The sequence below is a fragment of the Adiantum capillus-veneris genome, chromosome 20 (assembly GCF_014529385.1).
Source record: "Adiantum capillus-veneris isolate H3 chromosome 20, ASM1452938v2, whole genome shotgun sequence".
NCBI lineage: Eukaryota > Viridiplantae > Streptophyta > Polypodiopsida > Polypodiales > Pteridaceae > Adiantum > Adiantum capillus-veneris.
This window is the reverse complement of record NC_140950.1, coordinates 31732050-31804138: the sequence shown is the minus strand read 5'-3', so window position 1 is coordinate 31804138 and position 72089 is coordinate 31732050. Positions and strand designations below refer to the sequence as shown.

The following is a 72089-nucleotide window of genomic DNA, read 5'->3' as shown; positions in this document are numbered from 1 at the left end:
AAAAGGATTCCAAGATGTGTTCATCGATGATATCCCTATGGACTTACCTCCAAAACGAGGAGATGATGACCATCACATTGAACTCCTTCCAAGAAGGTCACCTTCTAATAAGCCTCCTTATCGAGTCTCACAAGCTTAACAAGAGGAGATCATGAGGCAAGTACAAGAATTGGTAGACAAAGGGATGGTGAGGCCTAGTTCCTCTCCCTTTTGTTCTCAAGTCCTTTTAGTGAAAAAGAAATATGGTACATAGTGTATGTTTGTGGACTATCGAGCACTAAACCACATCACTATCAAAAACAGATTTCCCGTGGCTCAAGTAGAAGATATGTTTGATAAGCTACAAGGCTCTACCTACTTCAGTAGGATTGACCTTAAAAGTGGCTATCATCAAATAAGGATAGTGGATGAAGATATATATCCTAAAGACCGCGTTTCACACCACGTTTGGTCTTTATGAATATCTAGTCATGCCTTTTGGCTTGACTAATGCACCAGCTACGTTCAATCGTCTAATGGAGGTAATTTTTAGACCTTACCGCAAAGTCACTGGAGTGTTCTTTGATGATATCATCATCCACTCTAAGTCTTTGGAGGAACATAAGCAATATCTCTAAGTGATTTTTCAAGCATTGAAGAAAAACAAGCTTTTTCTCAACCAAAAGAAAAGCAAATTTTTCCTTCAAGAGATTCAATACCTAGGTCATATTATCTCTCAAGATGGTATCCATATGGATCCATCAAAGTTAGAGGTAATAAAAGCATGGCCTAATCCAAGGAATCTAAATGAGCTAAGAAGCTTTATTGGTATGTGTGCATACTATAAACGCTTCATAGAAAAATTCTCTCAAATAGCAAGACCACTACATGACTTAACTAAGAAGAACGTTAAGTATGTATGGACTGCTAAGGAGCAAAATACTTTCGATAAGCTCAAGGAGAAGCTTACCTCCCAACTAGTCCTCATGCTTCCGGATCTCACAAAGCCATTTGAGGTCCAATGTGATGCTTGTGGTGATTGCCTTGGAGCAATTTTGCTTCAAGAAGGGCATGCCATAGCATATGAGAGCCGAAGGCTCAATACGGATGAACAAATCTTGGGCATTTATGAGAAAGAGCTTTTAGCTTTTCTACATGCCCTAGACACATGGAAGCACTACCTATTGGAGACTCCATTTATTCTACGAACCGACCACCAAAGTCTCAAGTATTTCATGACACAAACCAAGCTTTCCGACAAACAAATGAGGGGGGAAAATTTTCTTTAGCAATTTAATTTCCATATTGCTCACATAGCTGGTAAGCACAATCAAGTGGCTGATGCACTTTCACAACAACCAAAAGTTAATGGGGTGTCTATAGCTACTCACAATGATCTATCCTCTATGATAGATGAGTATGCTACTGACCCTGACTTTAGAGACATAATGTCAGCCCTTGCTTTGGGGAAGAAAGAGGAACCATTCACCTTGCAGGATGGTTATCTTCTCCACGGAAATAGGCTATGTGTTACGCATTCCCTTCATGAGAAAGTTATGTATGAATCCCATGCTCCTCCCTACGCGGGGCATAGAGGTATCAAACTACTCTTTGAGGAGTAGACACGTATTTCTATTAGCCTACCATAAAAGTGGACATACAAGAGTATGTTTCAAAATGTGTAGTATGCCAAAAGACCAAATATGATAGAGGGAAGCAACCTGGATTACTCCAGCCATTGCCTATCCCAAATTAACCATGGGAGAGTATATCCATGAATTTCATCTTTGGACTGCCCAAGTCTATCCATGGGAATACAGGAATATGGACAATAGTCGACAGGTTTAGCAAGCAAACACGCTTTATTCATGTCAAAAAGACTATTAAGGCACACCAAATGGAAATTCTCTTCATATCACAGATTTTCAAACACCGTGGATTACCAACATCCATCGTGTCAGATAGTGATCCTAGAATGACCATTAATTTCTGGAAGGTCTCTTTAAAAATCTAAGAACAAGATTGAATTTCTCTTCGGTCTATCACCCACGAACGGATGGCCAAAGTGAGATAGCTAGTCTGACGATACTCGACCTACTCATGACTTATGTTACTAAAGTAAATCAATGCTCACAATGGAAAAAATGCTTACCTCTTGTAGAGTATGCCTACAATAATATCATACATACATCTACGGGAAAAGCAGCTTTTGAGATCATTGAGGGAAGACCTAAAAGTCCCTTGTTACTCAAAGTACATGGGAAGATCTTCGCCGCCGATGAATAAAGCCGTGACCTACAAGAATCTTTTCAAAAGATTAAGGAGGCTATATCCGTATCTCAACAAAGGCAGAAAGCTGCTGCTGACAAGCACAAAAGGGCCTTAACATTAAAATAAAATTATTGGGTCTTTCTTAAGTTTCCTACGGTTTGATTAAGGCAAACCACGAGCAAAAATCCTACGGGCCATCAAAAGTATTATGCTAAGCTAGCAAAAACATACTATGGTCCTTTCCAAACCTTGAAGCCCATCAATGAGACGGCTTACCAACTCAAGTTGCCCAACCATTGGCTCATACACAATGCTTTTCATGTGAGCCTAACTTAAGCCCTACAAAGGAGAGCCACCAAGTGAACCAATTATTGAAGACCCTCCCGAAGTTGAAAACCAAGAAGAGGTGCTACAACCTGAAGCTATCCTTTGGCATGAAGACAAGGTACTACGACATGGTAAGGTTATCTGACGGTATCTTATTAAGTTCAAAAATTATCCTTTTGAAGATGCTAGATGGATGCAAGGAATACATTTTAAGGATAGTATAAACCTTGTCAATGTTTACAACGCTACATTAAAGTAAGCAAATGTACAAATTTCTTTTAAATGACCCATGTTTTTGTCTTAGAAGACTAGTTCTCTTTTTAATTGTGCACAAATTTAAATAGTATGCATGCTTAGAATCATGTTTGTAATGACGACGTCTCTCAAACACCAAGTAGAATTTGTCACTCTACTTTGGGAGAATGAAATGGACTAAAGAGCAAACATGCTTGCGGCAGCTATGTCTCCCAAGCACTTAATGGATTAGTCATCCATCTTGGAAAGATGTCGTAGGGTAAAAAGGGATCCTCTACCCGCTAAGTAAGATTGACTGATGACTAAGGCTTTATCTCTTCTACCTCATAGTCAAGGACAACTATGATTTCAAGAGAGAGGTAATGTCATAAAATCTAATATCTAACCAACCCAAATGATTTTCTCGTATTAAATTGATCATTTAATGTGGGAGAATAAATAGGAACAAGGGTTAAGATATAGACATGTGCTTATAGATCTATCTCAACACGGGGCCAATGGTAAAGGGGCCCAAATGAGAGATGGTCTATCAAAGAGCAAGGCTAACCAATAGAGCATAAGACCTTAGGGTTAGCTTCATTGAGGACCTCGAATACTTAGTGTAAAAGTCCTTTGACCTTAGGTAAGCTAGGGCTGAGCTTGAGGTGGGAACCCAGCCCAAGCTTAGGTGCTTGAGGTGGGAACCTGGCCCAAGCTTAAAATGCTTGAGATGACTGGGGTGCTTGATGATTGAGATGCTTGAGGTGATTGACATGCTTGAGATGCTAGGGTTGTACTTGAGGTGAGAACCCAGCCCAAGCTCAAAGTGCTTAAGGACCAAGCTTGTAGTGGGAACTGGGTCTAAGCTTGAGGTGTCAAAAGTCAAATATTCAATCCCTCCAAGGAGGAGCAAGCCCTACATGAGGGGGGATGAGAGAGAACACACTCACACACACTCACACAAGGCATGCCTAGTACAAAGAAAGCAAAGGAGACACTTGTCAAGTTCCTCCTCATGTTGCCCTCATGGTGTGCCTGAAGCCTATTGGTTGGCCACCCAAGGGGTCCAATGATAATTTAGGAGATTTAGTTAATTGTCTTTGCATTTATCAAGTCCTCTCTCTCAAAGGGGAAAGAGGGACACTTGTCCCAAGGCTACCCTTGTTGCTTGTAATACCTCTTGCTTGTGATTGGCTAGGCCTGGAGAGGTCCAATGAGCTTCAAGCATGAGCTACAAGGGGGGGTTGACCAAAGAAAGCTAGGAGGTTGCTTAGGGGGTATACTCTTCCACACACACTCATAGACACTCTCATTATGCAATGTGCAAAGTGCAAGAGCTCCCTCTCCTCTCCAAGCAAGTAGAGGTTTAGAGCCTACACCAACACTCTTAGCTATAGAGTGCAAATCCAACCAAGAGCCATGCTTCAATGCTTAAGCTTGCCATCTTCTCCATCTTCATTACTATGCTATTATGTATGGTAGCAAGAAGAGTTATGATAAGTGAGGGACTAATTCTTTCTCCTATGAAATGTTTCTTCTTCCTCTTCCCTACCCTCATTCCCTGCTAGCTCTCTTTACCTTCGAAGGTGTTTGAGTCCTTGGGACTGAGGCTTGGGATAGTTAAATCTTTCTTCAAAGTTTATGTTATGCTTGTGATTCATGAAGCTTTCCATCTTCATTGCATCACCTACGTCACAAGGAACACAAAGATTGTATTGTAACAAGTCTCCCTTAATGGGAGAAATCATAATACAAATGCCTATTGGAGGGGGGACCGGCTCCACATAAATCCGGTCAACTATTGTCATGTTCTCTAAATTCTCTCTCTTGCAAAAGTATTGTTCATGCCAAGTTAACTAATTGCTATGACTATGTTGTTATCTTCAATTATGTTCACGTGCTATGCTCACATAGTAATCTCTCAAAAGTATTCTCATTAATTTCCGCTACTCTCAAGTTAAATAGGCCAATTCCATTACACATCACCAAAACTGAGATCATGAATTATACATCTGTCATCCACAAATTTGACTACAAGTTTAAGTCTAGCAAGTGCAGATACAGACAAAAGATTCTTCTTGATCCCAGGTACATAAAGTGCATCAACAAGTGTGAAAGAACTGCCATTTGTAGCAGTAAGCACAATCTTTCCAACTCCTTGAACAGGATAAGAGGCATTGTTGGCACAAGTCACCATATTCCCATGAGGGACAGACTCAATAGAGGTAAACAAATCACGATGTGAGGTAATGTGCTATGTAGTACCATTGTCAAAATACCACACGTGAATCTGCAACAACTAACATACATGCATCATGGACAATAGGATCATAAGTGCACTCTGCACTAAAGGCCCATTCTGCATCAACATCAGCATCATAATCTTGTTTGACAGAAGACTCTACAATTGCTGCACTTGTATTGGACCCTGTAGTGGATCCAACCTCTTTTGCCTTTAGTTTCGGACACTGCTTGATCAAGTGATCATTAGCTTTACAATAATGGCAATGCATTTTCTTTTTGCCCTTATCACTAGAATTGCCAGCCAAAGTGTTGCTAGCAAAAGCATTAGGAACATAAGTTTTTCCACTCACAGCAGAACCATAAGAAGTGGGTACATTGATGTTCCCACCTTTTCTTTGAGCTGCAATAAAAGCCCGTTCAACTGCACGCTGCCTAGTCCCGTTTTTTAAAAAAGTGACTCTTGCAACAACAATGTGCCTAATGCATCAAACTTGACAATCTCAAGATTTCCTTGGGACCGTCATAAGTCTCCAAGTACTAGCAAAAGTCTGGTAAGAATCTGGCAAAGCATCAAGAACAGTCTACACAAGGTAACTGTCAAAAATGACTTCTCCTGCAGATATTAGTTGCTCGTTAACATCCTTGACACTAGCAAGGAAAGTGTCCATTTCATCTTCCTCATGCATAATCTTCGATTCCAGCTCTTTACGCAACAACGCAATTTTAGCCTCATTGCGGCCTGCATAAGGACCAGCCAGAATATTTGAAGCCTGTTTTGTAGATTTCACTGAACAATTATGAGGAGTAATGGTGCACTTCACAGACAATGCAATCAACTCATGAGCCTTCACATCCTTTACATCCCAACGAGCTTGTTCTGCTATAGGCAAAACAACTCTAACAACAACAATTCTTGCACCAAGACCTGCAACATCCTCAACATCGCCTGCTTCCTCAGAAGAGGACGTACATCAATGCCCTACACAATGTTCCAAACGCCCTTCAACACAAGAACATGTTGCATCATATAAGCCCACATAGGTTAATTGTCTCCATCCAATCTGTCCTCAGTAGAAAACATCTGTGTTGTTGTCAGCCATGGTAAATGTTGCACCTGATGTGGATAAATGAAGCGGAAACAACGCGTGGTATATAGCACAAAATATAGAAGAGTGTAAGGACTTGCTATGCAGAAAATGACACTAGCAGAAATTCTACACAAAATGACAAAATAGCCTGTGTAGTACTGTCTGTAGTGAAAATAGAAGCCGAAATGAGCCCAAATTGAAAATTTGAGCAGCCTGAGCTCTACGAGCACACCCGAAATTTTTGTCGACCTATGAATGCCCGCCAAAGGTCACTAAAATCGAAGAAAATGAGCAGGCGTGTGCTGGAGCTGCTAGCGAATAAGCCTAGGAGGATGCAACCTGCTCTTATACCGATTGTTGGAATTAGGGTTGCAAGGAAACGCACATAGCTTGGAGAAGACGAAGGAAGCTCTAGGCACACAACATAGAGTATATTACTTACTGTGCAATAGAAAGATAGATAGCCCTATAATGGTGGGCGTATATACAATGCACAGGGAAAAAAACCTCCTAAGGCGGGAAAAAATTCCCCGGTGGTCCTAAGTGTGTTCACACACATCACTACCACATGTATATGGTAACAAGTAGAACTTGCTTACTAACAATATTTTATGTTATAAGTGACTACAAAGTATAGATTAACTTCACGTATGAGCACTGTCACTAACCCTGAAAAATTAGCGGCAATTAATTCCAAACTCTGTAAAGTTGAGAAACAGGTATATGTGGCCCACTTCGAGGCTAAATTACCCCATAAAACTCGTCTCCAGTCTTAGCTCATGAGAGCTGGCAAAGCAAACGGAGCTCCAAAAGGGTTTTTTTCCTTGTAAATGAAACCATCTCTGAATAACTAAGTAGCGTCATCTTTCTTATTATCTATCTTTAAAAGCAATTTAGTTGGGTGACATCTATAACATGTGAGATACCCATGCATCACCTACATATGGTGCCAATGCTAACTGAAAGTTGTGTCATTTCCATGGGTGCAGGTGAGGGTTACCTTCTCAGCTATGGTTTTCAAAGTTCCTTGGATTGAAGATGGTGGATTTATATATCTTATGGCTCTTAACTCTCTTGTACTTGTGTATAAAGTCCGTTCTGTACTATGAATGGGACATAGTTTCTAGTGTCTTTTGTAATATTGTTATGTTATATTGTCTCTCTCTCTCTCTCTCTCTCTCTCTCTCTCTCTCTCTCTCTCTCTCTCTCTCTCTCTCTCTCACACACACACACACACACACACACACACACACACACACACACACACACACACACACACACACACGCACACACACACTTAATGAGTAGAATGAGCAGAGAATGAGTACCTAGGAACTTCAATTGTTGACAAAATTAATCAAGCCATTAGTTTCTCAAGCATAATCCAAACAGGGCATATGAGGCCTTGATTAAAAGCTCTCATGATGGGCTACGCAAGTGTTTGCATGTAGATTGAAAACCTTGAATGAATCCAAAGATGCAAGTTCAACAAAGTTATCCAAAAAATAAGAGGGATGTTGGAGCAATCTTCAAGATGCAATCAAGCAAGTCAAGGTGATTCTGTGCAAAGACACATTTATTGAACCTAAAGAAATTGACACATAATCTAGTGCTCAATCCTAATTAGCTCTAATCACTTTGGTTAGGGAAGTGGCCATGTAGACATACCCAAATCCAAGGACATATATAATTAGGCTTTAGCTTAATTAATCTCCTCCTAAAGAGTCATGAATAAATTCAGTGCTTAGAGAGAGAGAGAGAGAGAGAGAGAGAGAGAGAGAGAGAGAACTAAATCTAGCTTAGGAATCTAACTAATGTAATTAGGAGATACTACTTACTTACAAGCTCTGATACCACAGATAATGCCTATGGTGGATGGACCAATGAGGCATTCATCATAGTGAGAGTTTCACAACAATTAAGAGAAAATAGATTAGAGACAATGTACTCAATGAAAATAGACTTACTTGATTGGTTAGGATAAGAGAGAAACTTTCAAGTTAAGCATGATGGTCTTATATAGGCTCAGAATGGAAGGTGGCATCAAATGATGGAAAGCGATATGCATCCCATGGGGCAAGAGCGTGGGAAAGGGTCAAGTAGCATATGGCTATACCAAATAGCATGTGACTATAAAGAAGAATGCGTTAGGGAAATCTATGTAGTGGGATGCATGCATACACACAAGGGTCCATGCTTGGTATGCTTGGATTTAAGGGTTGGTCACGCATTGAGGTTAAGCTAAAGGCTTACCCCAATAGTAAAGCGAGAAGTTTCCTAGTAGACATTGTGTAATGTGTGATGTGCAATGAGAAGTGATATATTGCAATGGTTTGGGTAAAGCATAAACATGAAAAGCTTAGCTATCTGCCACTGCTCAATGTACACAATGAGAAATGTATAGTAGGTGAACACACATGGTGCAAGTAAGTAGACTAGAGGACACTTGGAGAGGAAGACTAGAGTAGACATGATGACTTGGAAACATGTGGTGCAAGGAAGTAGACACAATGACTTGGAAAGGAAGACTAAAGTACATATACAAAGACACGTGTAGTGCAAGGAAGTAGGCACAATGAATTGGAAAGGAAGACTAAAGTAAAGATACAGAGACCACATGTAGTACAAGTAGACACAATGACTTGGAAAGGAAGACTAAAGTAGAGATATAGAGACCACAAGAGTTTGAGGGAAGGAGATGGGATATGAGTCATAAGAGACACTAACTTAGGGCTCCACCACTATAGTCCTTTGGTTTGTGCATGAGGATGGAAATGAAAGGAGCTTTTGGAGAGAGCTTTCGAGGAAGGTTTTTCTAAGCTTTTCATTGAAGGAGTGTTTGCAGGAAAAAAAAAACTCTCCATGCCTTGGTTGTAGAGAGCTCTTTGGAGGGAGCTTTTTTTGTTATTTTAGATTCCAATAGAACCTTCAAATCCAATAGAACATTTAAGTTAATGTGTGCATTTGAAACAATTATGCTTTGGACAAAAGACAAGAACAAAAAAACACAAGCCACCATCATATACTGAATTTCCAAAAAGAATTACAATATCAAAACAGCAGTTACAGTTCGTGTGATACAATTACATATCAGGAATAGTAGATGTGAGTGATACATCTCAATTCCACTTCTTTTTTATGTCATACAACGAGAGCTGAACACACGGAGTAGATCCCCATTTGTTAGCTTGCTTTGATGGATAAACATATTGTTGTTTAAATCCAAACCAAATTAGTGAATGAAGATGAAGTAAATATGTTGCAAGCCATGAAGGGTTTGCTTTGTGCCAGTTGTTCTACAAAGTCCCCACATGTACACATCGCACTACTTGCAATATGAACTTCATACCTCTCGCCCCGCACTTGTGAAGAAGATATTTCCACCATGAATTTTTCATGCATGCTTGTCTTCACGACAATGTGTTGCACAATCCGGCCTTCCATGGTTATTGCTGATTCAATTTTCTTGGAGGCTTGAATTGATACTCCTGGCCGATAACGCACATTGTTGGTTTCCTTAACTACAATCTTCTTTATTGTGAATCCTTCTCTCTCCAATTCCAGCAACTCTAAAGCAATCATGTTTGTTTCTTTTTCCATTGGCCATATATTGGGGACTCTAGAAGGGCATTGAGTGATTATATTACAAATATGCCATGTGTGATCCACACTATCATCGCAAAACCACATGAATTATTTCTTTGAATTGCTATCATGAGCCCTATCATCCCCTCTTGCCCATGTCCGAATACCCCAAAAGGATGGTGCAACAACACTTTTCCCCGTGTTCTTTATATTTTTCTTGCATTTATTGACTCTAGATCCTAATTACCCTTGACATTGAACCCTACTTCCCTTTGGTATACAACGGATAGCCCACATTGTCTTATGAATGTTTGTCTCCTCAACCACTAGTCCACCCTCGTGTTCATTACCTACCATGCCGACCTCTCTGGTAGTAGCTTGGAGACCTCTATCGATTGCGCAAGATGTTTTATGTGAGATACTCTGGTCTATGTGAAGCATTCTCCTCCTCGTAGCTTACTTTCCCAACCTGTTTTTGCTTTCTAGCTATTGTAATATTATCCCCCTCCACTGCCGGTTGTTGATAGAGTGGTGTACCTCCGAGCTCATCTTTAATCTCTCAAGCAACAACAGTTGGGCATGGTGCTCGATCTTGTTGTGCTCATCGAGCAAGTTTTTATGTAGAAGGTCCAATCCCATGATATCTACCCTCCACAAAAGCAAGAATCTTCACACTTTGAAGCAAAGCGTTTGATAGATCAGGCACGCATGCATCGTACAAGCTCAACAATTCTTTGTTTCCCTCGCCAACAACCCAACTCGCGCGCTTTGTTTCAGCGAGGTTTGTAGTAGGAATGTGTGAGAGATCATCCACTTCTTGCAACACATTTTTATTTAGAGATAGCATTTGAACACTAAAATAAAGGACACCCTCAAATATTCCTTGCAAATTTTTATTCCAACAAAGTGTTTTCTCTATCGTACATGCCACCAACTTAGCCAACAATCCATTTGTGAGAAGTTAGAAGCAGATACTTTGTCCACCCCACTACTCTACACATGTGGCCAAAGCATACCCAGCTTTGTTCGCAAGTCCCCATTCCCATCTTGTTGCATTCTATTGACCAACTTGACACCAAATCTGAGTCCATTGATCGACATTTTGAATACGTGACATCTTCTGTGGGGGTCTGTGGATTGTCCTAGAAATAGCATGTTGTGCTACTGTTTTTCAGCATAAGCAATTGCGACTCTACCCCAAACCCAATCTGTGTAGTAGTTTCTTCTCTCATCCCTAGTGTTTAAACATGAGATTAATAGAAGATACAAGGATATTAGCCAAAAGAATGCGTAACACATTCATAGTCAAGAAGCCAAAAGGACACCTTTGTGTATGGATCAATGGCCGCATCTCCTCCAGTATAGAGAGAAGCTCATTACTATTTTGTCGCTCCCCATTTTCTTGAACCACCACTCCCATTACCATCTGCTCTGCAAGATTTAATTGCAAATGCCTAGGTCCAGTCGTTGGAGATTCAGACACCACACAAGACACAAGTTCTCTCGTATGTTATATTGCTAATCGCAAAACTCCCTATGCAATAGGGTGGTTATGGCGTTCAATGTGGACGAACAATCGGGTCCGGTTGTTCTTGGCTAGCAAGTAATAGACAATACAGGAACACTCTCAAAGCATAACTAGACATTGACCATAGTGGAAGCACCTTAGTGTTCTGTTTTCTGAGCTCAACATACCAACTGACATAATTGATGTAAGAAACTTCCCTGTCCAAGAAGTCTCGTTTGGCCTTCTATTCGTTGCATTGATTGAGCACGAACCATTTTTGCAAATAAGATGTCCACCACATTTACTTCTCTTTATTGAAACCGGATACCTCGTTCTGTAATGAACAAGCTTACCCCAACAATGGCCATCATACTTTTGACCCATCCCTAAAATTTTAGTAACACCATCTGATACAAAATCCAACTCATAAACACAATCCCCATTGTACGCTAGGGGAACTTCAACAACCTTCTTCTTAATTAAACACCTAGAAATCATTCGGCTAAGCATGGGTTACTTGTGGCTATTTAGCAGCAGAATGTGCTCCACTAAACACTGTTTCTTCTCTACCTGGTTTGAACTCAAAGATATGTTTTTGTTTTTCTTCTCTTCTTCTGTCCAACATCTTGCACTGATTCTTGGCACACAAAAAAGGTATCTTGAAGTTTCTTGGTTGAGGTTCTAGTAACAAAACCTTCTTCTTCATCAAAGGAGCTGTTGAGACGGATAACTCCACCATTGCTACATTTGATGTTGAGGACATATCCACACCCATGTTGGTGAAAAAAAGAAATTTTGTAGTCAAGGTTAAATCCAATATAAATTGAAATTGTTCACCTACTTTACACCATCTTTCACCTGAGTCTGAATGTCGCCATCAAAAGTGAAAGTTATGGCAAGCATCTTGCTTACTATTACCCCCATAATCTTTAGGAATGACCATGGCAAATCTTGTAGGGAAATCAAGCAACAAAGGTTCACCACAAATAGTATTCAAGAACAAACTCCCTTTCAGGATCAAGAGGAAGCCATCGCTAAGAGAAACTTCTCAACCTTAGTGGATTGATATAATTTATTTGACACCCATGCCTGTATTTATAGACAAACAACACACTCAAATCCAAACATTAAAGCTCTCTCTATGGCACCCTATATAGCATCAAGTATACCTTGTGAGGTCTATTTCTCTCTCTCTCCCTCTGTCTTCTCCTACTCTTTCTCTCCATCAACCCTCCCACCCTCTCTCTCTTCCCTCCACCTCCCAATCTCTCTCTCTCTCTCTCTCTCTCTCTCTCTCTCTCTCTATATATATATATATATATATATATATATATAATACACATATATACCTCCCTCCCTCTCTCTCTCTCTCTCTCTCTCTCTCTCTCTCTCTCTCTCTCTCTCTCTCCCCCCCCCCCCCCCCCCCCCTCTATCCTCTTTGTCCCTCCCTCCCTTTGTCAACAAATAATTTTGCAAGGGAGATAGTCAATATAAAACCAATCGAGATGGATCCAAAATATACCATATCGCTTTTAGGTCACGCAATTATACTTTTTTTGCCTTCTTCAGGGTAGTTATTTCTTTGTTCGTCTAAGCAACATAGGGGAGAGGGGCATCTTTGCCATCATATACTTCTAACACTGCAACAAAGAAGCAACTAGATCGTAATCTGCTCCCATGAAGCTTACCCAAGTTTGAAGTCTTGTCTATTTAACCTACATTTATCACCTCTACATTATAAATAAACTCAATGTAAGCTCCAACATCAAATTTCTTGGCCATCTTTAGTCCGAACAAAAAGGGAAGCACAAAGGGTATGATCTACAAAAAAAGTGTTAGAATTGTTATCTTTTTTTTTAACCCTCTCTATCCCTCCCTCCACAACCCCCCCTCCCTCTCTCTGGATTTACCACTATTTTATCTCCCTTGTTATGTGGATCCTCCAACCCTTTCTCACCCTGGCTTTCGCTCCCTCCCCCTTCACCCCCCCCCCCTCTCTCTCTCTCTCTCTCTCTCTCTCTCTCTCTCTCTCTCTCTCTCTCTGGGAGCTAGCTCTCACCCCTCTCTCTCTCTCTCTCTCTCTCTCTCTCTCTCTCTCTCTCTCTCTCTCTCTCTCTCTCTCTCTCTCTCTCTCTCTCTCTCTCTCTCTCTCTCTCTCTCTCTCGCGCATCACAATAGTGGGAGCTCTCTCTCTCTCTCTCTCTCTCTCTCTCTCTCTCTCTCTCTCTCTCTCTCTCTCGCGCATCACAATAGTGGGAGCTAGCTCCCAGAGAGAGAGAGAGAGAGAGAGAGAGAGAGAGAGAGAGAGAGAGAGAGAGAGAGATCAAACCATTTTAGCTCCTTAGAAATCAAAATTCAAATGCGTACTTTTTTTTAATTCCTGTGCTCGCCTTTATGTAGGCATCTAGACCTCTGTCTCCCTCCCTCCCTCTAACTCACTCTATCTGCCCCTCTTTGTCACTCTCTCTGTCACTCTTTTTACCTCTCTCTCTCTCTCTCTCGCATACACAAAGTGGGCGTGTATGTGAGAGAGAGAGAGAGAGGGGGAGGGAGGGAGGGAGAAAGAGTAGAATTATGAATTATATATTTCAAGGCTTGGATGCATTATTTTTTTGTAGTGGCCATTACAATAATTGATCATTATAGTATATGATCTCTCTCTCTCTCTCTCTCTCTCTCTCTCTCTCTCTCTCACTCACTTTGAAAAAAACGCAAAAGAGAGAGAGGGAGGGAGGGAGAGAGAGTAGAATTATGAATTATATTTCAAGGCTTGGATGCATTAATTTTTTGGAGGCCAAGCAGGTTTTCGAAAGCATCATAGCACTATTGATCACCTTGTCACTCTTCGAGTTCTTATGGAAGCGTCTCGATTGAAAGGAAAAAAGTTGTATTGTTGTTTTGTGGATTTCAAGAAAGCTTTTGACATGGTACCACGAGGAAATCTTTGGAGACGTATGCAAAGCCTTCAAGTGCCGAGAGAATTTATGCATGCAGTCTTTCGCATCTACCAAAAAGTGATATGTCGATTACGTATGGGAGATGGAATTTCAGAATTTTTTGCAAGCACTATTGGTGTCAAACAAGGATGCCCACTTTCCCCAACCCTCTTTGGGCTACTCATTGATGAATTGGAATACATGGTTCTTGATTTTATGCAGCAAGAAGGCATAGAAGAGGTTAAGATTGGAACTGCGGTGATCATGCTTTTGCTTTATGCCGATGATGTAGTGCTCTTGGCACATACCTTAGAAGATGCACAAAAGCTTATGAGTGTCTTGGAACGCTTTTGCCTACATAGCGGGCTGATCGTGAATGGATCCAAAACCAAGGTTATGCTTGTAAAGACCCTCAATGACGAAAATCCATGCATTGTATACAACAATGAGAAACTTGAAGTGGTAGATCACTTCAAGTACCTTGGCCTTGAGGCTCCATCCAATCATAAATGGAAGGATTGTGCAATGCGTCGCTTGGAAGCCGGAAAGAGGGCTTATTATGCATTTGAGAACATGTGCAATGCAGGAGAGATCAAGTGTTGGGCTCTCAAAAAGTACCTCTTTGACACATTGGTGACACCGGTGCTTCTTTATGGAGTGGAGGTGTGGGGTGGAAGCATCGGGAAGTCTACTTGGAAAGAGTTTGAGAATGTCCAAAAGCGTTTTCTCACCAACTTTCTCCAAGTCAAGACACAAACACCCTACATGCTCTTACTTCTTGAGTCCGGATCGCTTCCCATTGAGGTCTTGGGCATGGAAAGGGTTGTGGAGTACATGCGTAAGACACAACGTAGCCCTTTGCATCAACTTCCTAGAATCGCATATGAAGCAAGTCAAAAGGTTCAAAAGACATGCAAGAGCAAAATACTAAGTTCGGGGTGGATGCTTGATATCAAGAAATGGTTTGGAAGATGGGATGCATGTCACTTGGTCAAGGATGCGTCGATCGACTCCCAAGTTAATGAGGCTTTCTTACAACGCCAATGTATCATGGCTTGGGAGAAATCCGGAGGTTCTCGCTTCAGCCATTACACCACACACGTTGCCCCAAACTACAAATCTCTCTTCTTCTCGGAACGAGGTAACCGAACCCATTCCTACATCCTTGAGCCCATCCCGTTGAGTGCGATCCGCACCATTGCCTCCATTCGTCTTAGCTCCCATTCTCTACGCTGCGAGACAGGACGTTGGGGCACTGGCGAGGAGTGTCATCGACTTTGCACCTTATGCCCTCGTCAAGTGCGAGAGAGTGAGTACCACACACTACTTGAGTGCTCAACTTTTGACCACATTAGGTCCTCTTTTCCCCATATATTCAGCCATGAGCTCTCCCTACATACCTTCCTCTCCCAACCACGATGTGGACTCTCTATTGCGACGCTCATTTCAGCCATTTTTGAGCATCGAGAGTCACTTATGAACTCCACTCACACCACGTGACATGTTCATTTGGTCCCATAGGTCATATTTGACCTCCCAGGACGATAATAGAACTATCTATCTATCTATCTATCTATCTCTCTCCCTCCCTCCCTCTCCCTCTCTCTCTCTCTCTCTCTCTCTCTCTCCCTCCCACTTGAGAGAGAGAGAGAGAGAGAAAGAGAGAGAGATTTACCTTCAAATTTTATCTATTTGCTCCAAATTGTTTATGCAGAAAATGAGTAAAGTTTCTAGCGCCCACTTTGAAAAAAACGCGAGAGAGAGAGAGAGAGAGAGAGAGAGAGAGAGAGAGAGAGAGAGAGAGAGAGAGAGAGAGAGAGAGAGATTTACCTTCAAATTTTATCTAATTGCTCCAAATTGTTTATGCACAAAATGACTAAACTTCCTTATACAGCTCTTAACAAGCAATAATGCTTTTGATTTTTTAAAGCAATCAACTCTCTCTTAAAAAGCAATAATGCTTGATCTCTCTCTACCACCCTCCCTCTCTCTCATCTTCTCTCTCTCCCTCCCTCCCTCCCACTCTCTCTCCTTGCACCCACACAACACTATCGCTAGGAGAGAGGGGGAGGGAGGGAGGAAGGGAGAGAGAGGGGGGGAGAGAGAGGGAGGGTGGTGGAGAGAGAAGGTCAAAGAGAGGGAGGGTGGGAGAGAGAGAGAGATACATTTACTTTCAAAGCTTGACTGCTTCTTTTTTCAAGTGTTCATTACAATTTATCATCATTATAATATATGAGCTCTCTCCCTCTCCCTCTCTCCCTTTCCCAGAGGGAGAGAGAGAGGGAGAGAGGTAAAGAGCGAGAGATTTGCCTTCAAATTTTCTCCAATTGCTCCAAATTGTTTGTGCACGAAATGAGTGAAGTTCCTTATATATCTCTTAAAAAGTAATATTGCGTTTGGTTTTCTAAAGAAATCAACTCTCTCTCTCTCTCTCTCTCTCTCGTGCATGAAGTGAGATAGAGTTGGGGAAGGAGGGAGGAGAGAGAGGGTAGGAAGGAGAGAGAGGATAGAGCTCTAGAGAGAGAGAGTGGGGGTGGAGGGAAGAGAGAGAACATAGAGACAAAGTGAGAGAGCACTTAGTTTCTCATAAGCAAAATCCACAAATGGCATACATTGCACTGTTGAAACCCTGGCAAAACAACTCACTCCTGACCGAGTGGCTCTATGGATGTATACTTATCCAAAAAACACCAGTAAACCTACGAACATGCTACCTGCAAGCTATAGCTAGCTTAAATTGTATTCGCATAATGCATACATAGCATGAAACTGCACAAGACCATGCCAGAAGTTCTCTGCAATGCACTATGTAACATGTGAGAAAAACCAATGGGAAACTGGCACACTCTACCTCATCGATCGGTAAACACGTCGATCGAAAACACCTGCCAACAGCAAGTGCACTCAAGGCAAAAACCTGCTCCGGAATGGGCCGTCGGAGCCGTATGTGCCATCGAAGCCAAAAAAACTAGGAAACTATCAAAGCCGTTATGGCCGTGGAGACTACGTTGGAGTTGGGCCACTTCAGAATGGGTGCTAGAGGAGAGCCAATGCCGCTCTTGCTCTATGGTCTCCTGCTTTGTCGAGGTTGGGAAATCATCGTCGATGCCGTCTTTCACCACCGGACAAAAGCACACTAACCTAGTAGCCGCCTACTCGATGTCGAAACCGATGTCAAAACGGCTAATCGATTATGCTCAAAACCGAGGCAGAGCTAATGCGAAAGGCCAAATCAGTGTCAATAACTGATGTCGAGGTCGCCTCCCATCGCCGGATAGGAGTCTCCAATGCCGAGGAGAACAGGAGAACTCTAAAAAACGGGCCGATGCCGGGTGATGTCCGGGCTTACTCGCTGAAGTCGCTTTCACTCTCACTCGCTCGCTCTTGCTTTATTTCTCAAGCTCTCTCTCTCTATCTCTAAGCTCGCTTTTGATTTGATTATGGCTCATTCCCTTGCTAAGAGGAACTCTCTCTCTCTCTGTGACCCTTGAGCATGTGTGTGAGCCGGGGAGTGAGAATCGAAGGGTCGGTGAGTCGAAGGGGTCGGTGATCGGGGTTGTCGAGGGCTCCCGTGGGAGCGAGCCCTTGCACACAAAAATTGTATAAGTCAAATTTTAAATTAAAAATTTAAACTTTTTTGCAAGTTGACGAGTTCTCTGTCTCTGTCATTTAACGAGCCTGACTTCTTCCGCTCCGATTTGCCTGCATTTTGACCTGCCTGTCTTCCTCACAAGCACCTGCTGCAACTCTCTATGCTCTCGACTTTTGCTGCTCAGTGCTTGTGCCGACTCTGCCCACAGTGACTTCACCTGCCAAGCAACTCAATGATTATGTTGCTGCTTGGTTCTGCTTGCTTCTGCTCACAATTTTGCAATGGTTCTTAGCCTCTCAACTCCCTTGCAACCCAAACCTTCCTTCGATTGCTTTCGAGTTGACTTGCAACTTCTCTGCTTGCCTTGGATTCCCTTCATGCTCGATTCTGCAGCTCTGCCTTTGCTACTCGAAATCGACTCTCCAATGCTCATTTGCTCCTCGTGAGCATCCACAAATAGCAGATCTTAGCGTTGTGTCTAGCAATTGAGTGTGTGTATGTGTGTGTGTGCACACACACAATTCAAGCAAGCTCCTCTGCCCGATTTGCTGTGTGACTCCATAGCTCTAACACTACTTGTGAGTGCGCGTGTGTGCGGTGCGGTACGTGCGGGGAAGGGGAGAAGCACAAGAGTGTGTGTGGAGCAACCTCAGGAACTCGGTGAGAGTGAGGCGCTCCTTATAATGAATAAGGGCATATACACATGTGGTCGGGCGGTTGGACATCGGACATCCGGCCTCGGGCAAAGGCATAGTGCCTTTACCCCAACATTCCTCTCTCTACTCACTGCTCCCAAGCAAATCTAAGAGAGTCTCTTGGCCTTCTAAAAGCAGTCACATGAAAAGATTCAGGTTGTAAAAGCAACTGGGCCCCAAAATCAACCAGCATTGCCTATCGTGAAACTAGTCACAAAACACAAAAGTCCGTACGTTGTGCCACGTCAGTAGTCTGCCTGCAATTTCCAAAAATTAGTACATCGTTTCCACATCAGCAAGTCCATGCAATTTCACTCCTTGATTAATTATAAATGCTAGAGTCCCCTGGGCCCCATCGTATGGGACCCCATAAGTTGGAACAACTTATAATTATGAGTTTGGTCAGTTTCTCTAGGGTTTGTCCGGACGGATCATCACTTTATGGCAGCGGGAGCACCCAAGGCCTTCCCACGACTCTGGTGACAAAGGCCCTTCTTCACCATGGTTCGTGGGGCACCTACGTGGCAGTACCACCCACTAGTGTGGATGTTTCCTCCTCCCATATCTTGATTTAGCCTTGCCTTTTCATTAGGAAAGTCTCCCCACCTTTTGATGTAGCACTCTCTAGTAGGGGCAAGGTATACCCCATTGGATAGTTTTCTTAGCTAATGGAAGGAGCTTCCTACTACAAGATTTTAGTGATCGATGAGGATGAGGAAGGGCTTTAGGGAGATTAACTTCTTTGCCCCTCTCTAAGAGACACCCTTCAGTTCACCAAGCTATTGAAAGTATCTTTTCAAGCTCTCCATGGTTTCAATAATGCGGTAAAGCTTGGCAAATAAGCTTGCGAAAGGACCTAGGAAGGAAAAACATCACTTTAAATGCGTTGAATCTATTAACTTGGATTTTTTAGTTATGCAACCGGAGATCTTGATGAGGGCTTGCAGAATTGAAAAGAATGGAGGAAGAAAAAATGGGGGACAAGCTCGAGGGGGAAGGACCTCTATAGTAGGAGAGCCATGCAAACCTTATGTTGGCACTGATTTTTAGAGAGAGAAAGTAGAAATGAGGTTAGGAGGGAGATTAGTTGTAGAAGGGCATGCAAAAACGGTCGTTTTTTGACGTTTGAATATACTTTGGGGGCCATTTGGGAGGGAAAAAGGGAAGTTTTAATTTTTAGTGGTTTTTGTGTACATATATTTTTTGGGGAGTGGGATCTCTTTCTTTCAAGTGTCCCATTTTTTTGGAGGTGGGGTCTCTTTTCGTGTACATAGATTTCTTTGGGGGTGGGGTCTCTCTCTTTCAAGTGTCCCATTCTATTTTATTAGCATCCCCCCTCCCCTTCTCTCTAGGGACCAAGACACAATACATTTGTTAGGTTTAATGGCCATGTGGCTGACCGCCCATCACTAACTGCTACTAACCCTAAGTGTGCATCTATACACTTGTGTGAGCCACTAACACAAAGTAGAGTGTGTATTGTGCCTAAGTGCATACGATAGAGAAGAAAGAAAGGGGGCACACATTGTGTGTTGGCTCTCCCCCTCCAACCTGTGTGTGTAGCTATGGTGGGGTGTGTGTGTGTGTGTGTATTCATCTTCCTCCACTGTTCTCCCGGCTCCTCTCCTTCATCTGGTATCAGAGCTCTTTCATTCTCAAAATCGCTTCCGTGCGTGCACACTTTCAAGAGTGCAAATAGGGTTTTGACTTCGGCATCGGCAAATTCAGCATTCCGAGAGTGTTTCCATTAGATCTCATGGGGTTTTACCCCCTTTTTGGAGCTATTCGTGCCATCAGAAACCTCATTCAAGCTACGGCTTAGGAGCTGCATTTTTCAGCTCTCTTTTGGTAGTTTGTGCTGCATAGCTTCCATAGCCATTACACGTACCATTGTTGCAGTCTCTTCCATCTACGAGAGCCCACGGCTCATTCGGGAGTGTGTAGCCTCTTTTGGAGTGGCCTCATACACACACATAGAGTGGGAGTTTGACGGCATTGTCTTCTTTGACTATAGATATAGATACAGATACATGTATAGGCACATAGAGCGGCTTTATTAGCTTCCTCTGTGCTTCTCGGCCTCGATTTCGGCTTCGGCTATGGCATCGACATCGAATCACAGGCTATAGATTTTATTGCTTGTGATATTCTGGTTCCAGTGGGAGCAGTTGTTTATGCGTACATGCATATATGTTGGCACTTTTGACAGCACTTGAGCTCTTTTGAGAGCAGTTTGACTCCCCGTATATATATTTCTTTGCATGCACATGCTTTTGGTGCATGTTTGAGCATCGTGAATAGACTTGTACGTCTTCGTGGATACTGCCATTGTACGCTTTTGTGGAGCCATCTTTTGGCTAGTACGATAGTCTCGGCCATTTTTGAGACTTGGTTCGGATGATAGCCATTTATGAGACTTGGCTATACGTTTTGTTGCATAACCTACATTGTTGAGGTTCGATAGCGTGAGGTTTTCATTGACTTTGAGTATTCTCAAATGTGGAGATACCTTCGGTGAAACAGGTAGCTGGAGCATCCCTTACAAGGCCTTGCCTTATGACATGTATAGAGTGTATAGTGCTTTTGATGTCGAGTTGGCAGTCTATGGTCAGTATGACAGTTTATGTGCCTCAGTTGGTCTCTATACAGTGTGCGTTTAAGAGGCATTGCCCTCTTTTATGCTTTGTGAGTGACATACTTAGTCATTTGTCTCGTATTTTGGTTGACATAGTCCCAAATACAAATGAGACTCTGCCGAAATTTTCCCAGAATTTTTTGATAGTTTTGTTACCATGTCTACTAGCAAAGACCGTGACATTTATGACATAAAGAATTTTGATGGCACTTATTTTTAGCTTTGGAAGAACCAAATGTATGATGTGCTTGTCCAAAAGAAGCAAAAGTTGCCTATTGCCTATGCGGCTAGAATTGAAGATATGCACATGACTCAAGTTCAGTGGGAGGACCTTGATGATCTATTCAGGTCTACAATAAGACTGCACCTTGGTGAGTCGGTGTACTTTCAGTGTTAGAATGCGAAACTGCTCATGCTTTATGGCAGAAATTATGCGACACTTATGAAAAGGATACGGCTAGCAATAAGGTTTTTATGATGTAAAAACTTTTTAACCTTCGTATGAAGGAGTTTGCTAGTGTTGCCAGCCATATCAATGATTTTGATTCTCTTTTTGCCAAGATTCGTACACAATGCATGACCATTGATGATGAGATGAAAGCAATCTTTTTGCTTTGTTCGTTGCCATCCTCTTGGGATATTTTTTGCACAGCTGTTAATAACTCTACTCCTAATGGTACGCTAAAATACGATGATGTTACTAGTGCACTTTTGTCAGAGGAGATGCGTTGGAAGATCATGACTAGCTCAGATTATGGCAAAGCTCATTATGTGCAAAGGGATGATAAGCAACAAAAGGGCCGTTCTTCGCAACGTGAGTCCAAGAAAGAGGGCAATAGAGATGCATCAAAGGATAGATCAAAGTCTCATAGTCGCCGCAATGTTCAATGCCATTATTGTGATAAGTTTGGTCACATAAAGAGGGATTGTTATGCTTGGAAGCGTGGCAAAGAGAAGGGCAAAGGTAAAGGCAAAGATCATGATGATAAAGAGGAGAAACCAAAGAGTTCTGTTAAGATTGAAGAACTGAACATAGTTCACGATGACAGTGATACGCGAGACATTAATATGTTGACTGAAAATAATGATGTCTTTTATGATGCACAAGAAACTGTATCTTTGCAGCGTTCTATGCCAGCTAAACTCCTTGTTAGTGGTGAAGTCTCCGTTACATGGATTCTTTATTTGGGTGCTTCGTTGCATGTCACACCTCATAGGAATTGGTTTACTACATACGAGGAAACCATTGGCTCTATTACACTTGGTGACAATGTGCGTCATGTTCCAACCTTGACACACAATCTGATTTTGATTGGACGTCTTGATGACTTGGGTTACAAAGTCACTTTTCATTAGTAGTCTTGGCGTGTTGTGAAGGGTCATCTTATTATAGCTCATGCTTCTAAATTTGGTTCTCTTTATCCTCTTTATCTATCTGATAAAAACAATGTTCTTTCTGTAACCGATCTGCCAACCGTTGCTTTGTGGCATGGCCAGTTAGGACATATGTCAAAGAAGAAAATGGAGACACTCTCTCGTTTGGGCTACTTACCGTCTTTGTCATTTTCTAATTTTCCCTTTTGTGAGCACTGTCAATATGGAAAGAAAACACAGACACATCGTATCCATGCTTTTGACAAAGAAAGAAAACCCTTAGAGCTTGTGCACAGTGATTTATGTGGGCCTATGCCTTCTAAATCCCATGGTGGTGCGTCCTATTATATTACATTCATTGACGATCCAACAAGGCATGTTTGGGTCTATGCCATGAAGTCTAAAGATGAGACCTTTTCTTGCTTCAAGAAGTTCTTATCTAGTGTGGAAACTCAGTCTGAACATGAGTTGAAAGATTTGCGCTCAAACAATGGTGGAGAATATGTCTCCAAAGAGTTTACATACTTTTGTTCAAATAGGGAAATTAAGCGTGAGTTTACAGCTCCTTATACCCCTACACAAAATGGTGTTGCGGAATGAATGAATAGGACCATTCAAGAGTGGGTTATGTCTATGCTATCGCAGGCTAATTTATCGCAAGCGTTTTCAGTTGAAGCATTATACACAACTGTATATTTGATCAATAGATCACCACATGCTTCATTACAGTTTTGTGTACCTTTGGAGTTATGGTCAAGACATAAATTGTCTTATGGAAAACTCCGCACATTTGGCTGTGAAGCTTATGCACATGTACCCAAGGAGTTGTGGGCTAAGCTAGATCCTAAGTTTAGGAAATGCATCTTCATTGGCTATGGTGTAGATGGTCAATTTGGCTATCGTTTATGGGATCCGAAAAGTCAATCAGTGACCCGTAGCAGTGATGTTGTCTTTAATGAGAGACTAAGATGCATAGATAGCCAACGAAAGAGGTTGAATTCCGGAAAGTGACGTTTTCCAATGTATCACCTCAAAGAGTCTCACATTCGCCAAAAAATTTTGTTCCAAGCGTGGATTTTGTTTTGCTGACAGATAGTGGTGAGCCTTCTTGTTACAAAGAGGCTATGCTAGCCAATGGTAAGGTTCAGTGGGAGCATGCTATGAAGAGGGAGTTGTCTAGCATTGCAAATAACAAAACAAGGGAACTTGTTCTGTTGCCAAAAGGTAGGAAAGAATTGCCTTGTAAATGGGTTTACAAGAAGGAGATGGACAATTACAAAGCTTGTTTAGTGGCCAAAGGTTTCAAGCAAGAAAAGGGTGTCGATTTCCAAGAAATATTTTCTCCAGTGGTCAAGATGACCACAATGTTGCTTGCTTTGGTTGCCACTGAAGATATGGAGCTTGATCAAATGGCTGTCATTACAGCTTTCTTACATGGTGATCTCGAGGAAGAGATATATATGCAGCAACCTGAAGGGTTTGTGCTAAAGGGCAAGGAACATTTGGTCAGTAAGCTTCTGAAAACTCTTTATGGCTTGAAACAATCATCCAGACAATGGTATCAAAAGTTTGATGCATTTATGCGTTCCCCAGGCTATAAGCCCAATAATGAGGATCCATGTCTTTACGTGAAAAGACAACCCAATGGACAAATTATTATGCTTATCCTTTATGTAGATGACATGCTTATTGCTAGTCATTCCAAGAAGGACATTGCTAACTTGAAAACCAAGCTGAAAAGTCAATTTGACATGAAAGATTTGGGTGAAGCCAATCACATTTTGGGTACGCGCATTACTCGTGATCGTAAGAAGAGGTGGTTGTACCTTTCTCAAAAAGAGTATGTGCACAAGGTTCTTGAACATTACAACATGCAGAAGGGGAAGGCTTTGAGTATTCCATTGCCTGCATATTTGAAACTTAGCAAGAACGAATGTCCCAAATCTGATGAGGAAAAAGCTACAATGGCTAAGGTTCCTTATGCTTCAGCTTGTGGTAGTCTCATGTATGCCATGATGGCTACAAGACCTGACATTGCACATACAGTGGGAGTTGTCAGCAGATCTATGTCCAACCCTGGTAAAAAGCATTGGGATGTTATCAAGTTGATTCTCATAGATACTTAAGTGGCACTGCAGATAGACATTTATTCTATGGTCGTGGAGAGTCATCCATCTAGGGATTTGTAGACAGTGATTATGCAGGTTGTGTTTATAGTCTAAATCAACAACAAGTTGGATTCACACATTTGTTGGTTTTGCTATTTCTTGGAGATCCGTTCTTCAAGACTTTACATCCATTTCTACCACAGAGGCATAGTATGTTGCATTGAGTGAGGCATGCAAAGAAGCTATTTGGCTTGCTCGCCTAGTGAAAGATCTTGGATTGGAGCAGTGTACACCAATTCTTCATTGCAACAGTCAGAGTGCTATTGACTTGGCTAACAATCCAGTGTTTCATTCCATAACAAAACACATTGATGTGCATTATCACTTCGGTCGTGAATATCTGGCAAACAAGAGCATTGATTTAGTGAAGATTCCTACATCAGAGAACACAACAAATACACTCGCTAAAAGTCTCTCCAACCATCAGTTTCAGCACTGTCGTGAGTTGATAGGCATTGGGTGAAGCGTGGTTCTCTTCCATTCTTATGGTCTCCCACATCGGCCATCAAGTGGGAGAATGTTAGATTTAATGGCCATGTGGCCGACCGCCCATCATTAACTGCTACTAACCCTAAGTTACGACTCTACACTTGTGTGAGCGACTAACACAAAGTAGAGTGTGTATTGTGCCTAAGTGCATAAGATAGAGAAGAAAGAAATGGGACACATAGTGTGTGTCAACTCCCCCCTCCAACCTGTGTGTGTGTGGCTATGGTGGTGTGTGTGAGAGTGTGTGTGAGTATTCATCTTCCTCTTCCGTTGTGCTCCCGGCTCCTCTCCTTCAAGAGTCCCCCCTATCACCACTCTCTACCTATTGGTCCATTCTTAACCATTCCTTAATCAAAAGGGCCCTTTCGAGGTCCACACTTATCCTAATGCTACAGATGGAGAAGTTTTCAAATTTTGGGGTTCTTGTTACATGATAGCTCCTTCCACCTTTCCTTAAGCAGGCTATAGCACATGATTTTCATGTTTTAATTAATTTAGAGGTCACTATCATGTCCTTTTAGAGACTCGTGTATGGATAAGGTCCATGGAATTAGCTCATGCGCTACACCTATAGCATGAGCACTTTTGGGCCATGTCCAATGCAGCCTCTCTTTTGGATAGGGCATTCCTCGAGGAGGAAGACTGAGACATTATATTGATGGTCGACCATACACACAAGGAAACATGGCATGTTTGATTAGTAGTGGTCAATGAAGGAGTTCAAGAAGCAATTGCATATTTGTGGAGTGTGAAAATGGCTATGAGCCAAGATATATATAAGTAAATTTGTTCCAACACATATTCTTGCAAATACCATCAAACCAATATGTGTTGGTGTGATGAAATGCTAGTGAGCTACGGTTTCGTAAGCCTCAAAGAGCTTCTCCACTTGAATACTAGAATTGATATAGCTTTAAATAGGTAATCCTATATAACACTTTGTTTCCAACTTTATGAATATATTTGCTTTGGATCTAATCAATGTTTAATTTGGTGGCCATATTTTATCTTTTATTGATAAAATTGAACTTGTTTGATGGGAACAATTTATCTATTCGGATAAAATTGGCTTTTTGTTAATGCGAGCTAATCAATGTAGTTCCTTGTATCTTGAATATCTACCAAATGTTTATGATAATTAGGTCTCCCCAATCTCGAAAAAAATAAAAAACCTTTCAAAACAACTTATGTGCATAAGTAAAAGGTCGAGTTTACCGAAGTAAAAAGACATATGAAGGTGGAAAGTCAAAAGACTTTTTGTGTCCATATAAAGAGGTGGTTGACTTCACATTTCACATTGGTGCATTTGTGTTTCTTTTCTCCTTTCTTTTCCTTTTAGTGTTTTCTTCTCTATAAAGTGTCCTTACACTATGTAGGTAGTGAATATCATTTTTTTGAAGCTATCAGGAATACCTTATATTATGTTTACGATAACTTGATCAAATTGAGCTCCTTGTATAATTGAAAGTTTGTTCTCCTAAAAGACTTCTTATCATTTGAATCTAATCTCTACATTGCCAATACAAAGGAAAAATCAAATTTAAAAAGAATAGACAATATTTGGAAAATTTACGAGGGTTTTGTTGATACGTATGCCCATAGTGCACCACACAAGGCAGATAGAGCTCCATGAGCTCTCTAATGCAATGACAAAAGGCGACATCAGATCCCATCGGTACAATAGGTAGATCCAATTGATGATCAAGGTGAATGCAAAAGCATCTTTGCACGTCTAGAGAGGTGCATGAGGAGTGGCATTGATGCAAGCACGCATGGGATGGATACAATTGACATTGGTGTGTGATCTGGGGGGGGGGGGGGTGATGTTGATGGAGGAGTTTGTGATGTCTTCCATCGTTGTCTTAGAAGGCTTTCTAAAATGCTAGAGAGATATAGTATATTTATGCAATATTGGGATAGATGTTATGCAAAGTATTACCTCACATTACACTTGACCTACATGACCTAAGCATTAGTGGTATGTTGATTATCGAGGTTTGGAAGAGAGGTCTTGTTACCACATCGAGAAACCAATGATTAATATTTCTATATGATAAGACTATGTATATACGTATGCATGTATAGATCTATAGGCAATTTTTTAGAACGTAGAAGCAAAACATGTGTGGTTATACTATATGTTGGTCTTTAGAGGAGTCCTCACCAGGGTGGACATGCCTCAATGTATCCTACAAAGCACGGACGATATCTTATAATTGCTTGTTGAAGAGCTACTGGTTGTCTGTGATTCTTTCAGCCATGTGCTCTCTCGAGATGCCCAAAGCACATAGACAAGCCTTTAATAGCCATCTAGAGGTCTCAATTTGTGTTGGGGATGACATAGTGTCAACCTATTTGAAGAAAACCCTAAACTAGCTCAACCAATGAATATGATTTTTTGATAGTGGAGAGGATCAGTAAACCTTCTCTAACTTTGCAAGAGTGTACAAAAGATGCTACCATGGGAAAGAAGCTATACACATGTGCGCACGCCCCCCCCCCACACACACACACACACACACACATTTGTTAATGTAAAAGAAACCATCAATACACTCATATACAATCTCTGAAAGGAGCCATCAATAATGTAGATATATATTCATTATCTCTCATTGTGTTTGTGTGTGTGTGTGTGTGTGTGTGTGTGTGTGTGTGTGTTAAGTTCTTTGCATTGAAAGTACTCTTACACTCATGTATTTTTGCTTTTAATTTTTACATCTCTAGGAGTGATCTAGATGCACATATTTATTTATAGATTTCTTGAATGCTTAAATTGAATACGTACTGGCCGGTCTGACATAAATGGCCATAGCTCATAAAAGAGCACTTGAATAATGAAATATATTTAAATAAGATATCCTTTCGCAATAGCTCATAGCTTGGTCATTCTTTTTTCACATGTCAGCTTCAATAAATATCAAAATATCAATTTCCATTAGAGTACAAATCTACTCTAGTCGCCCAACTTGAAAATGCCAACTTGAGCACTAGACCTCGTGATACCCAACACAAATAGGCTCAACCCACTAAGCCGTCATGCTTCACGGACTTCCTTGTTACAACTCCCAAAAATGTAAAGTATTTATTGGCCTTTGTAGTCAATGTACACACACACACACACACCTAAATATAGAGTGAGTGTTAAGTGGGCTAATGATGGTCAAAATCATAGATTAAGCAAGCTTTCAAAGGCTGGGAAAATAGAGATTTCAAGCACATAATTGAAGGGTCAATTCTTGGGCAAATTTTAAGATTGGGAGCTCCACAAAAAGGTGTCAGAAAGTACTTCGCACACATGCAAGTTACACTAGGCAATGATGGTTCTTGTGAGAGCTATGATGCAATGAAGTAGGTTGAAAGTAAGCACAATAAAAGCAAAAATTGAACACACACACAAGATTATTATCCACCAATAAAAAATGCCACAAATTAAGAAGGTTAGTGGCTCATTGGTATTGACAAGAGCGTGCCCAAGTTTAATGAGAAACACTTAGCTATTACGGATTGGAATTATTAAGCTAACACAAATAAAAATTAGTTGAGCGATAGGCCTAGGTACGAAACCGTCAGCTCTGATACCAATTGATGGGTTAGTGGTTGTGGAAGCGTACTCCCTAATCACCAATGATGAACATTAGGCTATGGACGATGGTGTTACGGTTAGGGTTAGGTTATGCCAAGAGAAAGAGCAGAGAGAGAGAGAGAGAGAGAGAGAGAGAGAGAGAGAGAGAGAGAGAGAGAGAGAGAGAGAGAGAGAGAATGATAGGACAGAAAGTGCAATTGTTTGATTAGAAAGTAGCCTCTATATAGATTTGGTGCTTTACAATCATTGGCTAGATGGGTTTCATACTCTTGCTATTGGACCATGTCATCAATTATCTCTTCGTAGGTGGCTAGAGAGCTTTCCCATAGAGGTGCCACAAGTTGGGCTTACCCTAACACCATTGAAAAAGAAGCACTCATCTCCATTTCTTTGAAACACAACCAAATGAGAAGTGTGGGGCACCCATTGCTCACTACATGGGCCCCTTACCTATGCCTTTAAGGGGGTGTATAGCCACATAACTAATTAACACCCCCCTTTCAATAGGGACTGATAATGTGCAATCTCCAATCAATGTGCGTTGTCAATCTTTTTAGCGAATCAAATAAAAATCGACCCCTGGGGGTTGAACCCTCAAGGTTTCACTCATGAGCCAAGTATCTTACGATTAATCTATCTCAGCTAGTTGAAATATTGGCATGAACTATGATTCATACGAAAAAAATTGGTAGAGGGAGTTCGCTTTGTACTTATATTTGGATTACATGCAGTTCACATAGAGATCCCCGTTCACATGATATTCACATGAGCATATTCACGGATTCACTTGGTGTTCACTTTGGGATCACATTGGAAGGAATTTTTGAGGATGCACACTCTTTTATTTTTTGCCCATTGAAATGAAAGGACTTGCAACCTTGTCGCTCGGACAGTAAGTTCTATAAAATCTAATATCTAGCCAACCCAAATGATTTTCTCATATTAAATTGATCACTTAATGTGGGAGAATAAACACTACAAGAGGCTCTTCATATTAGCGACGCTCACACAGCGACGCTCAAAAAAAAAATTCCCGGCGTCGCTATGAGAGAGAGAGAGAGAGAGAGAGAGAGAGAGAGAGAGAGAGAGTGAGGGAGAGCGTTACCTGCTCCTTGCTTGAGGGCGCCGAAAAACTCAGATCTGAGATCTGAGTTTTTGGGCGCGCTCGGTTATTTTTTTACCCCAGCCGGTGTCGCTATGAGCATCTATGAGCGTCGCAAATTTCTTTGTAAATTTGCGACGAGAAGAAGAGAGTTATAACGTCGTAGGAAACTATCTTAAAAGACGTTAAAGATTAGGTTATATGTAGACTTACATTAAATTAGATTTATGTTTATTTTTAACTAGATTTACGTTTATTTAAGCTAGATTTAGATTTACGTTATATTAGATTAGATTTAGGTCTCCATAGACTGCGATGCCTGCATGAAGCGGGTGAAGAAAGCCCTCAATGGAATATAGGGTATTGCTGCCTTCACTCATGGTGGGCTCCGTCGATCCAAAAGTACTGGTGAAATGTCTTCAGAAGATAGGGAAGAAGGTGGATCTTCAGGGCGGCAAGAGTCACTACATCCCCGACACAATGACCATCTAGACAACCTCTAGTCATTAGACTTACGTTAAACTAGATTTAGCTTTATTTTTAGTTAGATTTACGTTTATTTAGATTTACGCTTATTTACGTTAGATCGAGCTAGTCCACGCAAGAATTACTTACGGTTTAGGGTTTAGAGTTAGACGAACAGTGAAAAGATCTGATGTGAAAAGATGTTAAGATGAAGTGAAGTGCTACAGCTAGAGAAGAGGCAAAGGGGTTTTGTCCACTACATGCAGTATCATGTAGACGTGGGTGTGTAGATTTCTTGTACCCACAAATATAGGTATTGACCAATAAAGACGAGATTATAACCTGGTGGTTCTTATCTCCGTGCACCTCTAGACCGAGGTGTGCGGGGATTGGACATGACTAGAGAATGTGAGGTAAAGAGAGAGAGAGAGAGAGAGAGAGAGATATAAGACGAAGAATGCCAATAGAATATTAAATTTGTTGTCCAAGTTATAAGTTTTTTATCCTCATTATGAGTAGCGACGAGGATGTGGGACCGTCCAACCGAAACACCTATCTCTCAACGAGGGTCTTATGTCCTTGTAATCAATGCAAGCATGCTGTGCGACGACAAGACGTGTTTCTTTGCAGCACGTTCGCGAATTTGGCGAGTTCGATCCATCTATTATAGATCGAGTTGTTGCCAATTATAACTCGTCGGACTCTGACACTGGCCAACAAGCAGCAATCTTGCAACCCAATAGACGTGTTCGCAGGCGCTTTGGTCAAGCAGCATATGTGAGACCACAAGATGTAGCCTCTGACAGCTCGGGGGATGATCATGCAGAGCACATTCCCAACGAGGCAATGTTTGAGCCCGAGATCGATGAAATGATCGAGACGATCATGGATTCAGAAAGGCTTATCTATGATGATATGAAAAGTGAAGCCGATACGCCATTGTATAATGGAGCACGTATGTCTAGATTGAAAGCACTCCTGGTTCTTCTCAACATGCAGGCAAAGTTTGGATGGAGTGACACTAGCGTCATAGCGCTTTTCAGGTGATCTATTACAATTAGTTTACTTTAATAGAACTCTAAATGTATAATGATCTGATAGATTTTTACACGATTGTATCATATTTTTATGTTGTGTAGATTGCTGAAAGAGCACATACTACCAGCTGACAATGTGATGCCAGATTCCCGAGATGAAGCAAGAAAGATTTTGCGAAACTTGGGGATGGATTACAATTCTATCCACGCTTGTCCTAATGACTGCATTCTTTTCAGAGGGGAATACATAGACATGGAGAAGTGTCCGAAATGTGATTCCGAAAGATATCGAGTAGATCTCCACAGGACAAAAATTCCACCAAAGGTTTTGCGACATTTCCCTCTGCTTCCTCGCATCAAGCATTTCTTCGAATGTAAGTCCATGGCCGCCCTAGCATCATGGCATGAGGAGAATAAATCTTCGGATGGTGTGCTACGAATTCCTGCAGATTGCGTAGCGTGGAAACATATAGATGGAACATGGTCGGATTTTGCGAGGGAAGCTCGAAATTTGCGCTTAGGCCTGGCTATGGATGGCGTAAATCCATTTGGTCAAAGATCAACATCTTACAGTGTATGGCCCGTTGTCATCGTCAACTACAACATTCCCCCGTGGTTGACTACGAAGAAGGGGCACCTATGGCTAAGCTTGATTGTGCCAGGGCGATATAAAGTGGGGAATATGGATGTGTATCTTCGTCCACTATTGGAAGAGCTACAACAATTGTGGATTGGCATAGAGGTGGTGGATATGAGCCGACACACAGGACGACGGAATGCTTTGATCAGAGGCATTCTAATGTGGACCATGCATGACTATCCCGGGCTAACAGAATGCTCAGGTGATCTATTGACACTCCTCACTCAGACACTGTAAATCTTGTTTTTTCCCATAGTTGATCTATTATCATGTGTATACATGCAGGGCTTCAAACGAGCGGATACAGAGCATGTGTCACATGTGGACCTAGACTGAATGCACGTAGGGCACCCTCACTGAAGAAGCAAATCTATGAAGGTCATCAAGCGTATCTTCCAGAGAATCATGTGTTACGCGACGGCTTTTTGGGAAGAGAGCCACCAAGGATGTCTGCACAAGCATGGTTAGAGCAGAAGGAGATGTGCGATGACGGATTGCCTCCAGGGATGAAGAGACTATCTCTATGGTACGAGTTACCATACTGGCCCCGACTCATGATCAATCACTTGCTCGATCCAATGCACATATTCAAGAATGTGGGTAATCTACTATGGGACCATTTGACCGGCAAGAAAGATACTTTGGGAGCCAGAGTTGACCTTAGAAATGTGGATCATATGGAGCAATATTGGCCGCAAACAGCGTCTGATGGATCGATAAAACTCCCTAAAGCACCATGGATTTTCACAGGAGCCCAAGAACGCAAAGTAAAAGAGACCATTCGATCTTTGCGGACCCCCACTGGAGTAATGCACTCGCTCCGAACGTGTTTTACTAAAGAAGGAAAGCTTACCGGTTTGAAGTCACACGATTGGCATAAAATGTGTCAGGTACGTTCATAGTGGACTTTAATATCATTGCATAAAATGTGGACTTTAATATCATTGCTGCACATACTTTACAGTTTATTTTACCGGTTGCCATTGAGGGATGTTTGTCTCTCGACATCCGTAACACAATCTACAAACTTGCAAAGCTGGTGCAATGGATCTCACAAAAGGAGATCAACGTAGACTCCATACCATTCGCCAAACTAAATGCTGCGGAGCTTGTGTGCATGTTTGAGAAACATTTTCCTACTACAATGCTAACCATTCAGGTGCATCTTCTTGTTCACATAGTTGATGAGGTGGAAATAGCTGGCACAGTTCATTCCAGATGGATGTTCTTCTTAGAGCGTTTCATGAAAACGGTTAAGGGATATGTGCGTCAAAAGGCACGTCCGAAGGGTAGCATGGCAGAAGGTTGGTTGGTATCAGAGTCCCTAGTGTACATTGGAGAGTGGCTAGACGGATTTGATAAATCCCGGGACACGCTATGGCGAACCATAGATGATGAACGCATATCTGGGATTGTCATGTGCAATCTCGGTGTTGAGAAGAAGATGACGGAAGATCTAGAGGCTAAAATCAACCGATTTTGCATGCTTCACAATCCAGTGATGCAAAAGTGGATTTCACAATATGAGGATGCAAAGCAAGAGCGACAAAGGGCACGAATCGAGTGGAGACGGGGAAGACGACCACCGATGCACTATCCAGCGGTTCTAGAGAGCCTACCAACCTTCATGAGCTTAAGATGGTTGCACAACCAATTGAAAAGCGCACAACAATGCGGTGACAAAGTGACTGAAGAAGAGTGGGAGTACTCTCGGGGTTGCGCGACCAAGGTAAGTTTGCAATGTACCACAGCATCGCCATCTACGCCAGGTTTTGCACGGCTGATTGTTCCTAGAAGTTACACACCTCTACCTACTCTGCCAGGAGCCACCCCTCTCGACACTCCTCGCTTCGGGGCCCAGACGCCGGTGGAGACACCTGACGTCCGTACCCCCATCGACACGCCGCTAGAGACCCCTGCCGGGACACCCAGGTTCACGCGTCACCGGCCAAAGGGCTTGCCTTACTCCGTCGACATCAGCGGCGGCATCATCATGGATGATGACGGCAAGAAGGTGATCTCGCGCATGCGTGGTCTTTGCTCTCAGCTGTTTAGACACTACATACTAAACAAATGGAGAGAAGTACCAAGTGATTTAAAAATCAGAGTCATCAGCATACTTCATGATGAGTTTCCCGTTCCAACACGGGATCAACGCTTCAATGAAGACCTAATGAAGATTCGAATGCGCGAATACTGCAAACACAAGCGTTCCGAAGTGCAAAAAGCAATTAAGAATGGGTGGAACAGGCCAGATTGGCTGGCCAAAGAAGATTGGAAGAATGCGAAGAAAGCAGCGCGCGAGAATCCCGACAAGTGGAAGCAACAAAAGGATGCAGCCAGAGCGCGAGTAGAGGCAGGGAGCTCGCACCACTTGGGGAGCGGTGGATGGGCATCATTTGAGGCCGATTTTGTAAGTGTTTTCACATTGCTCTTTATGCATGTTCGATAGTTTAGGGTTTATGAGTTTTTTAGTTCTAACATAATGAAATCTTTGTATGTTTTGACAGTGGTCGATGACAGGACGTGATCCCACACCGTACGAGCGCGAGTACGCAGGCAGGAAGGGCTTAAACGCCCTGATGGACATTCTCAGTTCTCGCGGCGGCATGGTTAGTATTAGGGTTTACTCTTTTTTATTTTTTGTATTGTTTTATAAATGTCGTTATATGTTTATACTTACTGAAAGCTGTCTTATTGTCTTTTTTTGCAGAATCCGACAGATACGCCGCTTGGACGTGATGAGACGTCTGACTAGACGACGTCAGTTTAGCCGTAGCTAGATAGCATTAGTTTAGGGTTTCTCATAGCTTATGTATCATGAGACGGATTTTATACGTCTTTTTGAACCATGTATATTATTACATTTGTCACCGCAGTTCCTTTTGCCAATCAATTCTTTATGCCTATGATGTTGTACAATTGTCATTATTACATTTGCCAATCAATTCATTTTGCCTATGATGTGTACAATTGTCAATTTTGCAAACAATGCGTCTTGTGGGTGACTATTTTGGGTCTATTATCTACCTTTGCACTTTTTTTTAAAAGTGAATCAAGTACAATATGGTTGATGGGTGGCACGGCATTCAATGCCCTGCCACCAAAAAAATTTTCTCTCGGGCGTCGCTATAAGCGTCGCTATTTATGGCTCTGTAGCGTCGCTATGAGCGTCGCTATAGTCTTCTGTGTAAACGTCGCTATAGGCGTCGCTATATGCGTCGCTATATAGCGACGTATATAGCGACGCCTATAGCGACGCTCTCGTAGCGACGCTCGTAGCGACGGTTTTAGCGACGCCGGGGGTTATAAAAACCCAATGTATTTCCGTCGCTAACAGCGTCACAAGAGCACACAACCTCTTGTAGTGAAATGGGAACAAGTGTTAAGATATAGATATGTGCTTATAGATCTATCTCAACACGGGGCCAATGATAAAGGGGCCCAAATGAGAGATGGTCTATCAAAGAGCAATGCTAACCAATGGAGCATAAGACCTTAGGGTTAGCTTCATTGAAGACCTCCAATAATGTGTGTGAAAGTCCTTTGACCTTAGGTAAGCTAGGTCTGAGCTTGAGGTGGGAACCCGGCCCAAGCTCGAGGTGCTTGTCCTGCTTGAGGTGCTTCTCGTGCTTGAGGTGCTTGTCATGCTTGAGGTGCTTGATTAAGGTGCTTGAGGTGCTTGACTTTCTCCATGCTTGAGGTGCTTGACTTGCCGCTTGATTAAGGTGCTTGAGGTGCCTTGACATGCTTGCCTGAGATGCTTATGGGAATACCCCCTAGTCCAAGTGCTTTGTCATGCTTGATGACTAAGGTGCTTGAGCTCCTAAAGTCAAAAGAATCCCTACAAGAGGGAGGCGAGCCCTTTTCCTAGGGATTAGAGAGAGAACACACACTCACACTCACAAGGGAAGCCCCAGCTTGAAGAGGCAGCAATGACACATGTCAAGTCCCTACCCATGTTACCTTCATGTGTTGCTTAAAGCCTATTGGCTAGGCTTCAAAGGGGTCCAATGACAAATTACTTGAATTATCTAATTGTTTTTGCATTTATCAAGTCCTCTCTCTCTCAAAGGGGAAAGGGGGACACTTGTCCCAAGCCTACACCTAATGCTAGAAATGGCCCAAGCTTATGATTGGCTAGGCTTGGCAAGAGCCAATGAGCTTCAATTATGAGCTAGAAGGGGGGGTCGATCTAGCAAAGAGGGGGCTTGCTTGAGGGGTATACTCACCCACACACACTCACAAGCACTCTCATTGTGTAGTATGCAAAGTGCAAGAGCTCCCTCTCCCTCTCCAAGCAAGTAGAGGTGGAGAGCCTACACCAACACTCTTGGCTATGGAGTGCAAACCAACCAAGAGCCATGCTTCAATGCTTAAGCTTGCCATCTCCTTCTTCTTCATTATTATGCTATTATGTATGCTAGCAACAAGAGTATGATAAGTGAGGAACTAATTCTTTCTCCTATGAAATGTTTCTTCTTCCTCTTCCCTACCCTCATTCCCTGCTAGCTCTCTCCACCTTCGAAGGTGTTTGAGGTCTTGGGACTGAGGCCTGGGATAGTTAAAGCTTTCTTCAAGTTTATGTTATGTTAGTGATGCATGAAGCTTTCCATCTTCATTGCATCACCTAGGTCACAAGGAACACAAAGACTGTATTGTAACAAGTCTCTCTTAATGGGAGAAATCATAATACAAATGCCTATTGGAGGGGGGACCGGCTCCACATAAATCCGGTCCTCAATTGTTGTCATGTTCTCTAAATTCTCTCTCTTGCAAAAGTATTGTTCATGCCAAGTTAACTAATTGCTATGATTATGTTGCTATCTTCAAATATGTTCACCCGTTATGCTCACAAAGTTATTTCTCAAAAGTACTCTCATTAATTTCCGCTACTCTCAAGTTAAATAGGCCAATTCCATTACATTGGTATCAGAGCATTTGGTTTCTCTTTTCTTGCTTAAGAAGAGAGGTCCTTAAGTAGCCTATAAATGGTTGATGTTGTTACTTATATTAGGGTAAGCGGAACTGGGATCTATTATCGGTTTTGTTGAGCCCACTATGTGGGGGATGGTGCACACTTCGGGAGCTTTGGACTTAATAATGGAGTCTTTCCAGACTTGCCTACGGCTTTACCATTATTGATCCATAAGAAGTCCGAAAGGAGCTAACCCTTGGCAACTCTGCTATGTTAGACCTACTCCTCTACTCTCTATAATTAACCACTTTGAGCCGTGGGTGTAGATACTTAAGAGCCGATTTTCAAAGGCTAAGAGGAGTGGCAACTAAGGTTTTGAATTGCCAAAGCATACACTAAGTACATACATAAATTTTGTTAACATGGCTGACAATAATCAAGAGAGTAGAATGAACATTGATAACTTTGATATTGCACATGAAGGTGCTAATGATGATGCTCCCATGTTTGTGAATTATCTCGTCACTAGGTTGCAGCAAGCTATGGGCAACCCTGCTTTGCAAGCCGAAGTTACTCAACAACTTCGTGCTTATTTCCCTTCCTCTCCAAGAGGAGAGAGAGCTTAGGAGGCCTCTTGAAGAGACCCCCAAAAGAAGACTCTCTCCCATTCGAGAGGAGGAATCCAAAGAGCAAGAAAGCAATGAAAGTCTAAGTTCCTCTGAAGATGTGGCCCCACAAAGACGGCGGTCTAGACGATCGCCTACTCCTCCCAAGAGGAAAAGATCAACTCATAGTCCTTCTCCTCATCACTCTGAAAGGCAAGAGAGGAAACAGAGGAAGAAAAGGGCTAGGAAGAGGTCACCCTCTTTTTCTTCTTCTTCACCTTCCTCCTCTTCGGACGAAAGTTATGGCTATTCTCCTAGAGAATACAAGAGGGGAGGACATCGCAAATCATTTCCTGCATGGCGAAGGTCAAAAAAGCTAAAGAAGTTCAAGGAGGGAGGAAAGAGTATCTCTTTTCTCACCTATGATGGCACCTTCGGTGCTACCGACAAAGTGTTGGCCTTCATCCAGCAATTTGATGCGGCCTTTGGAGATGAGGGCTTCACAGAGTCCTCTAAGCTACGCCATGTAGCTATGCACTTCCAAAAATCATCTCGTCAATGGTGGGCTAGCCTTCGTGGAAATGGTGAAGCCCCAAAGACATGGAAAACTCTACGAGTTTCCATCATGAAGCAATTCCTTGCAAGCGATGCAAAGGACAAAGTGCTTATCGAATGGCGCAGCTTAAAGCTCCTCTCCCATGAGTCTATCCACAAATATGTAGACAAGTTTTGGGATTTACATCTCAAGGATACTGTCTTTCAAAAGATAGATTTTGCCGAGCAAAGGCAAAAATTTTGTGTGGGATTACCTGAAGAGATGGCCGAATACATCAACTCTCAACGGCCTGCTACTATTACCGAAGTAATCCATCACACCATGGTTGCTTCACGCATCAATTTCCATCAAGGGGCTAGACGTAATGTCAAGCCCATGGAAAACAAAGACAAAAATGATGCAAAGGGGAAAACCAATGCTCAAAATAATTCCCAAGCCACTTCCAACAACAACAACAATCGGTCCAAGGAGAAGGGAGTTTACAAAGGTAAAAACAAACTCTCTCCTGAAGAGCTTGAAGCTTTTCGCAAGGACCATAAATGTTTCAAGTGTGGGGAGCAAGGACATGGCTATCGTTCTTGCCCCAAGAAGAATACTCGCAATGAGACTCCTAGGGCTTCCACCATCGAAGCTCCAAAAGAGGATGCTCATTGCAAAGGATCATCACTCTCCTATGCTTGGGGAAAGGTAAGAGAGCATGATGCCTTCATCTTGTTTAACCCTGGCTCTACTCTCAACTTCATATCAATGGAGTTGGCCACCAAGTTGGGCATTCAAGCTTTTGAGATGGGAGATATAGTAGTGGATGATGCAGCTTTCAAGGGACAACAAGCCTCCGTTACTCCCTTGATTGGGAAGTTGAGGCTTCATGTCCAAAGCTATGTCGACAAAGAAGACTTCTTCATCTCTCCTCTCCAACATGAGGATGTTATCCTAGGGGCACCATGGTTTGATTGCATGGATGCCAACATGAAGTTCCCTAAAAGAAAAATCTACTTCACCTGCAGGGGAAAGAACATGTATATAGATGCTAGTGAGCGTGGTCGCACTATTCCACTTGTAAATCCTCTTGCTTTTGATAAGTCAATGAAGAGCGCAATTTTTGCGTACATGATTTTTGTCAAAGAGTCTCTAAAAGATACTAATGTTTCATCAAATGTAAATAATGGGAATCAAGAAGAGTTAGACTTGTTTAATTTTCTAAAAGGATTCCAAGATGTGTTCATCGATGATATTCCTATGGACTTACCTCCAAAACGAGCGGATGATGACCATCGTATTGAGCTCCTTCCTGGAAGCTCACCACCTAACAAGCCTCCTTATCGAGTCTCACAAGCTCAACAAGAGGAGATCATGAGGCAAGTACAAGAGCTGGTAGACAAAGGGATGGTGAGGCCTAGTTCCTCTCCCTTTTGTTCTCCAGTCCTTTTAGTGCAAAAGAAAGATGGTACATACCGTATGTGTATAGACTATCGAGCACTAAACCATATCACTATCAAAAACAGATTTCCCGTACCTCAGGTAGAAGATCTGTTTGATAAGCTACAAGGCTCTACCTACTTCAGTAGGATTGACCTTAAGAGTGGCTATCATCAAATAAGGATAGTGGATGAAGACATCTCAAAGACCGCGTTTCGCACAACGTTTGGTCTTTATGAATATCTAGTCATGCCTTTTGGCTTGACTAATGCATCAGCTACGTTCAATCGTTTGATGGAGGAAATTTTTAGACCATATCGCAAATTCACTGGAGTGTTCTTTGATGATATCATCATCTACTCCAAGTCTTTGGAGGAACACAAGCAACATCTCCAAGTGATTTTTCAAGGATTGAGGGAGAACAAGCTTTATCTCAACCAAAAGAAAAGCGAATTCTTCCTTCAAGAGATTCAATACCTAGGTCATATTATCTCTAAAAATGGTATCCAAATGGATCCATCAAAGTTAGAGGTGATAAAAGCATGGCCTAACCCAAGAAATCTACATGAGCTAAGAAGCTTTGTTGGTATGTGTGCATACTATAGACGCTTCATAGCAAAATTCTCTCAAGTAGCAGGACCACTACGCGACTTAACTAAGAAGAACGTTAAGTTTGTATGGACTGCTAAGGAGCAAAATGCTTTTGAAAATCTCAAAGAGAAGCTTACTTCCCAACCAGTCCTCGTGCTTCCGAATCTCTCAAAGCCATTTGAGGTCCAATGTGATGCTTGTGGTGATTGCCTTGAAGCAGTTTTGCTTCAAGAAGGGCATGCCATAGCATATGAGAGCCGAAGGCTCAATATTGATGAACGAGTCTTGGGCATTTATGAGAAAGAGCTTTTAGCTGTTCTACATGCCCTAGACACATGGAAGCACTACTTATTGGGGACTCCATTTATCCTACGAACCGACCACCAAAGTCTCAAGTATTTCATGACGGAAACCAAGCTTTCCGACAAACAAATGAGGTGGGCAAATTTTCTTTCGCAATTTAATTTCCATATTGTTCACATAGCTGGTAAGCACAATCAAGTAGCCGATGCACTTTCACGACGACCAAAAGTCAATGCGGTGTCTATAGCTACTCACAATGATCTATCCTCTATGATAGATGCGTATGCTACTGACCCTGAATTTAGAGACATAATGTCAGCCCTTGCTTTGGGGAAGAAAGAGGAACCATTCACCTTGCAGGATGGTTATCTTCTCCACGGTAATAGGCTATGTGTTACCCATTCCCTTCGTGAGAAAGTTATGTATGAATCCCATGCTCCTCCATATGCGGGGCATAGAGGTATTCAACCTACTCTCCGAGGAGTAGAGACGTACTTCTATTGGCCTACCATGAAAGTGGACATACAAGAGTATGTTTCAAAATGTGTAGTATGCCAAAAGACCAAGTATGATAGAGGGAAGCAACCTGGATTACTCCAGCCATTGCCTATTCCAAATTCACCATGGGAGAGTATATCCATGGATTTCATCTTTGGATTACCCAAGTCTATCCATGGGAATACAGGAATATGGACAATAGTTGACAGATTTAGCAAGCAAGCACATTTTATTCCTGTCAAAAAGACTATTAAGGCACATCAAATGGCAACTCTCTTCATATCTCAGATTTTCAAGCACCATGGATTACCCACATCCATCGTGTCAGATAGAGATCCTAGAATGACCAGTAATTTCTGGAAAGGTCTCTTTTAAAATCTAGGAACAAGATTGAATTTCTCTTCGGCCTATCACCCACAAACGGATGACCAAAGTGAGATAGTCAATCTTACGATACTCGATCTACTCAAGACTTATGTTACCGAAGTAGATCAACGCTCACAATGGGAAAAGTATTTACCTCTTGTAGAGTATGCCTACAATAATACTGTACATACTTCTACGGGAAAAGCACCTTTTGAGATCATTGAGGGAAGACCTAAAAGTCCCTTGCTACTCAAAGTACATGGGAAGATCTTCGCCGCCGATGAGTATAGTCGTGACTTACAAGAATCTTTTCAAAAGATTAGGGAGGCTATATCTACCTCTCAACAAAGGCAAAAAGCTGCTGTTGATAAGCACAGAAGAGACTTAATGTTCAAAGAAAATGATTGGGTCTTACTCAAGTTTCCTAAGGTTCGATTAAGGCAAATGACGGGCAAAAATCCTACGGGCCATCAAAGTATTATGCTAAACTAGCAAAAAGATACTATGGTCGTTTCCAAATCTTGAAGCCCATCAATGAGACGGCTTATCAACTCAAGTTGCCCAATCATTGGCTCATACACAATGCCTTTCATGTAAGCCTACTTAAGCCCTACAAAGGAGAGCCACCAACTGAACCAATCATTGAAGACCCTCCCGAAGTTGAAGACCAAGAAGAGGTGCTACAACCCGAAGCTGTCCTTCGGCATGAAGACAAGGTACTACGACATGGTAAGATTATCCGACGGTATCTTATTAAGTTCAAAAATTATCCTTTTGAAGATGCTAGATGGATGCAAGGAGTACAGCTTAAGGATAGTATGAACCTTGTCAATGCTTACAATGCTACATTAGAGTAAGCAAATGTACAAATTTCTTTTAAATGACTCATGTTTTTGTCTTATAAGACTAGTCCTCTTTTTAATTGTGCAGAAATTTAACTAGTATGCATGCTTAGAATCATGTTTGTGATGACGACGTCTCTCAAACACCAAGTAGAATTTGTCACTCTACTTCGGGAGAATGACATGGACTAAAGAGCAGACATGCTTGCGGCAGCTATGTCTCCCAAGCACCAAATGGATTAGTCATCCATCTTGGAAAGATGTCGTAGGGTAAAAAGGGATCCTCTACCCGCTAAGTAAGATTGACTAATGACTAAGGCTTTATCTCTTCTACCTCATAGTTGAGGACGACTATGATTTCAAGAGAGAGGTAATGTCATAAAATGTAATATCTAACCAACCCAAATGATTTTCTCATATTAAATTGATCACTTAATGTGGGAGAATAAACGGGAACAAGTGTTAAGATATAGATATGTGCTTATAGATCTATCTCAACACGGGGCCAATGATAAAGGGGCCCAAATGAGAGATGGTCTATCAAAGAGCAATGCTAACCAATGGAGCATAAGACCTTAGGGTTAGCTTCATTGAAGACCTCCAATAATGTGTGTGAAAGTCCTTTGACCTTAGGTAAGCTAGGTCTGAGCTTGAGGTGGGAACCCAACCCAAGCTCGAGGTGCTAGTCCTGCTTGAGGTGCTTGTCGTACTTGAGGTGCTTGATTAAGGTGCTTGAGGTGCTTGACTTGCTCCATGCTTGAGGTGCTTGACTTGCGGCTTGATTAAGGTGCTTGAGGTGCCTTGACATGCTTGCCTGAGATGCTTATGGGAATACCCCCTAGTCCAAGTGCTTTGTCATGCTTGATGACTAAGGTGCTTGAGCTCCTAAAGTCAAAAGAATCCCTACAAGAGGGGGGGCGAGCCCTTTTCCTAGGGATTAGAGAGAGAACACACACTCACACTCACAAGGGAAGCCCCAGCTTGAAGAGGCAGCAAAGACACATGTTAGGTCCCTACCCATGTTACCTTCATGTGTTGCTTAAAGCCTATTGGCTAGGCTTCAAAGGGGTCCAATGACAAATTACTTGAATTATCTAATTGTTTTTGCATTTATCAAGTCCTCTCTCTCTCAAAGGGGAAAGGGGGACACTTGTCCCAAGCCTACACCTAATGCTAGAAATGGCCCAAGCTTATGATTGGCTAGGCTTGGCAAGAGACAATGAGCTTCAATTATGAGCTAGAAGGGGGGGTCGACCTAGCAAAGAGGGGGCTTGCTTGAGGGGTATACTCACCCACACACACTCACAAGCACTCTCATTGTGTACTATGCAAAGTGCAAGAGCTCCCTCTCCTTCTCCAAGCAAGTAGAGGTGGAGAGCCTACACCAACACTCTTGGCTATGGAGTGCAAATCCAACCAAGAGCCATGCTTCAATGCTTAAGCTTGCCATCTCCTTCTTCTTCATTACTATGCTATTATGTATGCTAGCAACAAGAGTATGATAAGTGAGGAACTAATTCTTTCTCCTACGAAATGTTTCTTCTTCCTCTTCCCTACCCTCATTCCCTGCTAGCTCTCTCCACCTTCGAAGGTGTTTGAGGTCTTGGGACTGAGGCCTGGGATAGTTAAAGCTTTCTTCAAGTTTATGTTATGTTAGTGATGCATGAAGCTTTCCATCTTCATTGCATCACCTAGGTCACAAGGAACACAAAGACTGTATTGTAACAAGTCTCTCTTAATGGGAGAAATCATAATACAAATGCCTATTGGAGGGGGGACCGGCTCCACATAAATCCGGTCCTCAACTGTTGTCATGTTCTCTAAATTCTCTCTCTTGCAAAAGTATTGTTCATGCCAAGTTAACTAATTGCTATGATTATGTTGCTATCTTCAAATATGTTCACCCGTTATGCTCACAAAGTTATTTCTCAAAAGTACTCTCATTAATTTCCGCTACTCTCAAGTTAAATAGGCCAATTCCATTACAGTAAGCAAGGCCGTCGTCGGGCAAGGATCACAGAGCAGGGAGAAGGGAGAAGGAGAAGGGAAGGTATTGTGCTGGTCTATCATGAGGGGCGACGAGGGGCGGTGGAGGAGTGCATGTGATTTTTTTTTTAAAAAAAAATATTGCAAGCGAAGCTCTGTATATTCTGAGTGCTCGCATTGTTGGTTTAGGGGACGCGCGTCGATTATGAGTTTGGTGAGGCTGAGCTGGTAGTGTTTGAAATTGTATTGTTGCTTTTGTAATGGGTGCTAAACAACATCCTCAAGCTAATAGGTGCAAAGAGAAATCTCCTTGCACGGGAAATGAATAAACATAAAGAGCTACCATTATATATGTGCCCACGATTTTAAAAAATGATAAATAAAGAGGATCTTGGGAGGTGTGCAGGGAGCACTCTCTTTCTCTTTCTATTGTGGACACCCCACCTTTCTCTCCTCCTCACATGTGACATGTGCACTTCTCTTTCTCTCTCTCTCTCTCTCTCTCAAGCTCTCAAGGGTATGATCGCGCGAGAATGAGTGCGGTTATTGAGGGGGGAGATCAAACTAATGAATGGGTTTTTTAAAAAGTCGAGCCAGTAGGGGGTATCGGTTGACATTAAATAAAAAAAAGAAGTGAAATCAAATGAGATAAGAGAGAAAGCGAAGCCTGCAGGCAGATGTCGCGGAATGTGGGGGAAAGAGTAGCAAATGTTGCGGGAGGTGGGGAAAAGGCTAGCAAATGTCGCGCCAGGTGGGGGAAAGACCAGCTGGGGTCACTGCTTGTGAGGGTGCGCTGGAGCTTGGAGCTGGTAGGTGCAAAGTTTGTGGCACCTTTTTTATAGATAGCTGAACCTTCTAGGTTGACGCATTAGTGTACGTGGTTTTGCATGCCCACGAGTTAAGGTTCGATTCCATTCTCACTCCTTTTATAGGGTAAGCAAACGATAAGGTCTCCTTAACACCGATTCAGAAGAATCTCATGTAGAAATGAATATAATAATTTTCAAAAAATAAATTGGATGAGAATCACATAGAGATGCTCTCCTCTTAAATGAAAATAGAAAAGATAAGGGTACAAGATGATGAAGAAAAAGCGAGGGCAAGCTGCAGGCACAAGCACAGGTGATTGCATATGAGGAGACGCCTGCTTCTTCACGAAGCCAATCATGAGAGAGAGAGAGAGAGAGAGAGAGAGAGAGAGAGAGAGAGAGAGAGAGAGAGAGAGAAGAAGGGGCGTGGCGAGCTTGCGCCTTTTTATATATATGCAGTGCATGGTGGGTATAGAGAGAGAGAGAGAGAGAGAGGCGGGCTTGCGCCTTTTTATATATATATGCAGTGGGTGGTGTCTTGGGAGTCAGTGCAAAACCCATGGTACAATTTTAGGGCACGAAACTAAATATATACACAAGCTTAACCTTGGGAAGGAATCCCTGGAGATTCCTGCTAATATAAATGGAAACCAGTATTATGTGTATTATAGTACAATAGTTCACTTTTAGATGGTGTTAGTCATGAGGGATTTATATGGGAGGGAAGTTCACTGAGAGCGTGGAGGCGAACGTTTGGACTCAATTTCTACCATGCCTAACAAAATCCAGCAAGGGGTAAGATCCTACACACGCGCGCGCGCAGAGAGAGAGAGAGAGAGAGAGAGAGAGAGAGAGAGAGAGGAATCCGAACCAGTGTATCAGCGAAAATGGGTGGGTTTTTTTTTGTGTACTCGCGTGCGCATAGGATTCTCTCGACAGCACAAAGACCAGCCTCGATCTAATCCAAAAGCAGCTGAATTCTTCTGGACGCGTGCTTTTGCAAGGGTCTCTTCTCAAACGATCTGAAACGGTAACATTTGGCATCAAGATTTCCTGTACTTTTTGAGACTTGGATGCATAGGACCGGTCTTGTTTGTCACTCTCGTAAGATCTGAAAAATAATAGGTTGTGCCATGGATATTTCTTACTTTCCACTGAGGCATTTTTGTGAGCAAAACATGCATGGAGTTTCTCCTTTGGCTTCTTGAAGGTGCCACTGAGAAAGCCTCTAAGCTCGTATTTCATTGTCGCTCTCCAAATGGCATAGTTCTTGCCATTCAATTGCTTTTTTGTAGGAAATGTGGGTAGAATAAGAATTTCGATTGGTTGATCTCCAACGCCGGAGTAGAACTATGACCAGTCACCCACTCCTCTTCGCTCTTTGCTCCACCATCCAAAACCTTGTCACGTACTTCTTCATCATGAACCGAATTCTTTCCGGAGACGTCACACACGTCCATGGTCAGGAAAACTTGGGCAGTTTATAGGCTAGGACCGGTTGAAAAGAAGAAGGTTTTCCAAATCAGCCCCAAGTTTTGTGATAATAAGGGCAGATTTACCCATTACTGCAAAGGCCAAAGGCAAATGCCAAAGAGACCATGCTTGCATTGCTTTGTCGAGAGTTGCTTTGTTTGCCTTTTGGAACACAAAAGTATCATCAACCAATACTTGGATACAAGTTATTGTCGCAAAGCTAAGGAAAGTCTCACAATTTCATTATGCGTTGCCAAATGAGACAGAAGTGTTAATATAAGATGGGTAGCAATGACAATGAACCATCACCACCTGTTGATTGGTGGCTTTATAATAACCAATATTGTAATTGGCTTGAACACCTATGCGAGAATCAACCACAACACACAAACGGATACTGGAATAAACTCAATTCTGGAATTGAAAAGAGAGAGAAGAGTTGACACGAAGCGGCGGAATTTCGCTTCCAGATACATTAGCCCCCAAAGTTTGGTGCCACAAAGTACAACTGTTGAAGGGAGCATATCGCAATTTACAACCATGCAATGATATGCTTAGATAGCCCTCTCAAGGCACTAGACCGTAAAAAGCATCTCATACAAAAGTTGTACAACGCTTGTTGGGTAGCTTTTGGATGTCCTATGTTGGCAGTAGCCATAGCCTACAAATCCAAAGCCAATTACAAATACCTAGCTAAACACCATAACACATTCTCTAATTGATCCAATAAGCAAGCAAAGAAGGCATGACACATAGAAATTAAAGTCAAGGGATCTACAATCATGTCCCTTGCATGATTTTGCAGCCTAACAATGTTTTCATGGTCATACCTGGGATGCAAGTCACGATAGAAGCGATGAGTCTGTAATTCGTTTTCCCATAATGACTCGGTGAAAATTGCCACTCTAGCTTTTTAGTAGCCAATCATACGCAAATCACCAATGTGGTTGGCCACAACCCAAAGTTTCATTATTGATATCTACAACAAGCTTCGTACGAGTAGCATTTAGCAAGGCCTCCAATAGCATCAATTGTTGACAATGCACGTATGCATTATGAACACCATATTGTTGTTCCACCCTTTGCACGTTGACAATAGATACATCCCAGGCTTGGAAACCAAAAGAGGGACATACAACAGCTAAGCTGTCATTGATATGAGATATAGCTTTTGAACATGGAGTGCTTTAGAAAGGAGCTATTGAACTTCAGACGAGCCTTTGCCAACAAAGTATCCATAGGCTTCTCCATTTGAATCACTGTGGGAAAGTGGTTGGAAAGAACATGTTGGCGTTCTATAGTCCTATCCAATCATCATGTATATGATACATCATATGCAATGGATTGTATGTAATAGACTACTTGGCTGATTGGAACGTGTAGCGTGGGTCCTCAACATGTAACTTCTAGGATTGCTCAAGTATGGAGCATTTGAAGGCTGGCCACGCTCTACACTCAGGTGTGCCTGTCAATCCACATGGGTAAGATGATTGCAAAGATTGAGAACATACATTAAAGTCCCTCATTACAACCCTAGCCTTCTCAAGGCCCATACCTCAGCGAGAGAAGCCCATAGAAAAGATAGTTCACGAGCAACATTAATGGCGAACGGTGGCCCGCCCGACAAGCTAGAGAAGCTCCTCTCAATCCCAAATTTCCAAGATAATGTAGCATCCATTTGTATGACTTTGCACTACCATGGGTTACAAAGAGCACTTAACACCAGAATGAGATTCATGCTTGCTAGAATAGAAAGTCACTTAGCCTTATGATGAAAATAAGTTGCTGTCTCTAATGCTTCACCACACATAAAACATCCCAACTGCATTCAAGAGTGTCTAGCTACCAAAGATGCCATCAAATCGGTCGTATAGTAATGCAAACCAGCAAAAGAGCTATGTCGAAAGACCACTATCCCTCTATATTTGCCATCCCATTGTGTAACCCCATTTCTCTCTTATCAAAGCAAAAAGCACTAGAAAGTTTTATTAAAGGAATTATATATATATATATATATATATATAGAGAGAGAGAGAGAGAGAGAGAGAGAGAGAGAGAGAGAGAGAGAGAGAGAGAGAGAGAGAGAGAGAGAGAGAGTCTTAGCTCATAGTATATGAAGACTAGTTTTTGGATGTGTTGTGATTCTTCTTTTCAAAACAAAGTGAGAATTCTTCAATAATATTTATCTGTTGCTTTCACCAACAGTAACTTCTTTGTGAGATGTATCTTGTCACATATTTTTATTAACTTTGAAAGTGTTGATTGATGTACAAGTAGGGCTGAGTAGTTCTTGTCAACATTTGTCAAAAACTGTTGACGTGTCAAACCACTGAAGACCTGAGCCGACTTGCAGATCTTGATTGAGGGGCCTATCGTGGGATGCGCGTACAGGGTTTTGGACACTTGACACTAGCAAAACAGGGAATTATAGCACACTGAAATCTTGTTACAGCTCACCAGAAAGCTCCTAAATTAGAGGGAATCCGTCCTAGACATGTGCTTTTGATCCACAGGGGTTTTGGCGTCGTTATGTTGCTGAAATTGGGTCAGAAATTTGCAATTTTCAGCCCTTGTCAGGTTTGGACAGCTTTGTGATACTTTGATTTACGTATCCGGATCAGCTGTTCTTAATTGAATAAAGAAATATCGAAAGGGGCGCCAGTTTTTGGGGCCTACAGGGTGTTGGTCTTCGTGTGCACAGTGACATTCTAGTCGCTGGATGCCTCTGTTCTTTCTTTTCTTCTCAGTGCTCTGTGTAAAATTAACAGGTAAGTGAATTAGTACCGCTCTCTACGGTGTATATGCCGGTTATATGGTTCCATCGACAAGATAGTCACTTTTTCTTCAAAAAGTGCAACGTGGATTGTTGTGGGTGAAAGCAACAAAGAGCGTGTCGTTATAGCAGAGAAGAGAGACCAAGTTCCCGAAGAGGGATCTTTCTCACATGGCACATAGAAAGTTTCTTTAACTCTTCAAGAAGAGGACAGGTTGTTCAAATGCATGGCAATGTTTCAGCAGTTGGATAAGAATCCAAGGATGCGGGAGTTCTAACAGGCTCCTACACAGGAATTTCAAATTCCGACACAGGGTTTTTAGGGCATGATTGAGCCGTTGGAGGAAAGGAGATTTCCAATGCACAGAGGACTTGTGATGCTCTAAGGAAAGCCCATGTGATTGAGCAACCATAGGTGTCCATTGTGTTAGATTTACACCACTCTGCTGCTTCACACAGGTCTAGGGCATGCATGTACGGCTAGTGTGCCTCCGGGTTGGCCACCATAGCTATAGGTCGCACTTTTGTCCGCCCGCCCAGGTTTGGGGCGGCCGCTCGCCCAATATGGACTCCCTTGGGCACTCCTATATATGGGACCAGGGGGGTACCCATTTCATACAGATTGACATTGTACGGGTCTCATGCTCTGGTAGTTAGGGGGGTTGATGGCCCCCTCTTCCCTACACTAGCATCTTGCGTTTGTTTATACTCTCTCTCTCTCTCTCTCTCTCTGTGGCTTCCGCTCACACGCACTCACATGGATTAGAGCTTCAAGCTCTCCATGGTCTGGGTGCTTCCCACATCAGGTTCTCCTCCCAAGAAGATCGGATCAGCCAGCATTCTCTGCAGATCTGCCAGCGTTTTGCAAAAGCCAGGCATGCGATAAAATATGGAGTTTTCTATCCCGGAGGGCCCCCCTCCACCTGCGTTTTCAGGGTGGATCTACTTGCGTTTTTGCTTTTGGTTGTCAGCGCTGAGAACCCCCTCCTCTTCCATCTGCATTTTCAGCAAGTGCAGGACAACAACGTTTTTTGCACCAAGAGTAGAAGAAGACACCTGCGTTTTGGGCAGGGTTGCGTTTTCAGGCTGGGAGCCATCTGCGTTTTCAGCCAGCAGCCATCAGCTCTGCATTTTTGGAAAGCATCAGTTGCCCTTGCGTTTTCAGGCTGGGGCATCAGCGTTTTTGGTACAAGAGGGGGAGTGTTGCCTTGTACAGATCTTGCCTACGTCACCGGCTTGGTAGCCGGAGTCTTGCCGGCCCGTAGCCTCTCCATTTCCACCAGATTTCAGCCATATACCACTGCTGTTTTCTCTGTTTCCAGCCCACTTGGGGTTGTGCCAAGGATTCACCATCCTCTTCATACCCTCTGCATCGCTCTGGACCATGCCGGGAGCGTACGAGCATGCTGAAAATCTCTAGACAGCAGCATTTTCATTACCTCGTAGTTGCGTTTTTGGGTGGACAGTAGCCTCTCGGTTTGTGTTTTTCACAGAGGATGAAGCTACCTCCTGCTAGTAGGACACCATCCGGTGGTGGTCCATGTGGTCTCTCAGTGACTTCTCCAATACACGGTAGTTTCGACATCAGCTTGATCATCTACAGGCGTACGATCCTTGGGAGATCCATTAATTCGAGCCATCATTTGGCGGTTGCGCACTCCGGGGGGGTGGTGACTTGTGGTTTGCTATGCACACACCTATGCACTCATTAGAGGAGTTCACACGAGATATGGGCCATGCTCATGGCATATGGGAGTCCGACATTCATAGAGACGACACCACCATCATTGGTGGACACGTCAGATCACTTGCTTACACAGGAGCATCTACATGGACAGGAGCATCTACATGGACTTAGGGAGAGGATCTTGGATCTCTTCTTGGACAGGTTCATTGCTTGGATCTACAAATTGGAGTGGGACTTCAATGCTTTGGACTCTCTTAGAGAGTTTACCCGTGAGATGCGGGAGATCAGGCATTCCGTTACTACATCCAGAGTCATCCGGAGCTTGTCTTGGATGGTAGTGCGGTTGCTTTTCTAGACTCCTGATCATTTGGATTGCTATCTTCAGAGTTGCTTACACTCACCCTCCGTAACCTTACAACAGACTTATCCCCCGACCTGGGCAGTAGGCCACTCCCAGCTCATTGACATTGAGAGCCACACCGACAGGCGGTTTGGTGGCGTTGTTGGTGCGGATTATGTTTTGGTCGACATCGGAGGATTGGAGGCAAGAGGTACAGGCAAGACAACGTAGACAGATTGGTCTGGCCTTTCCTCTTCTCAGAGGTTCTTCACAACGCAGACTTCTCAGTGTGGTTTCCCTTCTTCATACAGGATGATCACGATGCAGACAGCTTGGTCTGACCACGCCTCTTCTCAGAGGCCCTTCACAACGCAGACCATTGAGTCTGGCTTTCCCCTCATCTTGGATTACCCTATCTACTGACAGGACACCATCCGGTGGTGGTCCGTGCAGTCTCTCGGTGACTCCTGTAGCTTACGGTAGCTTCTACTGTGCAGACTGCTTAGTCTAGCTTTCCTTGATTGGGAGGATGTTTACGACGTAGATTGCTACATTTGGCCTTCCAGGAGTTTTACACAGCTTAGCCACCTGGCCACACTGGGCTACAGGTTCATGCATTGACAGGCTTCCGATCATTCACATGACGGTTCCTGGGCTTCCCCATTTTCTCCATATGGTTTGACTATAGACTCCACAGATCCTATTGGGTAGGACACTTGAAGGTCTATTGGCACTTCTTTTACGACAAGGAGTTGTTTTCACACTCAGTTTGGGACCTTCACGTAGTATCTTCACCCTGTATCGGCGGAGTATAGCAGTTTGCTATTGCTCGTGACGACATTCTACCATGGAGATCCCTCGGAGGTTGGGACACCCCAAACTGTTGTAGACATCGAAGCAGGCATCTTCATCCTTTGCCTCATATCTTCGGCTTCATACAATTTCTTCAGCATCAGGTGTTGAGAGTGGGTCTAGGACGTACACATACGGCTAGTATGTCTCCGGGATGGCCACCCTTGCTTGCATATGCATACATGCTGCATTGTCCAGTCGCCTATCTCTTAGGCCGGTTGCCCACCTTGTACTCGGCGCCCTGCATATTTCTTTTTCCTCTTGTTGGGTCTTTGGCCTTCCTGGAGTTTTTCACAGCTTAGCCACTTGGCCACACTGGTTTGCAGGTTCATGCATTGACAGGCTTCCAATCATACTCATGACGTTTCCTGGGCTTCCCCATTTTCTCTAGACGGTTTGAGTACAGACACCACAGATCCTATTGGGCAGGACACTTGCAGGTCTATTGGCACTCCGTTCTCGACAAGGAGTTGTTTTCACACTCAGTTCGGGACCTTCACACAAAATCTTCATCATGTATCGACGGAGTACAACAGTTTGTTACACTGCTCGTGACGGCACTTTACCATGGAGATTTCTTGGTAGTTGGGACACCGCAGACTGCTCCTACACCGCGGAGTTCGCCAGAGTATTGTCCCTCAATGGACATCGCAACAGATATCTTCATCCTTTGCCTCACATCTTCAGCTTCATACGGTTTGTTTAGCATCAGGTGCTGAGAGGGGGTGTTAGATTTACACCACTTTGCTGCTTCACACAGGTCTAGGGTTTGCATGTACGGCTAGTGTGCCTCCAGGATGGCCACCCATAGTATCTGCATATAAGCTGTACTTTTGTCCGGCCTCCCAGGTTTGGGGCAGCCGCCTGCCCAATATGGACTCCCTTGGGCACTCCTATATATGGGGCCAAGGGGTACCCATTTCATACAGATTGACATTGTACAGGTCTCATGCTCTAGTAGTCAGGGGGGCTGATCGCCCCGTGTTCCCTACACCAGCATCTTGCGTTTGTGTCTACTCTCTCTCTCTCTCTCTCTCTCTCTCTCTCTCTCTCTCTCTCTCTCTCTGGGGATAGTTTCCTACGACGTGAAAATCCTCTTCTTCTTCTTCTTCTTCTCCTTCTCACACATTGATCCCAAGCAATTTGCTTTAGCCGGACAGGAACCATTTGTGAATGGTCAAGGGAGTAATGAACAAGCTATGCGTTAGACCTTTCCCTTACCTACTTCATACCCTGGTTATTTTGGAATTGATTCAATGTTTCAAGCTATGGCTGGACCTTCCACAGGTTATATGCCAGGGAATGTGTTAAGAGGACAATACAAACAGGCATGGTTAACCCGATGTATGGAAACATGGGTGTCCAACGAGGTTTTCAGGGTGCCTATGGTCAATTTCGAATGCCTAGAACACAATTTGGTATGGCTGGTTTTTTGCAGCCATATGTCCAAAATGCAGAAAACACGTGATGCGAGTGCTGGAATGGTCAATCCTGAAGCACCACGTTTACGAGCACCTGTTTATGACAATTTGACTCCTTTGAGTCAGCCTATGGATTACAAGGAAGGTGGGCAAGCAGTGAAGTTTGAAACTTTTAAGGAAATTGAGGATCAATTGAAGGCTTTGACCTTCATACAACAGTTTGATGCAGCTTATGCTGGAGGGAACTTCATCTAGTCTTCGAAAATACACAAGGCTTCCACTTTCTTGAAAGGGAATGCGCTTCAGGGGTGGACCGCATTGTTGAATCAGGGTCAAGCCCTTGCAACGTGGGTCTAATTCAAACAACTTTTTGCATCTGCATGACTTACAAACACTTTTGAAGTGGATGTGATGACAGAATGGCATGAGTTGAATGCTAAAAAATGTGCATCTTGAAGAGTACAATAAACAGTTCTCGGCCTCAGTGTTGCTAGTAACCTCCTATAGGTTTGTGCCATTATCAGAACAGATTGAGAAGTACTGTTGCGGATTGCTCAAGAAAATCAAGGACTACTGCACAAAGACTATTGTCATGGATATGGCGCAATTGATTGAGAATGCGAGAGTGACCAACAATTTGTCGAAGGGAGATTCCGATGGATTTAATAGCAACAAGAGAGGGTCCCAGGGCAAACAATTTTCAGCCAAGGGTAATGCTGCAACAAAGCCTTCTGTGCTTCTCACAAAGAAACCCTCCACTGATGAAAGTGACACGTCCAAGAAACAGTCTGAATCTTCTTCTGGGCAAGGACAAGGACAGAAAAGGCATTTTGCTGGCAAAACTTTTGAAGAAAGGAAAGCTCTGAGAGAGGCCAATAAATGCTACATTTGTCAAGAGGAGGGACATTTTGCGAATGAATGCCCACAAAAGAAGTCACAGGATAAGGATGACAACTCAGAGCATAAAGGGAAGAAGCCAAAGCCTAGTGTAGGACTTGTCCCAGGTTTGGTTGGTAACCAGCTAAACATAGATGCCACAAAATTGTGCAGAGCCTGGGGCAAATTTAGAGACGAGACAGTGTTGGTTTTCTTTGATCCAAGAGCCCGTGCAATTTTCATATCACTAGAATTGGCATCAACGTTGGGCATTTGTGCAGAGGAGATGGGTATGAGAGGTGAAGCAGGTTTGCCATGCCTGTCACTTGAGGGTTGTGATGTGTTATTGGGTATCCCATGGTGTTACAAGTCGAAAGACTCATCTCCTTGATGTAAAGCTTATAGGCGAGTTTGTTTCAATTGTTTCTTCTTTTGCTATTTCATTTAATAAAGAATCATCTTTCTGCGTACTTGATCTTTGTAAAGAAGTACCTGAAGTTGTATCTAATATGTCTACCTTAGATAAAGATAGGTCAACTTTTCTAAGTGGTTTCAGTGATTGTTTTTGGGACTCTTTACCAGGGGAGTTACCTCTTGAGAGACGTGCAAATCATACCATAGATCTTGTGCCAGGTTCTAGTCCACCGAATAGACCACCGTACAAGGTTAGTGCAACCTAGCAGAAAGAGATTATGAGTCAGGTCAACGAGCTTTTAGAGAAGGGGCTGATTCAGCCCAGTTGATTCACTTTTTGTTTGCCTGCACTTTTAGTGCAGAAAAAGGATGGTTCATGGCACATGTGCATTGACTATCGTGCCCTGAATAAGAATACCATCAAAAACAGGTTCCTCATACCGAGGATAGATGACATGCTTGATCGGCTTGAGGGAGCGTCACTGTTTACCAGGATAGACCTGAAGAGTGGGTACCACTAGATACGCATTAGGCGAGAAGATGTCCATAAGATTGCATTCAGGACAACATTTGGTCTCTATGAGTTTCTTGTCATGCCATTCGGTCTCACAAATGCTCTTGCCACGTTCAATAGAATGATGGACAAAATATTTAGACCATATAGAAACTTCGTGGGTACTTTCTTTGATGACATGATTGTCTATACAAAGTATGAAGAGGAGCATAGGGATCACTTGACTGTAGTTTTCAATGAGCTACGCAAGAACAGGCTACTCATTAATGCGAAGAAGAGTGAATTCTTTTTGGAAGAGATTCACTTGTTTCAAAGGATGGGGTACGCATGGATCCCGCCCAAGTGGAAGCAATTAGTGTTAAGAGTTACACCAGCGTTGCTTCACCATTTTGTAGAGCTAGTGATTGTCCCGGGTCGGCCACCCATCGCACATCATGTAGATTGCATGGGCGGACACTTTTAGCACGTGTCCGGTCGGTCATTTTTTGAGCCTGGCTTGATGCACACATTTTTAGCCATTTTTGGGCTTTTATGTTTTTTGCACCAGTTACACATTTTTGCCCTACCTCAACCTAAGATTCTATAAATAGCATGCTTAGGGTCACAATCAAATACTCAGAGATCATAACATGAAAATCATTACCTTCACAATCTCGACGCTTGAAACGCAACTCGATTCTCGGAAAGCAATTCCCCGGAAGAGGTCTCTACACAGAGAAACGTCTCTTCCAATCCTACACACAGAAGAGGTGTGCTCTTGGGTTCCTTCTTGTAAATCAGCCCTGTCTACGACGGTTATGGGCTGAAAACAGACAAAAACAGCAACTTGTTGCGATGGAAACTTGCTCGGTAGGCACTTCTTCGTGATAGAACTCGCGCACTGGGTCTTGGTGACATCGGGTACACTCGGGGCAGCCATGGACATCACCGGCGGCATCGTCTTTGGGGCTGAAAATCTGCAGCAGCCTCATCTTCCTTCTAGCGTTGGCTTTTTCTGTAGTCCGAGAGAGAGAGAGAATATGCTTTTAGTGCTCTTGGCAGCCGGCAGCAATAGGGGCAGCCTTGTCAGCATGAATAGGGGAGGGAGAGGAGTGCATCGTGGGCTGCCAGTGCTGTTTTTTTTTTTTAAACTTATTTTAATTGAGGGCTGCCCACTTATTATGTGGGCGGCCGGCCGGCCCTTTTTAGAAAAAGTCTGAACCTGCCCAAAAGCTCAATAAAACCTTATAAGCTGAAAACAATGCATACACAACACTTCCCAGGCGTCCCTGGATGCAACCACATGCACGGATGCAATGCAGACATATACTTCCTCATGGGAAAGCATCTGCTTTCCTGAAAATCAACCCGCTTTCTCAGAAAGCATCCGTTTTTCCTCAAAGTTTCCTATGAAACCATCTTTATCCAAGTGCTTGCTTATCCTTGTGCACAATTCTAACACAGTTTAGAGTTTCCTCCCGACTATGGGATATTCCCTTTTCGATGTCACCCATCACCTTCCTTGTGATGCATCAGGAATACCCTCACATAGTCCTTTCCTACCGAACTTACGGTACAATCTCCTTCGTGATGCTCTATGTCACCCATCCTATGATGCATCAGAGATGTCCCTTTCCGGATGGTCGAATGCTTCTTCCCAATGCTCCCTATCACCCATCCAATGTGACACATCAGAAGTACCCGTTTTTGGTGGCCTTACAGATATTCCCTTTCATAGTGCTCCCGTCATTACTTTGATTGATGCACTAGAAATATCTATACTCGGATGTCTCTAGTGAGAAAAACCCTCTCACTGAAAATTCCAATAATTCGTTTAGAATTATTTTTCTGTCAGATAAAGCCAATTTACCAACAGAAACCATGTAACTTTGGGCAAAATTTTTCTTGAAAGCTTGCCAAGTCCTTGGAGTGTGCGGCTTGGTAGCTATAGACATCCACCACTGCATGACACTGCCTTTGAGAAAAATCGCCAGCTCGGAAAAAAAAGGTTTTGATCCTTCTGAAACCGGCCCGTGAGGCGGCAGGCGTTGGCTTTCACCCGAAATTCTTTACTTTAGACACACAGAGAGAACGTGCAAAGGAAACTTGTGACGGGAATTAACACTTAAGCACACACACGGCTCGGAAGCTAGAATGCTCCAAGCAGACGTCGACAACTTGTAGGCCCCAAAATTGACGCCCCTTTCGGTATTCTTTGTTCTTTGAGAGGGTAAATTACAAAGTAGAGTCCTGGGAATCCTTTACCTGTATCCCTCTAGATACTACATGATTTGGCCAAATTTCGGCAGCATAATAGCCCCAAAACTTGCGCGAAACCAATTCCCCTACTAGAACTCACTTCTACTGGCGTATACCATCTGATTCCAGCCCAAAAACAGTAAATTCAACTCGCTGTATTTACTGGTTTTTGCCCTGTTTTCAGCCCCAAACAGTCCCTACTTGTCCTCTGCCAGTGGGGCACGATTCCCAAGGGTTTTGGCGTCCGTGTGGCTGAAACACAGCGCTGAATTTGCACCTGTATAGTGAGGTTATGACCCTCACCGGTGCCTGCTTTGGAGTAGCAACTAGCTAGCACAAAAGCATGAACCCACACAATTGTACATAGGGTTCTGGCGTCCGTGTGGCTGAAAAACAGTCAATTTTCAGCGCATACCAGCGTTGAATTTGCCCCTGTACAGTGAGGTTATGACCCTCACCGGCCCTGCTTTGGAGTAGCAGCTAGCTAGCACAAAAGCATGAACCCACACAACTGTACTTCAATCAAATGAAGAGTCCTCTTGTGGGGCATCACATAACTGCATGTAGGGGGAGAGAGAGCAGTGTGTAGCGTGCAGGGCATCACTCCTAGCACCACACTGCACATGGGAGGGGAAGAAAGCACTCCATAGCTCTTAACCTGTGACGAAAGCAAAATGAGGCTCCTCTCAGCTTAAAATTCAGTGCTAACTTTTCTGTATGAGGCAAGTACATGAAATTTTGCCACTTGGCGCATTTACAAGCATTTGCCCGTTTCGGGGTTGTCGCCTAAAAACCTCCCAATTGGTTGCTCAGTTGACTTCGCGGCAGAGATGTAAAATGTTCCCCTAGTCACGCAAACACATTTCACGGCCCAAAATAGCAGTTCCCTAAATTTTAGGAAATGATTCGTTGGGCTCCGACTGGTCATCTGACCATCTATCCTCATTGGGACCGCATCCTAAAGTGCAATGTGGCCTAACTGTCGGATACTTTCGGTTGGTAGTCCCACCTTGACTTTGTGCCTTTATTGAGTTCACTTCCTAGTATCCACCAACTTGCTAAGTGCGATGGGGAGACCTACATGATCTTGCTTTGAGCCTAGACATCCTCTTACTATACGAATTCCAGTGCCGACCACTTCCCATCTGCGGGTGAAACTACCGTTCACATTGGCCATACAATGTCTGACCGTTTGCTACTTCAAAAAGAGGGTCTCAAAAATAAAACAAAAATCATTGGAAAGAAACCAACAACTAAGGTTAGTAGTTGTCGCGTCCTCGTGACATAGTTAACAGTTGCCACGTCCCTGTGACACCGTCTGTGCAAGTGATCTTCATGGCTTATGCCCTCCTGTAAGACAGAGCGATGAAGAAGGGAGCGCGTCTGATGCGTGAAGAAGTAAGGGTGGGAGTGCCTAATAAGTCCGGGGTCGGGGCATGTTTCTATGTCTTGTAACATGCATATGTGAGCATTTGTGTTGCATTGTGATGTGCCAACCACCGAAAATATTCCTAATTGGGTGAGATTGCCTGGGTATGTAATTTTAGTGCATCTAGACACCCGTTACAGATCAGGGTGGTCTGAGTGTGATGACTAATTTTGCTACGTAGAGATATCAAGAGCCCTGATCTGGAATGAGAATATACTCCTTATCGGATGAGATTTTTTTGGGAAGCCAACGACCAAGGTATCAAGAGATCGGATTTGGAATAAGAAAACTGATTGTCCCTCGGAATTTTTTTTTGAACTAACTTGAGTTGTTTTGCAGATATATGATAATCGCGGATGATCCCTCTCCCTCAAGAAGGGGGGATGCGACAAACTGTTGACGTGTCAAGCCACTGATGAAGACGTGAGCCAACTGGCAGCAGTAGAAGAAGTTTTACCAACTTGCAAAGTCTTGCCGAGTGGCCTATTTCTAAAGAAGAGTTCCCACCAACTTATGGGACCCCGCCCGATGGGGCCTAAGTGCCTAGGGGCATTTACATTACACACACACACACACACACACACACACACACACACACACACACACACATACACACACACACACACACACACACAATCTCTGCGCAACAAACTGATGACGTGGCGGGAGTTGTACAGATGCTACGTAAAATTGCGCTGACTAGTTGTATGAAATTCCGTGTCCTGTGCTGGCTACTGATGTAGCACCTGTAAGGATTTTCGTATTTTTTATTGGCTGATTTCAGCGCTAGCTTTTGGGCGAGGTGCTTTTGGGGGTTGTAGCTTTTCATGTAACTCCTTTTGAGAGTCCAAGGGCCTTTAGATATCACCTGAGGGCCTCTTCTCTAGCATTCTTGTAGGAGCGGAAGCAGAGCAAGAGCCTCAGGCTGTTGTACTGAGTTCAAGCAATATAAAGAAATACCGAAAGGGGTGCCAAGGTTTGGGGCCAATGCTCTCTTGGGGTGGAACTCTGCCATTCCCTGTCTCATGTGTCGTGCATCTCTTTCAATTTGGTGTTATTTGAAGTGCTTAAAGTTGTTCAGTCTGTTCTTTTCCGTTGGCACGTGGTGCCCGTCCCATTATAACATTCACTACAAGACCTTTGCCCTTATTGCAAGTGCAACTTCTTGGTCCTGGTGTCAATCATGACATGGTTCTTATGTTGCCAAGGCATTCCCAACAAAAAATTACCCCCTTCCAAAGGAATAATCCTCTTGTCCAACATAATCTTGGACATGCATCTCGAGCTTGCCGAGGGAGTAATTGCCACTTCATGGCCTAGAGCTGCCAAAGCGGCATCCAACTATGGCACCATCTCCTGTAACTTCACTCCAAGCTTTGTTGCAACTTCGGAAGGAAGAGTGCTTTCGTTGGCGCCATTATTGACCAAATATCAAGGCCTCTTGATTTTTGATCCTTCCCCAAGGTGTACATATCTCAGAGTTTAGGAGGTCATCTATTGGGTTTTTGTGTCTAGATCTTGTGAGTGAGGGCTTCCTTGTGGTTGTGCCTGGCCTTGTGAGGCTTTTCTAGAGTCTGGGCATCATGGGGTATTTTTCCTAAATTTTGTCCGGTGTGCCACATGTGGCCCTTTCGGTGGATGCCTATTTTTATGTTTTTGACCCTTATTTACATGGGTTATTGAGATGTCAGGTGCAGTGGAAGTGTTTAAGGATTTAGCTCGGATCTAGTACTCCGCACAAACACAAGGTTACTTAATTTCACTTGAAAAGAGAAACTGAATTGAACACAATGAACGAGAGAGACAGAGAGAGAGAAAAGAGAGATGACACGGCCAACCACCCTCACGGCCGAAATGATTGTACTGTGCAAGAAAGGGTATGCACCTATGACTTGCCTGAACATGCATGTCTTGCTCGAGGCTCACAAAGTGCCAGGCTAGGTCCTATGCTAAACTAAGACTGGTGCTAGACAGTAGCAGAAGCTTGTCCACATGGCGCAAGTGCATAACACATGACATCCCCCTTGTTAAAGGTGAGACACAACTGCCAAACTTCTACCTTTGGATGCTTTCTGTACTTCTAATGCTGAATGCTGCGTTTTTGTCTCAAAGAACTCTTGTGTAACCTGCGTGTTTTAGCTGGATTTTGATTGAAGAGTGTTGCTGATTGGAGTTAAACAAGATCTAGGCTGCATTTTGAAGAAGGTGATTCTAGTGTGACGGTTCGTGCCTGGTACCTTTGCAGATTTTCAGCCAGCTGGTTAGAGACTTTTGTGCGGCAGAGGGGGTTGATTTTGGATTGATTTGAGCCGGTGTACTTGCCCTTGTTGGCGAGATTGGAGATCCCTTTTGATGGGAGGTTGCTTGCAGCCTTGAGTCTCGATTTGTGCCTGTCTACAGAGGATTGCTTTGCAACCTTAAAGTGTCTTGATGATAGCACCATAGAAGAAGAATGATGCGGAGAGTTCTCACGATGGGGATGTTGAAATTTTTACGAAGTAATAGTGGATGATGCTTTGGAGCATTTGCGAAAGTCTATTCATAGCGAGTTGCAAGGGATACTTGAGAGGAAGATTCCGGTGTTGTTGGCGTTTCCACATAATCAAAAGCTGGATATCACCAACTACGAGGACTGGAAGGTGCTTATGGAGGCAGTATTGGAGACCTACTACCTTTATCTTGAAAGTGCACTACAAGATTGAGTGGTCAACGGCTCCTATAGGTCTCATTCTTCCAAGGAGTAGGAGAAGCTTGCAAAGCTTCAACGGGCTTGGGATCTGCTAAATGCAAGGATCCGGTCTTTTATCTTCCTCTATTGTACCGGTAGGCACTTGGACATGTTCGGAGTATGACTATTGCTCAAGCTATCTTGAGCCACTTAGAGCAAGTTTACAAGAGGATGACGCCTATGAAGAGAGCTCACGTGGAGGTATAGTTGCGTATCATGGACCCTCGATAGTCGAAGTCCTTAATGGATCACATTGAAGTAGGTGATTCTTTAGGTAGGGAAGCCGATCTCTTCGAAGTTCGAAAGAGATGACTATAATTTGGATGATGCATTTGACTCTAGAGTATAGTGCTTTCTATCCAGCCTTGAAGGACTAGTGCTTGGACATGGGAGGAGCTTGTTCCCATGGTGTTGGACGAGGAGCACCAATTGCGGAGGTCGGGATTTAGAGTGGGCTCAAAGGCCCTAGCTGAACAATTGTCCAAGAAAGGAAAACAGAAGCAAAATGCACAAAGGTTGATACTTTTGGTTTTGGCGAGAGACCCAAGAAGGAGGTGATATGTCATAAGTGTGGAGAATAGGGGCATATTTGTAGGAATTGCTTGAAGAAGTCAGATATGGATTTGGAGTTCGGTGAGATGGCTATTGTTGCACTTGTTCTGCCTTTCACACACTTGGTTCACCTACATTCATCTTCCTTGGGAACTCACAAAGACTTGCAAATGGATAGCACTCTTGTCAGATTTCTTTCTCAGCACCGGGCTTAGACTGTGGCTCCTACTTCCTAGGCAGAATCAGGAGTTTCTATTTAGTCAGAGGATGGCGTGGCAGACAAGTCAAAGTTGTTACAACTTTGTGATACTTGGGCATGGGACATGTGTATGTTGGCTTTTGGCATTGTGCGTCGGACTTTGGAGCTGGATGGCTCGACTAGTTCTTGGATGAGGCGTGGCCGATTTCTTAACTTTTCCTATAACCTATAGCTATTGATGACATGCCCTTACAACATGGTGTACAGGCAGAGGAGCTCTAGTCTATATGACTGACATAGCTTTCTAGAGCTTGGCGGACTTTGATGGTGGTTGGTAGCACGGGTTGCCATTGGAGGACAAGATTATCCTAGGCCTTGTGGTATTCCGTAGAGAGGGGTATTTGATGTAGTGGTAGACAGGACGTGCAGATTCCTTTGTCACTCTTGTAGCCCAGATTCCTGGTCTTGTTGTGTATCCAGGATTTTAGAGGGGTGTTAAAGTTTTGGAGGATCTCCTGTGTTTTTCCGTCCAGATCTCGTTAGTGTGGGCTACTTTGTCGCTGTGCTTGGCCCTTGTGAGGCTTTTCTAGAGTCTAGGCATCATGGGGAATTTTTCCCAGATTTTGTCCGCGTGCCACTTATGTCACTTTTATTGGAACCTATTTTTATGTTTTTGACTTCCTAAGGAGCTTTTAGAAAGGATGAAAACTAATACAAAATCAAATTTTTAGCTGCGGAAATGGAATCAGCGCTGGTTTACTTTGGATCCAACAACAGGCAAATTGGAATATAGGTTGGCCATCACGGATCATGTATTTTTCAGTGAAATTTTTTTGTTTTGCTTTTATTCTTGCACTTTCACACTGGTGAAACAGAATTGAGAGGGGTGACATTGCACCCAAGGGATTGATCAATTTTGATGCTGGCAGCTCCATGATTATCTCCCCTCTCAACTTTCAGTGAGTGCTATTCAATGTTGTAACTACTTTTGCAATTTGACTTTTTTCATCACGAAAAGCTAAGACTAGAGGACCCATTTTCTCATGGATGCTGTTTCTAATTTTGCAGGGGGTCCATTAAGTACGATGGATGCTGTATTTGTATCCCATGAGTTTTATTGTCTGGTTGAAAGTCCTGTTTACAAACTGAGCAAGTGAGACTTGCTTAACATCTTTAACCTTTTTGACTGGCAGACATTCAAACCTCTACAAAAAAGGAATACTTCCTTTGTGCTGAGACGCCTAAAGCTGCGAATGCTTGGGTCTCCACTCTTCGGTACATGGCCCTATTTGGAGATTCTTAGGCAGTTTCTCTCAGTTTGTTGCGTGCATGTGCACGTGTGCATGTCAGTGTTTGTGTGTGCATGTGTCTATGTGGTGCATATGTGACTACCTCATTGTCTTCACACTATTAGGCAATGACGGCACTGTCAGAGATGATGTCGTATTTAGTCAATACAGTGCATGGTGTTTGTGGTGATTGCACCTTTCCTTTAAATGTAATTTGGGCTTCTCCTGGATTCATTCTTCTTGCATAATACCACTTTCCTTCAAGATGCAAGCATAGGTAATGGCATTTGGAGTGTGGCCCTCACTTTGCATCCAAAAAAATAGCCTAGAGCTTCTTTGCCCTACCCATGTTGAACAGACCCTACAGTGAACACAGTAAGAGACACATCTCGGACCAGAAGATCGTCAAAACCTTGTTGTGGTCTAGCAAGTGCACCACACTTGGCCTACACTATATATTGGCCAAGGGAGCTTCCTTGCCCTGCCCATGTTGAGCATACCTTACAACAAGCACAATCCAAGAGCTGACACTCGCACCAAAAGCTTGTAATGACTTGTTTTGCTCTAGGCAGTGGGTTGCTCTAGGAAGTGCACCGCTTTGGGCATACATAGTGACTAAGACACCATTGAGCTTTGTTGCCCTGCCCATGTTTCATGGACATTGGCGTGCGTGTGACACATTCAGAGCCTGTTTGTCTGATGTGCTTTTCGATATAAGTTAATATATATGTTGTCAAAGGTGTGATGGAGCTGATGATCACTCAGTCATATGACTACCAGGATTTTGTGAATTGTTCTTTGGTTTATATCATGGACCTGGGCACGTTTGGGTTTGTGTAGGATTATGTCTGTGCATGCGTGCGTGCGTGTATGTGTGCTTGTGTGCGATCTGTGATTGGGGGTTTTCTGCATTTTGTGTTATCTGGGATGTGTGTTGCTGATGCACGTCCTTGCTCTGCAGTAGAATCTAATAGTCGTTTTTAGTGATCAGGGCAGCAGTAGTAGTGTTGAAGGCTCACAAAGAGGCAGTAAATTCTTTGGGTGGAAATGGGTCATCTAGTCTTGGGACAGTTCCAGCTGCTGTAGCTGCAGCAAATGCAACTGCAAAAGAAGCAGCAAAGGATGTGGTACAGTCATCAACAGTTCTAGCTTCCAAGCTCAACAGTGTGGAAGGGTTGGATAATCTGAGTATCGTGAAGGTAGAGTTGTCAATACTATTACAACTTTTAACCAACAGTAAATAAGAAGTGGAGGTTTTCTGGGACAATTTTAGGAAACGCTTAAGGTCAAGGATGACGAACTCCATCAGATGGCCAAGGACATTCGAGCCAGAGATGCTACTATTCAGGACCTTGCCCAGCGTTTATCGGCCACAGCTGAGGCAGCTGAAGCTGCTGCATCTGCTGCCCATATTATGGACAAGGAACGCCAAGCTGTGCGGTCAGAGATGGCCCAGTTACGCAAGGAGCTGGATGTGAAACTTCAGCACAGCTCTCATGAAGTAAGTTTTCAGTAAATGCAAGCTCAAACTGATATGGGTATTAGCTGCAGTTACATGTGGGCATGCATTTCAAGGGGCGTATTTATCTCTTTACTAGCTTGTGGTGGCAAAAATATATAGCAAGATGGCAAAAATTTGTATTCTTCTTGTTGAACGCTGTTAGGTAATTAGGCTCATGAGATCATGCACACTTCCAAGCTCTTGCATGCACATAAAAATATGTTAATAGAGGCAAGCAGAAGCTGTCTATTTCAATTGAGTAAGCAATGTTTCGTAAATATCTACACGCTGCTTGAGGAAATTGTCATGGTTTTCGTATAGGGGTTAATAGCTGGACTTTTGAGATAACAATTTTTGGTTTATCTTGTCATTTTCACATGAAGTTGATGGCAATGAAAGAGAAACTGTCGGCAGCCGAGAAAGCAAGAGACGAGGCTTTAACAGAAACTCTATTATGGCAAGGTGAACTTGCTAAAGCCAGAGAACAGGCAGCAGTTATGCAAGCAGCTTTGAATCAAGCAGAAGCCAAAAGAGATGTCTTGGCAGATACTGAAGTGAAGATGCCAGAATCCTGTGCACACATAGGAGAGAGTGTAGGAGATGTACATGGCAAGGGACCTAAATTTGAAGCTCCTGCACATCCGCAGATGTCTAGTAACACATTAAGCTCAATGCACAATGGCATTGAAGAATTGCTACTTGATCTTGACTATGTGGAGAGGAGGGGATCGACCGATGCATTTGTCAAGCCTCCACCGTCTGATCGCACTCACATGTTGTAGAACATTTTTGAGAAGGCAAAATGTTACATTGCCTGTGTTGTGCGAAAGAGCATAGTCAAAAGTATACGGACATTAGCGATAAGCAGGGGTTTTTTTCAAGGCCACTCTTAGGGTTCTTTGCCCATGTGTATACACACATCTTTGCTAAGTCATGTCTAGCATGATCATCAGCATTTAGTATTTGTGTGATTGCTCATGTGTATATATATAAGAGCATAATCAAAAGTAATGGCAACAGTTGAAGGAACAAGGTTGACGGATGTGTTGCATAATGTTTGTGAGCTGGTTTGATCAAAGCATCTTATGGACATTGGAATAAGTGGGTTCCAATTCTATGTTTTCTCGGAAGGTTATCTTTTCTGGACATCAAGCTCAATAAAAAACGCTTGCTGCAGCTGCTGCTCTGCTCTTCCGCTTTAGTCCACCTTCACACACACACACACAAAAAAAAAAAAAAAAAACTTTTTGCAGCCCTTTTCCCCCTCCCATTCCTTCTTCCTTTGGCATCTCTCCTTGCCCCTCATTGCTCTGTGCGCGGGGGTTCTCCCCCTATCAGACTCTGGAGGCCTATCACGGCCTTGAACTCGGCCTATGAAGGTTTCGAGTTGGGTCTTGAAGGATATTAGACGATGGAGGACTATCACGGTCTTGAACGTGGCCCACAAAATTTTAACTAATGTCCAGTAACTCCTTTGGGGATTCCTGCCACAGAGACTGGTTTTGTCAAGGAACGTAGCATCCTTGAGAACATCTTTACCTCTAGGAGTTGCAACCAAGGCCTGTACGCACTACAAGGAGCTTATATTACTGCTATCGACTTTGAGAAATCTTACGATCAGGTGGATTGGAGCTTTTGAGGGAACTGACACAGATTTGATTCCTGCCACAGAGACTGGTTTTGCCAAGGAATGTAGCATCCTTGAGAACATCTTTACTTCTAGGAGGTCACAACCAAGGCTTGTACGCACACTGAGGAGCTTATATTTCTGCTGCTCGACTTTGAGAAAGCTTATGATCAGGTGGATTGAAGCTTTATGAGGCGATTGGCACAGATTTGATTCCTGCCTCAGCGACTGGTTTCGTCAAGTAACGTAGCATCCTTGAGAACATCTTCACTTCTAGGAGGTCGCAACCAAGGCGTGTACACACTATGAGCAGCTTATATTTCTGCTGCTTGACTTTGAGAAAGCTTACGATCAGGTGGATTGGATCTTTCTGAGGGGACTATGCTGCGGATGGGCCTCTTGGAGTCCTAGATCGGGGGTTGGGGTGGGTGTTGTATTCTGTTGCCCATAGTCAGGTGTTGGTTGGCGGTGGAAGAGGGCCGAGGTTTGCATGTACCAGATACGTCACATAGGGCTTCCCTCTTGCGCCCTTCTTGTTCCTGTCCTTTGCAGAGGCCTTGAGTAGCTATGTCATGGCTCAGGAGGGGGACTTGAGACTGGGTGTGGGGATTCGGGTGTGCTTGGCACAAAACGTTGCATTTTGGATTGGTCGATCACCCACTCTGGAGAGGGCTTTAGATTGATTCTATCAGAGACGCCATTGAGATGGGGGAAGCTTCTAAAACAGAGTTTGGTTTGAGTGTCTGGAGGAAGGATTCTGCTAGCCCAACCAGGCGGTACATCATTTCATGCTGGATATTTTTGAGCTCCTGGATATGTCAGAATTTAACGGCTTAGCCAGAACTTTATGTGGTCAGACAGAGATGGACAACCTACACGTGCCAAGGTTGATTGGTTGGTCGTTTTTTTTACTGATTCTGCTTTTTAAAGTCAGGCCTTGCTAGGGAAACTCATCGTGTGCAGCCTTGGAAGGAGCTTCTTGAGGCTCGCGTCTCCTTTTATAGAGAGAGGGTTTAACTACAAAACGAGTAGGTTAAGCCTGGTGTCCCTTGTGAATGTTACTGTACATTTAGTCTTAAGAGGCCAAGAACGACACTACTCAAGACAAAACCATCAGTCCAAAAAAATAAATAAATGGTCTTTTATAGAGAGCGGGTGGTGGGGCTTTGGACAGAGTTTGTGCACTCGGGGCACCCGTGCTAGTAACCACTGGACTTGGTGAGCGTAGTCGTTTCTTCCTTTAGGAGTCTGCAACTCGCTTGGTTGCAGCCAAGGAGGAGGAGAAGCGTCTTCGAAGGGGCATTGCTTCTCTACAACGGATGCAAGAGCGCCACCCTGATAGTCCTTGGTTGGAGGAGCAGATGTAGCAAGCTCGTGATCACCATTGAGGAGTGACGCCATGAGTTTGCCTTCCATCGTCAGGCATCTCAGTGGACCTAGGTGGGGCCTTGCCATGTGCGCACGAGTGTTTGTCAGTCAAGGAGACTTGATGGGTCAGTTGCTATAAAGCTTGAGGATATGCGTGCAGTTGCTACTAACTTTTATTGTAAGTTGCTTTCAGTTGAGCCACACTTAGAGCGTAGGGATGCATGCAGAGAGCAAGTTTGGGTGTAGATGCTTTGCCTAGTTATTGAGATGCGTCAGAGACTAGAGATGCCTCTCTAGATGGAGGAGCTCCAAGAGGCCCTCAGGCCACTTCCCCGGGGTAGCTGCCCAGGGAAAGATGGTTTGACTCCGAGCTTCTTCTTGGAGTAGTGGGAGTTGCTTGGTCAGGATCTTTGTTGCGCTTACCAACACAATCTGTACACTGGAGAGATGCTTGACAACATGAGTGAGGGTCTGATATACCTTATCCCTAAGGAGGGAGGCTCCTTGGATGAGATTGGACAGTGGCGGCCCATCACCATTCTCAACTCAGCCTACAAATGTTTAGCAAAGGCTCTGAGTTTGAGAATTCAGCTGCTACTCAAGAGCATTATACATGAGACCCAGACAGGTTTTGTTAAGGAGTGCAGTATCCTCGACAACATCTTCACCTTTTGGGAGGCGTCTGCCCTCATACGTCTCCTTGGAGAGGATCTTGTGATGTTCCTTCTCGATTTTGAGAAGGCATATTGTCACTAGGAGGTGTATTTTTCCTGTTGTCTTCCGTAAATAAGTACTAGATATTTTTATTTATTTTATTTTTACTTGTTTTCCCCGGAACCATGAAAAGGTGCAAGTGGACATTGCATGGCGAGTGTGAAACGGCTGCGGCCGAATAGGTTTCTCACAGCGGGAGTCTGGGTCGGTCAGTCTGGGACTGGTCGGGCCAGTTAGCACTAAATTCTGATGAGTATGGCAGCCTGTGTGCGCCAAATGAAGTCTGGGCCACTCGGAAAGTCACTTATAACTTTATAAGTCAGTGGGAACTAGAGAATTAACTCAAAAGGGGCAAACTGGACACATGGCGGCTCTAGGCAGTTTTGCCACTTCCAACATGAAGAGGGGGCGCCCAATTTGAGAGAGGAGGCTGATTTTTGATCATAAGTACGCTACAGTGTGTGTGTGTGTGAGTAGTGGGTGCAGGTCTACAGCTTTAATGGAAAGCTTGCCTTCTCCTCTGTCTCATGTAGCGCGATGATTTGCTCTCGTGCAGTGTGTGTGTGTGTGTGTGTGAGTAGTGGGTGCAAGTCTACAGCTTTAATGGAAAGCTTGCCTTCTCCTCTGTCTCATGTAGCACGATGATTTGCTCTCGTGCATCTCTCTCTCCCCTTTGGGACATATGGTAATGCCCCACTAGTTGGGCTACTTAGATGAATATGTATAGTTCTGGGGGTTTATGCGCGTTTGCCAAGGCAAGAGCCTTCTGAACAGGAACCGGATTAGCTAATTGCTAATCCCCCACAGGTACGCTCAGTTCCATCGCGAAAGATTGCAAGTTCGGAGAGTTCTCTCGCGTGAAAACTCGTCCAATTCACAGGGGAACTGTCCCATTGCGTGCGGGAGCCCTTAGGACACGCGTAGGCGTGTTCACTCCACTAAAAACGATCCGAAACAGCGAATTACAGCCTGCTGTGTTTTTCTGCAGGTTTAGGGTTTCGCACCTACACTACAAGGGAACACCGGGGGAGCCTCATGAGAGCCTTGGGATGCGTGTATAGGCTTTTGGGCACCCGGTAGTGAAAAATAGGGAATTGCAGCCGGTTGAAATTCTGTGACAGCTCACCAGAAAGCTTCCAGATAGCGAGGGAATCCGTCCTAGACAGGTGCTTTTGACCTACAGGGGTTTTTGCGTCGTTATGTTGCCAAAATCAGGTTGAAAACCTGCGTTTTCAGCCCTCGCTAGGTTTGAACAGCTTTGTGAAAGCTTGTGCGAAGTGGTCGGATCGTCTACCTTAATTTGAATAAAGAAATACCGAAAGGGGCGCCAGTCTTTGGGGCCTACAGGGTGTCGGTCTCGTGTGCGCAGTGACATTCTAGTCGCTGGACGCAACTGTGTTCTCTTCCGTTCTCAGTGCTCTGTATAAAGTTAACAGGTAATTGAAATAGTACCGCCCTCTACGTCGTATAGGCCGGTGGCCGGTTATACATACGATAGAGTTGACTGGGATTTCCTGGAGGGCACTCTGCGCAGGATGGGGTTTTCAAATACTTGGATTAGAGGAGTGTCATCTCTCTACAGATGTGTGCACAGTCCGGTGCTTTTGGCAGTGGGAATGGGAAGAGGGGAACGCTTCATGCTCACCACCTCGGTTAGACAGGGTTTCCCTCTTGTCCCCTTCCTTTTTCTCTTCTATGCGGAGGTGATGAGTAGATTTTTGGCTTCACAGGAGTTTGGTTCGCGTGGTTTAGAGCTTCCTATTAGGGGAGACGAGCTGCTTGACCTTGAGTTTGTTGAGGACTCAAGCATGTACTTGGAGGTCCAGGAAGCCAATCTGCATAGGTGTTTGAACTTTGCAGGCTCTTGAAGTGTTTTGTTGTGCATTGGGAGCACTGATCAACTAGAGGAAGACAATGGCTTTCTGGGTTGGCAATGCTCCTCTGCCCTATTGGTCGCCTGGAGAGGGCTTCAAGTGGATCTCCACAAGAACTCCTGTACGTTACTTGGGTTGTCAAGTTGGTTTGGATTTGTCTCTTGAGCATCAGACAATGGCTTTCTGGGTTGGCAGTGCTGCTCTGCCCTATTGGTCGCATGGAGAGGGCTTCAAGTGGATCCCCACAAGAACTCCTATACGTTACTTGGGTTGTCAAGTTGGTTTGGATCTCTCTCCTAAGCAGCAGACTCCTTCTCTCCTCCTTTCCACTAGGAGGAAACTGGCAGGGTTGCACCACATCTTGCTGGATCTTCTTGAGTTCCTGCAGTAGCCAGTTGGAGAGGCTGATCATGAACTTTTTGTGATTAGGGCCCGACATCAATCAGCACAGGCACGTCTCGGCAGGTCATCACTTTACCATGTTCTCAGTGTCACGTGCGCATTACACTTGAGCCACGTGGACAAGCTTCTGCTACAGTCTAGCGTTAGTCGCAGTTTAGGTTAGGACCTAGCCTGGCACTTTGTGAGCCTTTAGCAGGATGTGCATGTTCATGCGGATCGTAGTTGCATACCCTCTCTTGCACAATACAGTCAATTCGGCATATAGGCATGTGAACAGTCCCTTAAGTTCCTTATTATTTAGTGACATTTTAGGCATCATTTGGTAAAATTGTGAAGGCTAAATGATGCTTCTCGACCCAGCTTTGCTTGGCCATACAAGGGGCATTTGCATTCGCATGTAGCGTGCATCCACTTCCGTCGACAAGCAACCCTTGGAATTACCTCTGGGCACCGTTACCTTTCATCTTCACCCGCAATGTTTTCACGATAGGCCTATTCGAGTGGTAGTACTTTCTTTTAAGGCAAAGTCAACATTAAGGCTGATATCCTACGACATTAGTAAGACTACCTAGTGACTCGCCTGGTCGGTGTTTACATCGCAATGTTACTTACATCGACATTATCCGCAAGTTTGGAGGAGTTTTTTTTCCCCCGAGAAAAAGATCCTTCTATTAGTTAATAAAATTGCCCATGGGGCTATAAACCTCCTCTACTAGAGAGGGCTACATCAAATGAATGGGGAGACTTTTCGAGTGAGTAAACAAAATATGCACCATGAGGGCTAAATCACAAAATGGGAGGAAGGAAAGGCCACATTGGTGGCCGGTAGTGCCATCTAGGCACACCTTGGACCATGGTGAAGAAGAGCCCTATGCGCAAGAGTCGCAGGAAAGCCGCTTTGCGCTCCCGCATGCGGTCGGAGCTGTCCAGAAGTCTCTCGAACTGACCTTTGAGAGTGTGAATTTGCTCCA

At 43.5% G+C, this 72089-nt stretch overlaps 1 protein-coding gene across 4 annotated transcripts; it reads left to right on the top strand.

Annotated features, from left to right (window-relative positions):
* Positions 1-45495: 45495 nt before the first annotated feature.
* Positions 45496-66187, top strand: LOC147432324 (uncharacterized). 4 transcript variants are annotated; one of them, XM_086492305.1, is made up of 9 exons: positions 45497-45642; positions 45773-45877; positions 63075-63136; positions 63219-63302; positions 63412-63443; positions 63537-63618; positions 64624-64831; positions 64906-65133; positions 65517-66187. In XM_086492305.1, the coding sequence occupies exons 1-9, from the start codon at positions 45619-45621 to the stop codon at positions 65913-65915; spliced, it is 1224 nt and encodes a 407-aa protein (XP_086348431.1). In that variant the 5' UTR covers positions 45497-45618; the 3' UTR covers positions 65916-66187. The 4 variants fall into 4 exon arrangements, with proteins under 4 accessions (XP_086348434.1, XP_086348431.1, XP_086348433.1 ...); XM_086492306.1 differs by lacking the exon at positions 45773-45877 and having other exon boundaries at positions 45555-45642; XM_086492308.1 differs by lacking the exons at positions 63075-63136; positions 63219-63302; positions 63412-63443 and having other exon boundaries at positions 45496-45642; positions 64629-64831.
* The last annotated feature ends 5902 nt before the right edge of the window (positions 66188-72089 follow it).

Coding starts and splice junctions, on each gene's coding strand:
- LOC147432324 (XM_086492305.1), top strand. CDS start 45,619: ATGCCTAACAAAATCCAGCAAGGG. Junction 45,878..63,074: donor TTCTCAAACGATCTGAAACG/GTAACATTTGGC, acceptor TCAAATTTTTAG/CTGCGGAAATGGAATCAGCG. Junction 63,444..63,536: donor GTACGATGGATGCTGTATTT/GTATCCCATGAG, acceptor TTTGACTGGCAG/ACATTCAAACCTCTACAAAA.